General features: G+C 38.9%; 2 protein-coding genes across 2 annotated transcripts; one reads left to right on the top strand and one right to left on the bottom strand.

Annotated features, from left to right (window-relative positions):
• The first annotated feature begins 49,235 nt into the window (after window positions 1–49,235).
• Window positions 49,236–49,682, top strand: LOC142174602 (uncharacterized). The gene has a single exon (XM_075240427.1). It carries the CDS (start codon window positions 49,236–49,238, stop codon window positions 49,680–49,682), a length of 447 nt encoding a protein of 148 aa, XP_075096528.1.
• A 15,829-nt stretch (window positions 49,683–65,511) lies between these two features.
• On the bottom strand, window positions 65,512–67,557 carry LOC142174601 (uncharacterized). The gene is made up of 5 exons (XM_075240426.1): window positions 67,168–67,557; window positions 66,769–67,062; window positions 66,395–66,540; window positions 66,167–66,242; window positions 65,512–65,904 (listed from the first exon to the last, which is right to left on the bottom strand). The coding sequence occupies exons 1-5, from the start codon at window positions 67,555–67,557 to the stop codon at window positions 65,512–65,514; spliced, it is 1,299 nt and encodes a 432-aa protein (XP_075096527.1).
• Window positions 67,558–72,089: the final 4,532 nt, after the last annotated feature.

Here is a 72,089-nt window from a genome sequence, read left to right as displayed (position 1 = left end):
TGTGTCTCGATTGTGGCACTTTTGGGGTGCTTAAGAGGAAATACAGCGGCTTATGGGCCTTAGGGCAGTTTGCTTTTATGTTAGGATCTATGGTGGTGAGATTTGGGTTAAGGTTCGTAGTCTACTAGAAAGGAGAAGTGTCAACTTGAGGGTAATTCGGAAGGAACTCTGAGAAATAGGACAACTTGGTAGTAGGTTGGATCAACACAGTAATGGATACAAATGAATCATTAACAACATTTAACTTTTGAAAAACCATGGATCAAGTATGACACAAGAGCATCAAGAGTTGACTCAACACATCAAAGAACTCTCTCAATTTCTTTGGTCATTATGGAACCCAAACTCACACATTCTTAACTCTCCCTAAGCAAAGCTCACCTTTTTGAATATTGGCACACAAACCGAGGTTAATGAAAATTCACTCATCTCTCTCAAGAAAAGGCCGCAAGTCCGGCTCTAAGTACCATATGCTTTCCCCTTATGTAAGTATCCACTAATGTAAGCTTCATTCAACTCAAGATCCTATAGGGCTTTTGTGGAGTCATTGTGAAGGCTTTTGGTTCAGGGTAGGAAATGTTTTGATCTAAGTGGGTTCCATCTTCCTTTAAGCACTTCTTTTGATTCATTTTGGCACACATTTGCTTGACTCTTTGAGTCATCTCACTTCTTTCTAAGGGGTTAGAGAGAAACGTTGTCACTCTTTCTTATACAATTCAAACCGTTTCTCCTTTTTCACCTTCCACACCTTTCATTCTTTTGCTTTTCTTGAATCCCTTTTTATTCTTTTTCACATTGAGCATTCTTTTTGTCTTTTGATTTTCTTTCTTTTTCATTGCCTTTCCTTTTCTTCATTTTTGTGCATTTTACCACTTTGTTGCCATCCTCGTCTCCCCCCCAAACTTATACTTTTGCCATGTGCTCAAGGAAAGATCGAGTGCCAAGAGAGGGTATCTTTTAGAACGGGTATAGGCTTGTATCACGGTTCTTGAAAGAAAAAGGTCTAAGGCTCAAAAGGGTTAACTAGGGATCATATCATTGGTAGGCTATGGAATTTGTTCAAACTATCATTTGGATCAAGGAGAGCCTATAATCACGTCTCAAGTCAAAATTCACTTAGGATTTCGCCTCAACAAACATTCGGGGCAAGTTCTAGACCAATGGCTTGGGACTTGGATTTGCAATTCAATTTCTCACCACACAAGCTAAAGGATCGCTAAAGACATAGAGTTGGGGGCCCACAACAACCTTAGATACGATTTGAGCACACAATGGTCCCAAAAAATCACTTGATTATTATCGCTCAACACAAGAGTCTCAAGGTCACAACTTTCATCATCCTAAACACAACATTTTGTCTTTGACCATGGGATCAAAGGCAAATGTGCTAGGCCCAAGTGAAGCTTTGCTTGAGGTACCCTTAGCTACAAACTTTAAAAACAAAAACAAAAACGGACTCAAACCCTTAAGAAGATTGTCACGCCATCCATCATTGGGAAGAGCCACCCGGTTCACACAACACTCCACATTTGGAAAGAATCGTGGCATTAAGAAAACCAAAGGCTTATTAAAAACGTCCAAAACAAAACAAAAAGCTACAAAGATAAATAAGAAGCTAAAAATGAAAATATTTTGCGGAAAATAGAAAGAATATATACAATAGGGAGTTTGAATATATAACGGGGGATGAATATATACAATATGATGTAACTTTATATACAGACCCAAGGAAAGATAAAAAAAATGCGATAAAAATAACTAAATACAAAATTATATACAGACCAAATGAAAAATCAAGAAAGCATAAAGATATCAATATATACAGTCATCCATAAATGTGTAGGGCTCACCCCCTCAAATAAAAGTTGACATTGTCCTCAATGCCAACTAGTCTAAATAAGCACCAAAAATAATAGAAAAAGGATATAGAAGACTCCCTAAGTCGTGTCTGTCTGCATAGGATCATGGGTGGTCCCTGGGTCCTCTATGTGCTCGGGAACCTTAGACTGGTTCCTAGTGGTCTTCTCTGCTGCTACTGGGACCTGGGCCTGGACCTCGACAGGCTGTGGAACTGGTACATCCTATGGCTGACTAGAGGAAGCCTCCGGTGGGTCCGCCAACTAGATGATGGCATTATCTGCTCTAGGGATCTTCCTCCTCTTCGGAGGCCTCTAGGTCTGCTCCGGCTGTGGATGAGCTATTGGGACTGGATCATCAAGTAACAGGTCCAAAGGCAGCTGGTCTACCTTCAGTATATCTATATCTGCCCGCAACTCCTTCATAGACTACTTAGAGGCCCATGTCTTTCTAAGTTTCTTGTGCTCCCGAGCAAGCTCCTTGAGAGCTTTGCTGTGTGAATCAACTGCCTTGGTCTGCGTCGCCTGAGTAGTGAGGATTTTCTCCTGGTTCTCAAGTATCTCTTTCAAAGCATCCTCTATCGACTGGGACACCTGAGGGGCTGGAGGAGCTGACTAAGCCTCTACCGTGGTAGTCAATGTGGACAACTTGGATGAGGTAGTCTACATCCAGTTGTTTATACTCAACAGGGCCTGGCTCAGCCGGTGGGCAGTGATAGGATGGGCCCGGGTAGATGGGATCTCTAGGCTTGCTGATGTGGAAGGGCCAGGAGGAATGCTGAAGATGTAGAGGGTTCGGGAGGCATGTCAGCAGAAATGGAGGTAGGCTCAGCAGGGACCTCTACCACAACTGGCTCTTCAGATTGGCCAATTGGGGCAGAAGCAGGGGCTTTGTAGTTCTTGTCCTTGGGGTTGTCATTACCCTTCAAGATATACCAGGAGAACAGGGCTGTCGCCTTGACCTTGATGTCGTATGGCCTCTTGTCCACCTTCAAGTCCCAGAAGTACATAGTGAGGGTGTTGGGGAAAGGATAGTTTCGGTCATGCTCGGCACCCACTATAGAAATGATTCAGGACATCACATTCCCCACATTGATGGGTACCCCGCCATAATGGAAGCAACCAAAACATCTGGGTGGAGAGGAAGGGTCTGGTCATGGGTAGTATGATCTAACCGGCTGCACACAAATGTCTCCCAACCCATCGCCTCAAAGTTCAAGGTCCTCCGCAATATTTTGACCCCCCCAGTCAACCATTCAAGAATGATACCCGTGATTTCCAGGTACTGCGCTAACCATGGACGGACCTCCTCACCCATATCCATCTTTGCCATATATAGAGTCTCATCCTCCTCGTTAAAGCCCAAATATTCGTTTATTGACTTCCCATCGAACAAAACTTTCAAATTACGAACTTTGGTCACTTTGGAGCCCTTTTTGATGTGGGCTACATTGCAATAAAATTCTTTGACCAAATGCTCGTTGGCATCCACACAGTCATCTAAGAAGTGCTCCCAACCCACTCTAGTCCCGAACTGTCTATGCACATTGGGGTTGTGGGGTATAAGGTCTCTGTTAATGAAACTCTGCTCCGTAATCAATTTTCTCACTGGCCACCACTCCCTAAACTTGTGGTATGCCAGCTGGCTCACAAACCTATCCTCCCAAACATCGGGCTTTCTAGTTCGGGCAATGTCTCCAACCTGAGGCTCACCACCCTCAGCTACCTCCTCACGCCCTTGCACTTCCTCCTCACCTCCGTCTGTACCCCCTAGATAATGAAGCTGTGGGGGAGGTGGAGTATTTACCACTGTAAGCTGCTGAGCCCTCAGACGACTCAGTGGGAACATGCTCTGGTGCTTGGGCAATGGGTGATGGTGGAGGAGTGTCATTTGTCAATCTGAAATTTGGGAGGATATGTGTTGGTACTGAGTCTGAAGAAATATCTTGGGAGGGCACATACTCACCCCCCGACTGATCACATGCTCTATCAGCTTCCTTAACTGCCTTTCTCTTCTTTTTTATGTTTTGACGAGCCTGGGGAGTGAGTTTAACCATATTCTGCTTCCCTCCCCGGGAGGAAGCACCTCTGCCGGGTTGTTTGGAGCCTTTTCCTCTTTGTTTAACCATGGTCTGCACACACAATCATATAACATTGTTAGTATCAACAGAAGTAGTGAGATACTTGGTGCAGAAAGAATTTCAGAACAGACTTCCAGGGTTGCAGACAGGTTGTAGAAATTGCCCAGTGCGGACCACACAAAATGGAGTGCGGCCGCACAGGGGCCAGTGCGGTCTGCACAAAGACGACTACAGTCCACACTGGGATGGGGTTCAGACTACCTATCCTATGAATTTGACCGGTGTGGCCCGCACAAAATGGTACCGCGACCGCATTGAGCCAGTGCGAACCGCACAAAATGTAGTGTGGCCGCACAGCCCAAGGGTTATCTTTCAGATGTTCATTAGTGCGGTCTGCACAAAGTGGTACTGCGGACCGCACTAGGGCACCGCAGACTGTACAAAAGCGACCGCAGTCCGCTCTACGTGTCTGGACTTGGCACTGAGTTAGGGTTCTACAGATTTTGCTATTAAGGTCAATTTGCTCCCTAATTTATGTCCCTAAATGTTTACCCAGTCTACTAAACTAACAAGGTATATAAGGATCAAAAATCTAACTAACCTAACCTAACAATTTAAGAAAATAAGGGAGGAAGAAGAGCTAAAAGCTAAGAAGAACGAAAATTAAATGAAATTACCAAAATTAAATAAGTAAAAGAAGGATTAATGTACCAGATTATGAGATGTATTGAAGTAACTAAGTTCCAGCAGTTAATTTACGAGCAAATGAGGGAAGTGAATAGTGATTATAACTTTGAGATTTAAATTCGCGAAAAGGATAAAAGGGGACCCTCAGGTCTATTTATAGAAAAGACCCTAGGGTCCAGCCTCACCTACCAGTGCGGACCGCACAAAATGGACCGCGGTTCGCACTGCCTTGTTTAGCACAAGCTTAAGAAGGCAACCTTCTGCGGTCCGCACAAAATGGACTGCGGCCGCAGAGGTCACTGCGGACCGCACAAAATGTAGTGCGGCTGCGGTGGCAAACTTCAGAGAAGCTTCATCTTACCCACACCAGTGCGGTCCGCACAGAATGTACTGCGGCCGCACTGTAAACTTCAAAGACCTGTGCATTTTTTTTCATCATGCCTTACACTGCATCAACACAATCTTGCAACATCTCACAATCAATTAGCCCAAAAATTAATCCTATACTACAAAGAAAATCAAAGAAAATGACAAGAAGAAAAAGACATGGGTTGCCTCCCAAGAAGCGCCTGATTTAACGTCGTGGCACAACGCATATTACCACCACATCACTTGAGATGAAGGAGCGCCACCACATGGCTGTCATCAAACTTTCCAAGATAATGCTTGACCCGGTGCCCATTAACTCTAAAGACTTCACCATTTTTGTTTTTCAAATCAAGAGCACCAAAAGGGGTCACAAACACATCTTCAAAGGATCCACTCTATTTTGATTTAAGCTTTCCTGGAAACAGACGTAACCGGGAGTTGAACAAGAGAACCAAATCACCAACTTTGAACTCCTTTCCACGAGCATATTTGTCATGAAGGTACTTTATCTTGTCCTTATACAAGGACGAACTGGAGTAGGCATGTAATCTAAATTCATCAAGTTCATTGAGTTGTTCAACACGAAGATTAGCTGCAACATTCCATTCCAAATTCAACTTCCTCAAAGCCCACTTGGCTTTGTGCTCTAACTCAACTGGTAGATGGAAAGCTTTCCCAAACACCAGCCGATACAGAGACATACCAATCAGAGTCTTGTAAGCCGTCCGATAAGCCCATAGAGCATCATCCAACTTCTTCGACCAATCGATCCTATTAGCATTGACCGTCTTTGATAAGATACTCTTGATTTCCCTGTTGGAGACTTCCACTTGACCACTAACTTGAGGATGATAAGGGGTCGAAACCTTATGATTGACACCGTACTTGGAAAGCAACGTGTCGAAAGATTTATTGTAAAAGTGAGACCCCCCATCACTAATAATCGCACGAGGAGTGCCAAACCTTGTGAAAATGCTCTTTTTAAGAAATGCAACAACACTTCGGGCTTCATTGTTAGGCAAAGCCACAACTTCAACCCACTTTGAGACATAATCAACCTCCACAAGAATGTAAGTGTTCCTACAAGAGCTAACAAATGGACCCATGAAATCGATGCCCCAAACATCAAAGATATCTACTTCAAGAATGGTATTGAGGGGCATCTCATCCCTTTTTGAAATTCCACCCGCTCTTTGGCATCCGTCACACCTCTTCATAAAATCACCGGCATCTTTGAACAAGATTGGCCAATAGAATCCACAACTAAGAACTTTAAAAGCCGTCCTAGCCCCGCCATGATGGCCACCATAGGGAGAGGCATGATAATCCTCCAAGATACTCAAGTGTTCTTCCTCTGGGACACATCTACGAATCACACCATCCGTGCAAATATTGAACAAGTATGGCTCATCCTAATAGAAATCCAAACTATCCCGCTTGAGCTTCTTCCTTTGGTTAGAAGAGAGCTCATACGAGATTATTCCGGTCACAAAGTAATTGGCAACATCGGCAAACCATGGCATATCATTCATTGATACCGCAAGGATTTGCTCGTCGGGAAATGATTCATTGATCTCAAGGCCATCACAAGGCCTCCCCTCCTCCTCCAAACAGGATAAGTGGTCTGCCACTTGGTTCTCACTACCTTTTCGGTCCATAATTTCTAGATCAAACTCTTGAAGTAGTAACACCCATATCATCAATCTTGCCTTGGAGTCTTTCTTTGTTATCAAATATCTAAGGGCGACATGATCGGTGTGCACTATAACCTTGGCCCCCATAAGATATGGCCGAAATTTTTCCATTGCAAACACTATAGCCAACAACTCTTTCTCGGTGACTGTATAGTTCCTTTGAGCCTCATTCATGGTCTTGCTTGCGTAGTACACCAGATGAAACATCTTATTAATCATTTGACCCTAAACAACCCCATCCGCAACGCCACTTACATCACACATGAGTTCGAAAGGCAAACTCCAATTTGGTGCGGTAATGATAGGGGTATTGGTCAACTTAAGCTTGAGAAGCTCGAATGCTTGCATACATCCCGCATCGAACACAAACTTTGCATCCTTTTCTAGCAACTTGCACAAAAGGTGTACCACTTTTGAAAAGTCTTTTATAAACCTCCAGTAGAAACCCGCGTGCCCAAGAAAACTCCTCACCCTTTTGACCGAAGTAGGGGGAGGAAGCCTTGAAATCACCTCTATCTTGGCATTGTCAACTTCAATCCCTCGCTTAGAAATCTTGTGACCCAACACTATACCTCTTCAACCATGAAATGGCATTTTCCCAATTGAGTACGAGGTTTGTGTCTTCACATCGAGCCATACTCTATCCAAATTTCTCAAACATTCTTCAAAGGAATCACCAACCACACTGAAATCATCCATGAAGACCTCCAATATATCTTCCACCATGTCGGTGAAAATAGCTATCATGCATCTTTGGAATGTTGCCGGAGCATTACATAATCCGAACGGCATCCAAGAGAAAGCGAAGTCTTTTAATTTTGTATAAGCAAAGTGTTTACAGTACTTAGGACTGTTCACGGTTTGACGGAAAACCGATCCAAACCGAAAACCAAACCAAACCGATTAAGTAAACCGATATTTTTTTTGATTTGGATTGGTTTTGGTTTTAAATTTTAAAATCTGATAATATTTGCTTTGGTTTTGGTTCTATTATAAAAACCGAAAATTAAACTGAACCAAACCGATTAATTACATACAAAATTTAATAATTATTTATATACAATATAATATATTTTTTTAAATAATTTTAAATATTTTATGCAATTTAATTGTTATTTTGAATTTTGGATTATCCTACTTATATCTTAAAAGATTGCCTAAGCCCAAAACAATAGGAATCGACCAATTTTCTTTTCCTTAAGAGACTTTAATTCTCTAACCCTCCACACATATTTTTGCCTAACAGAAGAGTTAAAGAAAATCCTACCATAAGAGTAAAGAAAGCAAACTCAAATTGCAGGACTACAGTGGCTAAAGTTTGAGAAAACAAACTTTTAGTTGTTTTTTTGTTCATTCTTTTTATATAAAGAGGTAAATAAACTTTCAGTTCCAAAAGAAATATATAAAAAAAGTATAAATTTAGTAAATTATTTTTATATTATTGTCTAGTGTTGTTTCACTATTATCGACTTATTATTAGCTACGAACCGAAAAACCGAACCAAACCAATGACAACCAAACCGGTGGTTTGTATTTAATTTGGTTTGGTTTTGGTATTACAATTTTAAAAACCGATTAAATTGGTTTGGTTTTGGTGTTAATCAAAAATCGATCAAACCGAACCGTGAACACCCCTACCTCCGAGGCAATTAAGATTTGATTATACCCCCGAGTACCCATCCAAAAGGCAATAAAAAGCACGCCACGCGAGACGATCAAGCATTTGGTCAAGGAATGGCAATGGGAAATGGTCCTTTCGGGTCACCTTGTTTCGCTTCCGGTAGTCCATGCAAACCCTCCAACCTGTGACTATCCGAGTAGGAATAAGTTCATTGTTGTCATTGGTCACTACAGTCATACCACCTTCTTTGGTACACATTGCACCGGAGAAGTCCATGAGCTATCATAAATGGGGTACACAACCCCGACATCCAACCATTTGATCACTTCTTTCTTCACCACTTCTTGCATAGCCTCGTTCAATCTTCTTTGATGCTCCAAGGAAGGCTTTCCATCATCCTCCAAGATAATTTTGTGCATACAAAATGTGGGGCTTATTCCCCGAATGTCAGCTAGAGTCCATCCAATTTCCCTTTTCCACTTTTGAAGCACCGCCAAAGTGGCCTCAACTTGCATGTTAGTAAGGCAAGAAGAAAGAATAACTGGTAAAGTAGAGTTTGAGCCCAAGAATTCATACCTGAGGTGTGGAGGAAGTGGTTTCAACTCCAACACCGGTGGCTCCTCGATTGATGGTTTTGTTGGTGGAGTTTTCCGGTTTTGAAGATCTAAAGACAATTTTCTAGGCTCATAAGAATAAGATCCCATCCCATGTAAGGCATTAACTCACTCCACTCTACTTGCATCCTCATTGACATCAAGATTTAATAGTACGGCCTCAAGAGGATCCTCCACGTTGATCATAGTACTGGTATCATCCACAATCACAGCTGTGACAAAGTCTACAAATGAGCACACCTCGTGCTATTGGGTTGCTTCATAGACTTGCAAACATGGAAAACGACCTTTTCATCACCCACTCGGAAAGTGAGCTCACCCGCTTCAACATCAACCAATGCCTTCCCCGTTGCAAGGAAAGGCCTACCCAAGATAATAGGAACCTCATAGTCCACCGCACAATCCAGAATCACAAAATCGGTTGGCAATATGAATTTGTCCACTCGGACAAGCACGTCATCAACAATGCCCAAAGGTCGCTTCATCGATCGATCCACCATTTGAAGTCTCATTGAGGTTGGCCTAGGTTGTCCGATACCCAAAGTTTTGAAAACTGAGTAGGGCATCAAATTGATACTAGCTCCCAAGTAACATAGAGCCTTGACAAAATTTGCAGTCCCAATGGTGCAAGGAATGGTGAAAGCACCGGGATCTTCAAGCTTCGGGGCCATTAAATGCACTATAGCACTAACTTGGTGAGTCATCTTTATAGTTTCACAATCCATAGAATGCTTCTTTGTAACCAAGTCTTTCATGAATTTTGCATAACCCGACATTTGTTCAAGTGCCTCCACCAAAGTCACATTAATAGATAAGCTCTTCATCATGTCAATGAACTTTTTAAACTGATTATCATTCTTCTGCTTCGCGAGCCTTTGAGGATAAGGTGGAGGTGGCCTTGGCAAAGGATCCTTGGCTTTCGGCACAACTGGCTCCGGCATGTCAATTATGTGTTCCCTAGACAGGTTCACATCATTTTGAGTTTCCACCTCAACCTTTTGAATATCAATCCTCACTTCATTGTTCACATTTTCATCAACCACATCTTTAACTACCAAAGGGACTTCGTCATCTTGCAACTCAACATCATCATCCACGACTTGCTTTTGCTTAAAGGCATTCACATGACCGCCTCTCCCACTTGTTGTTGTGACCACCATAACATGATTGTTCCCACCCTTTGGGTTCACTACCGTATCACTTGGTAGAGCACCCTTCAGGCGAGTAAATGACTGAGAGATTTGGCCTAATTGCACCTCCAAGTTTCGGATAGAGGTGTTGTGAGAAGCTAACTGTGCATCAAAATCCGCATTCCTCTTCATCATCTTCTTGAACATCATTTCAATTCTACCCATATCATTACCCGAAGAACTAGGACCTTGAGAAGGGAAAGGGGATGGATTGTTCGGTTGTTGGTACATTGGGGGCCTTTGAAAGCCTTGCCCCCGGTTGCCTTGGTTTCCATTGTTGTTCCACCCTCCTTGATTGTTATTATTGCCCCAATTATTGTTATTTCCATTCCAATTTCCTTGGTTGTTGTTTTGATTACCCCAATTGTTGTTTTGGTTGTTGTTGTTCCAATTACCACCACCTTGTTGTTGATTGCCCCAATTTCCTTGGGGTCGCCACTGTTGGTTCAAAGAGTTGCCTCTATTGCCTTGATAGTTGTTGACATATTGTACCTCTTCACTTTGATCATCATAACCATAATTTTGAAACCCATCACATGTATCATCATATTCCTCAGAATTCCCTTGATTTTGTTGCCTCCTTTGCCTTCTCTTGTTGACAAGCATACTAACACCCTCCATGACATTCCCTTGGAGAGGATTCTGAACTTGTTGCAACTGCACCTTAGCCAATAGGTTTATAGTAGTAATAAGCTCAGCTATCGCTTGCCCGTGATCATGTAATTCCTTGTGCAAATGGATAACCGTAGGGTCACCTTGAGGCACATTTGCTATACTCTCCCATGTTGAAGGAGTGTCCGCCATTTCATCAAGTACATCATATGCCTCATCATAAGAAAGCTTCATAAAATTGCCCCCGGCCAATTGGTTAACAATGCATTGATTTGTAGTATTTATGCCCCGGTAGAAGGTTTGTTAGATCATGGCCTCGGTCATATCATTATTTGGGCACTTCTTCACCATCGTTCTATACTGCTCCCAAATCACATGTAAAGGTTCCCCGTTGGCTCTTGCTTGAAGGCTAATATTTCATGTCTAAGTGCCGTCATATGACTAGGAGAGCAGAATTTGTCAATAAATGTATCCGCCAACTTATCCCAAGTTGTGATGGAATGTTTGGGGAGTCTCTCGAGCCAGTCTAATGCCTTCCCCCGAAGTGAGAATGGGAACAGTCTCAATCTGAGTGCATCCTCGGATACATTCGTCTGCTTGCTCCCCCAACATGTATCTACGGACCCCTTGAGATGTTTGTAGGCATTTTGATTCGCAGCGCCCGTTAAGTACCCACACTGCTCAAGTAAGGTCAACATCACATTGGTTATCTGAAAGTTGCCCTCCCAGATTCTGGGTGGGACAATAGCAATTGCATAACCCTAGTTACTCTGGGAGCCACTCTTGGAGGTGGCAGAGGAGGGTTTGGAATATTGTCATTTGGATTCGCATTGACATTGCGGCCTCTACATTGTCCTTGAGGTGCAAGAGGCACCTCATCTTGCTCAAGATCATCTACCTCCTCCCCTGCTATCACGTTTCCAAGAGGGTTATTAGCGTTGTTTAAAGCCATGTTGGTATGAAACAAACAAGTAAGTAGCAAAGAAGGAAAGAAGAACAATACACAAAACTAACTAAATAGATAGCCCAAACCGTTAGTTCCCCGGCAACGGCACCAAAAGGTTGATTGCAGCCTGCTCCACACTACTACAAAGTAGGAAGAGAGAGTCACAATAGCTTTTACCCGATTTATGGGTGGGGATCGATTTCCACAGAGAGCTAGGAATGAAGTCGAGTATCTAGTTAGGTTGGAACTGCATATTTGTTCCAAATATCACTTCTAATAATTTTTGGGTTTTCTTTATATTCTACTATTATCAAACTACAAATTACAATTGCTACTAGATTAACTACGAGTAAATTGCTACAAGTTGTATCTAATAGTTTAAAAGGCACTAGGGTAGTGGCATCCTCCTAGGTGGCCAATTGACGGGTAATTGAACCTAAGGCACGATTGACATGATTGGGGAATATGCTATAACTGTTGCACAATTTTATCCACTCTCACACCTCTCAGTAGAGAGAGTGATTTTGCCCAATTGACTTTCTCAATACCAATAGAGTAGGCAAATTTGCTCAAACAACTGAGGTTAAAGTCGAGTATTACTCTCTAGAGGTTTAACCCTTTAATTCGTACTATCAATTCTCTTGAGTCCATCCCAATTCCTTGTTGGGTCAATTTCGGAGACTTATGCTCTCTTTCTCAAGAAGAACCCAAGTCAACTGAGCACAAACTAATATTTGCAACCACTAATTCATAGATTAAACCATGAAATTGACCCAAATAACAAACACCCATAGTCAATATAATCTTAAATCACAACACCCATCAATTACCCACACTAGGGTTGAGCCACAACCCTAGCTAATGGGTCTAGCTGCTCACACTTGAAGAGAAAAACAGAGAAATAGATGAAGATAAAGACATATTAATTAATTGCTAAGGTAAATACAAATATTCAATGACAAAAACTAAGTAAAAATGCCCAAAATGGCTAGGAAAAGTCTTCTCACGAGCGCAGCTAAAGTTTGATAATATCTGATACCCTAAAAATGGAAAAAGGTTCTATTTATACTAAGCTAGAAAAACTAGACAAAAATGCCCCTGAGGGGTCAGTGCGGACCGCACAAAATGGTGTGCGGCCGCACTAGGCTCTTGACTTTGTGAATTCAACTCTTTGAACCCAGGATCTGCGGACCGCACAGAATGGACTGCGGACTGCACATGCTTGATCTTCAGAACTTGGCATCTCTCTGAACTTTGGTTCTGCGGATCGCACAGACTGGTAGTACGGCCGCGGTGCCTTCAGTGCGGGTTTCACAATATCTACTACGGCTGCACTGCTTTAATGCTTGAAAAACCAACTCTCTGAATCTCCCTAGTGCGGACCGCACAAAGTGTAGTGCGGCCGCACTAGGCCTGTTTCTCCTGAGTTTTATCTTATCTTTGGTACTTGTGCCAGTTTCACTCTTTTTGAGATGATCTTTCACATCTCGTCACTTTGTTGATCAAACCTGCAATCAAGCACAACTTATGAGCCTTTTGGGACTATTTTGTATGAATTTATAATCAAAGCATAAGCAAGAAGGAGCATGAAATGCGTCAAAATCCCTAGTTATCAAGTAGCTTGAGGTAGCTGCCTTCAGTCTAGGGAGACCACGGTAGTTCTGCTGGCATTCGCAGAGCCTGAAGTCCCTCTTCCCCGCTTAGTTTTCTGCTGTCTCTTATATTTCTAGAACAGTTGTACTTCTTTTAGACTTGTATTTGTAGTAAATCTTAGTCGTTCGTGGATTGTGACATCAGATCTATATGGTAGTTATGTATTTGAGTTGTGGCACTATTAAATAATTTTTCGCATTTCTTAACTATCTTGCTTTAACTAATATCAGTTCTTGTTGAATTAATAATAATGGTAGTAAAACTGTAACTGTCGGCTTCCCTAGTTTTCACGAGTAGGCGCCATCACGATTTCCGAAGGTGGAAAATCCGGGTCGCGACAAGATATTAGATGGTTTGTGTTACATGAGCTTATGAAGGATTTAGTTGAATCTTACTACAGTATTATGGCAGTAATGGGGTATGGTTATTATAAGGTATCATATGTTTTATTCCATGGCTTTGAGCCAAGTGGGGGAGTCTAATATTGATGAGTTGATTGCACAGTTATATGTTGTATTGGTTTCGGTTTGAGGTATATTTGTAAATCAGTTATGACTTGCAGAGGTTGAGATTGAGGATGACTCGAGTAAGGGAATTTTTGGATACAGGTTGTCTTACACTCTATGGGTATATGGGTATCATGGAATGATTGAGTGGTTATCCGTGAATGATGTAGTGTGCATGGAGTAGGAATTTGCATGGTTGCCTTGAAGTGGGTTTACTTCTTTGGGTGTCGTCATGCTAATGGGGCACAAGTCGTTTGGCCCATTTGGGGCGGTGTAATTGCGATTTGAGCAGAGTGGATGACTCTCGAGAATGGTTCTAATGGATTCAAGATTTATATCTAGAAATTGAGAATTTTGGATTAGTATATGGCTAGAATATGAGATTTGCATTGGATGGTGTCAAGACTCGTGATATTTATATATCATTATGGATTCTACATTTCAGTATCAGGAAGGTGAAGGAAATGGCTTTTGATTCATAGAAGGTCTCTTCAGAGTGGGTGTCTCGATTGTGGTACTTTTGGGGTGCTTAAGAGGAAATACAACGGCTTATGAGCCTTAGGGCAGTGTGCTTTTATGTTAGGATCTATGGTGGTGAGCTTTAGGTTAAGGTTCGTAGTCTACTAGCAAGGAGAAGTGCCAACTTGAGGGTAATTCGAAAGAAACTCTGAGTAATATGACAGCTTGATAGTAGGTTGGATCAACACAATAATGGATATGATCGGTTCTTTGGGTACTTATGATGTGGTGAGTCTCTACAGGTGTTTGGTGGCAATAATCTTAGGTTTGGCGACTTGCGTGACTTGGTTGAGTTAGAGAGATTCAGTTCTGATGGCCTGGTTATGTGAAAACGGGTTTCGAAGAATTCTCGATGATTTCTATCACGATTCGAGGTGGATATTTTCTACTGGCGTGAGGAACATATTGCGTATTGGGATTTTCTCCTGGATGAGATCAAATGAAAGGTTCCTGGCTAATTGAGTATGTAGTTTGCTTGTGATCAGAGTTGCTTATGATATTCTCGTACCTTTTCATATGATGGGATGATAGATGTGGTGTGTTGTGTAGGATTGAGATTTGCATGTGCAAGGTCACAGTTAAGTTTTGAAGGGAAGGTTAATAATTCTTAGACAACATGGACGGTTTCAGATGTCTAGATGAATGTTATTACTACTTGGTATTGCCTAAGAAGGGTGCGCATTTCAGAAGGCGCATTGTGTTTTAACTTATGGATGCTTTATTGGTATTGCGGTGCTCGCCTGGTTGATCAACTGCTGATTTTCAGATATTTCTATGTGGCACGAAAGGATTAGAGAAGTATTGATCGTGGAGTGATCGTGTATGAGAGATGTATTAGACATTCGAGTAGTGGAGTTGGTATCAAATACGGTAATTCGTGTGTTCTATAGATTTGGACACCGGGAATTCTCAGAAGCAGGTTGTTTCGTAGTTGCGGACTATGAAAATGTGGCCAAAGCTAGTCAGATGATAGTATATGTTATGGTTAAGTTATTGTGGACCTTCGGAGGGCTAATTATCTATTTGTGGATGACCAAGGTTGATTGGGGGCCCATTGGTAGGCCTAATGAGGATGTGTATTCTACACCGGGTCGGATTAGTTGGCTCTGTACTACCATTATGAGGGATGTGCCATTCAGTTAGTGTTGAGCTTATTTGTTTTCTAATATGTTCTATGAGTTAACCTTCTATGCTACAAGGGGTTATGATCCGTTGGTTATATATACACATGGTGCGGTTCTATTTGGGCCTTATGGTGGAATTTGAGCGAGATAGATATTAGGGTGTTGAATAATTGATTATGTTCATTCCGAATATGGTATTGAGTTATTTGCTTCTTGTTGCGCTCCCTTTTTCTCACGAAATCGGGTTTATGACATTTGGTATGAGACAACTTGTTCCTTTCAGGAACTGGGTTTTACATTTTTGAAGAGTCGCCACCTAATGATTTAAGGTGCATTAGGACACCAATGGGGTTCAATTCTAAGTCATTTGAATAACCAAAGATAGGGTAAGAGCTTGAAGTTATCCCAAGGGGAAGGTGTTAGGCACTCCCCAAGATCTACTAGTGATGTTCCTGACCAGAAAGTTATTGTGAATTTAGCAAATATACAAGTACGGGATCAAATATTAGGGGATTTAAACACATAAAAAAAAGAACAATTAAAAGAAGAGTTAAAAAAAGAGTTTGCAAATAAAAGGAAAGGGGATCCTACATTTATATTTAATATGGATCACGTAAATGCAATACCTGGTAATCACTACTCAAAAGAGGGGTTACACGTGGCATTATCACACCGGTCATCATATCCATATCTACCCTTCGCACGCCGTTAAGGTATTAAAGCGCGGATTGGTCTCGATTACTATTACATGCTATTACCCATCCCATTCCTATCAGTCCCGGAGGTACTTAGGACTACTAGTCCTAAAGGGAGGGATATTAGGATGATTGGTTTCAAAGGATAAAAATCTAAGGCGACATACAAAACACATACTGCATGTTAGGGAAGCATATAAACAGATAAAGACTCAAATATACCTCCTTGAACAAAAGCACATAACTAGCATGGCTTGCATATACTTTTTAGGTCTGATTAAAATACTAAAGACGAGGGGAGTTTGATTATTGAAGCAGATTTGTTTATTACATAATTCAGATAAGAAGTTCGAATCAGGCCTGCCTGCTGGTTGTAATAATTAACAAAGGCGGACTCAATTTTATAGTCATTACTCTAAGGCTTGCCTAAGTATTTAGACGGGGTCCTATAGGCATGATATCTACTTAATTCAGAAGGTGGTGAAACAGTGATAACTCTAAGCGAATTGTTTCAAATCCTATAGGCATGCTTGCTAAACCTCGTTAAAATAAGGGAATCAGATTATTAAAAAAAGATTCAGAATGGACAAATTTTAAATTAGACTAGTTTCAGTTTCTGCAGATGACAGTATCCACTATCGCTGATTTTTACTCCTATGAACATGGTATCTAGGATTACTGATTTTAGACCCTTGTAGACATAATTGCCGATTTTAACCCTTTACGTACATAGTATCTAAATAATGTCAAACCCCTATAGGCATAATATCTAATAGACAATGGAAACAGGCAGGTTTTCACTTGGGAATTCCTATAAGCATGATTTCTATTCATTATGCTGATTTTAACAGACGGCTAGGTTATAGCCAATTGGGCCCTAAAAAAAACATGATATCTAAACGGTGACAAACATGCAGAATTTTAGACAATTCCTATAGGCAGGTTATCTAGATGTGAAGTTGAACAAGTAGGTCCTATAGACATGGTTTCTAAATGTGATGTGATATGCAGAATTAAAAGCAGTCCTATAGGCATGTTTTCTAAATGCGAATTGAACATGTAGAAAAAGCAGTCCTATAGGCATGTTTTCTACCCTTGAGCATACATAATTACCCAACCGTTTTCACTAGCCAGCCCCAAATGTTTATTACAAACCAAGAATACTGAATCACATCAGAAAAGTACAAAGAAAAGTTACAACTAGAGGAAGCCTGATTCTTGACTTCCTCTCTGATTTATGGAGTAAACCACCTCAAAATGCCATTGATCCAAAGCCTTTCTCAGGCTTGAGTGTGTCAGAGCTCCCTAAGGGCCTCAATAGGACCCCGAGCAGTGCGCACACCCAAGTTACATAACCAAAATGGAGATGCGTGCAGTGTGGTAATGCCAGCCCTCATGTGTCCAAGTTCAGAGGGAGATCATGGGTCCCAAGGCAAGGCTCACATGAGGGGGCAAAACTTAAGTCTAAGAAGAAAGTGAAAGTGCAGAAATAGAGTTCTAAGAGCTGAGGGAATAAAGGAGAGGGAAAGGGTGATGGGAGACAGCCATTAACATTTCAGGGAGTCAATAACTTCACACAAAGGGGCAGGGAGTCAATATACACTTAGGCATGAGTTAACTTTGGGCATGTACAACAATAGGAAGTGCTGACATGCCTGTAAGTCAACCAGAACACACAACATATAAGAGAAACCTGGAGGTTATGATCCTAAGATGATCAAGTTTGGGTCATGCACAGCAATTTCCAATGCTGTCATGCCCCAAACCAACCACAAGTATTAAACACATTGGGGTAGGGGTTTAGAATTCATAGGTCATGATACATTGATTTAAAATAGGAGAAAGGAAATTACAGCATGCTAAACAATAGTACTGGGCTAAATACAAACAGTAGGCAGACAAGAATGCAAGAAACAATAAATAAGCATATTGTTATTGGTGCAGAAAACTTAATTAGAACATACCAGTAAGAAATGCAAATGCAGAAAATAAGCAAGTTTCCCCACAACCTAGCCTTGGCTTTCAACCGGCTAGGTAAGGTAGCAATATAGTAGTAACAGTGAAAAGAGAGGTTTGGTGGAGTGTGTGTTTGAACTCAAGTGTTTATGCCTTGTGTTCGTGTTTTTCGAAAGAAAAGAAGTACATGGTATTTATAGCTTTTTAAAAACTAGTAAGAGAGGGTAATAAGCTACAAACATGGAAACAATCATGATTCATAATCAATGATACAAGTGATTGCCTTTAATTATGGGATCACTTTGCTTAACGGGTAGTAAGAGGTTCAAAAATAAGGAAAGAAATCTATTTATAAGTAGGCTGACAGTTGCCATAAAAGAAGTAGTAAAACATTAAGTAGGCCATCGAATCTAGGTACAGAAATATATTAATTTTGGAAAGAATTCAGCAAGGCAAAACAGGAAAAGAAAATCAATTAACCCTAACAGGCGAGTGAAATCAGAATTTCACAAAGGAAAAGTTCGAAATCAGTCACAAGTTGAAGGTCAAACAAAGAAGGAAACTTAGCATATAAATAGGGTGCATAAACACTATACATGCGAGGCCAAGCCTGTTGGCAGAAGGAAATAGCATACAATAGTAGCACAAAATTCAGTGGATAGCAACATTCGAAACATGATAGGCCAGTATGTCAAGTAGTGAAGAAAACATAGAATATCAAAGCATGTGAATATCTCACAGTAGCAGGTGAAGAAAACCCCTCTTGAAAATTAGGGTTTTGAGCATAATCAATTTTTAGAGATGATAGAAAACCAGAGTCAGAAGAATCACATAGAGAAATAAGAGATTTTGAGATAAAGAACTTCAAAATCAAGTTATGCACTTAAACGAACAGCGTCAGACCTAAAACCATAGGATTTTCAACAATAGAAGAGTTTTTTTTAAAGAGGATAAATAAATAAATTGAACAGAAACTCAGGCAAACAAACATTCATCTAATAAATAGTCATAAGAAATTAGGGCTTTTAACATGCAAACTCAAGTAGAAGCAAGATATAGGTAAACACAAGAGAACATGTCAAAAATCAGAGAAAAGTTTTGAAATAAACTAACAAGAACTCTAATCGGAAATGATAAGGGGTTTTGAAGGCAGAGTTTTAAAAGAAACTTCGAGAAAAACGCTTATCAGTTCAGATCAAACATAGATCTAAAACAGATCTAAAAGAAATCTAAAGAACCTTAGAGGTTAGGGTTTCAGAAGAACCCCAAGTGATGAGAAAGGCTTTGAAAACCATCGATCTAACAAGAGAGTCAAGAGTCTGACTCGAATAGCCATGACTGACCGGAGAACAGTCATGAACTGAAATCGAACAGGGTATGGACCAATCTCTTTCAAGATCTAGCCTTGAGACCATAAGAATCGAACACATAGAAGCTATGGGGGTTGATACAGGTCTCTGATGACCTTGGAAGCCATAGATTTGGGAGGTATTAGGGTTAGGTTAGGTGGCGGCGGCTAGGGTTCATGAGGGATTGCAGAGAGAGTTGAGAGGGAAAGGGATTCAAGGGCGGCGTTTGGTGTGAAATGAGGTGGGGTAAGGGGTCGTTTGAGGTTAAAAATGGAAAGGGCCAATATTGGTCGTTGATCTAAATGATCAACGACCAGGATTGAAAGGGTTAGGTAGGGGATCCGGGTTGGGTTATTTAGATTGGGTTGGGGCTCAGGTTGAAACTGAAATTGGGTTGGGAAATTGGGGGCCTGTTTTGGGTTATAATTGAAACTCAATTTGGGTTATAATTGCAATAGCCACTTTTCCCTTTTAATTTTATAAAAAATAGTAAATTAATTTCTGGAAATAAATGAAGGTACTAAAATGATTTTTAATATATAATTATCAATTTAAAAATACCGGACTTAATTTTTTATAAATATAAACGCAATTAAATCTAAAAGTGGCTAATATTGCAATTATATGCAATTTAGCTTTAAATAAACTAAATAAATTTGTAAAAATATGCAAAAATTATCTTGACTATATTTTAATATAAATATGAGAATCCAATAAATGAATCACCAAGATTGATAACTTTGGGAATTATTATTGGGTGTTTTAATGAATAAAACATAGGAATAAATTGGTTAAAAATCTTTAAAATTAAGAAAATTAATAAAAAATTGGGACATACTTATATATGCTATTTTGAAAGTATTTTGCATATAAAAAATATACAGGGAAAAATTGGATATCAACACTTTTCAGTGGTTATGGTCATGCACTTTTGGTACTAAACATCAAATTGCGCGTGGTTGTTGATCTTGAGCATTGTGACTTGAGGTATTTCATGTGGACCAGTATTTGGATGGGATCACGCATTACAACGAAGTTATGTTGGAATATGATCCTTTGTGTTAGATTCGTGTGTTTTGGTTCTACGGTGTGAGATGGGTTCTTAGCATTGCATTGTGGTGGTACTTGTTGAGCTTGCGGGACGGTTCTCTTATTGGAGTCATTTTCTATGTTTGAGTACATTTGAATTATTACATATTGCTTCACGGATTGCACGGTTTATGGCTCTGGGTAGTATTGGTATGGCGTGTCAGTAGAGTAGCTTGTATTTGATAAGATGAGGTCGTCAGACCTAGAAGGGGTGCTATCGAATTTGATTGCGGTATATTTGAAAGGATAATGTCGTTGATCGGCTTAGAAAAGGCTATAGTTCTTGTCGAAGGAGATGGAGCTCCATGACTTGTTGATCTGATGAATGGTTATGATTTTCTGCGTGATTCTTTCATCATCTGCAGTACACAAATGCTTTAGAACGAGGTTTTATTTGACATGAGGTTTATTACCGGTATTGGGTTGTTTTGAGCAGCTACTGTGATAGAAATTTTCGCTACGAGTATGCGAGTCATGTAGTATGCGGGTGATTACATCTTGGGTTGTGGTTATACCTTGATACAACTTGTTCAGACCTATACAGTGTGTAGATGCGATGCTCAGGTCTTGTAGTAAATTCCGGATGTTGGAAATTAGGTTATGTGGTTTACGGACTAAGGTTGAAGTAATGATCTTCAGTTATGTTGTGTTGTTGGGCCTATATAGAATATTGTGACCTGAGATCACCTCCGGGTATGAGCATGATAAGGTTACACGGTTGTTTGACGGCTTAGGAACAACTCTTTGTACGTTCGAGGACGAACGTATGTTTAAGAGGAAGAGAATGTAATGTCCCGACCGATCGTTTTGAGAATTTGCACTTCGTTCCATTGTTTGGGGGAACGAGTGGCTCCATGTGATGTATTAGGACTTGTGTGCAAAATTTGAGTTTATTCCGAGTTGATTGCTATGGATCTTCGCGAATTTTTGGAAGTCGAAAGTTCGAAAGTTCATTAAGTTTGATTTGAAGTGTGTTTTGTCATTTCGATATTATTATGCGTGATTTGAGGCCTCGAGTAGATCCATGTTATGTTGTGGGACTTGTTGGTATGTTCGTACGGGGTCCCGAGAGGCTCGGGTGAGTTTCAGATAGAGTTTGGCTCTGTGGCGCTAGTTTTTCTTATGTGTCGACGTCGTTTCTTCAAGCATAAATGGTACCATATTAAACAAATGAGCTCTAATTTTGTTTTGATTGAAGCATTTGATCTCTATCGTAATTACGGAGCCATGAAAAAAAGAATCATCAAATTTTGACATCGTATGAGGACTTTATGGTCATTTTACTAAGAATATGGTTGCCAGATTTTTCAGATTAATCACGAATTACCACTGAGTTTGTACTTAAAACTCTACACTATTTCCAAATGTTGAAACCAACATATCTCCTTTATTATAAGGTCAAATTGAGTGATTCAAAATCCTAACTTGACTGAAATTTCACAAGGAATCCATTGGATGTATTAAAAGTGAGTTTTAGAATCATTTGACATACAAAATGAGGCAGAATAGCTTGGCAAAAATACTTAATATCGAAGGTTTGTTCCTTTGATCATATTTTGAGTTGGGGAGCTCGAATTTGGACAATTGTTGAGGTGCATTTCACCATATGGATTGTGTTAAGTGTTCTATACTCGATTTTAGTTATATTTCATGAATCCATCTTCATTTTTGGCATTTGATTGATGATTTCAAAGTGAAATTTGGGGGGTTTTGTCTAAAATTTCATAAAGTGAATTTTGAGTTTTGAACATCGATTCAGAGGCGGATTTAAGTGAAACTAGTATGGTTGGACTCGTAATTGAATGAGTTGTCGGATTTTATGAGTTTTACCGAGTTCCGAGGAGTGGGCCCGATTTTGACTTTTTGGTCTTTTTGGAATTTTGATTAAAGATTCGACCTTTATCGATTGGGTTTGTTTCCTTTGGCATTATTTGATGTATTTGAGTTGCTTTTGGTTAGTTTCGTTCCGTTCGGAGGTCGGTACGTGCGGGATGGTATTTTTGGAACATCGTTTGATTTGCTGGGTATTGGATTTGGCTTGTTCGAGGTAAGTAACACTTCTAAACTTAGTGCCGATGGTATGAAACCCTAGATTACGTATTATGTGTTTGGTGTTGAGGTGACGCACATGCTAGGTGACGGGCGTATGAGCATGCACCATTTGAATTGTGACTCCGTTATTTCTGTGGTATTGTGTAGTTACCTGATCTTATCTATAACCATGAAATCTCTACATACTAGAGCTATTGAACTGTGATCCATGTTAGAAACTATGTCTAGGCTTCATGCTTATTCTGTTAGACCCACAGAGGTTATTTATGATGTTGAGTTATTTGCTTACATTGAAATTTCATACTGAGTCATGTTCATTCATTTTATATCATATCTGAGTCTCTGTTGCTATTTATTGACATGTCATATCATCATTCTTGGGCTAGTTTCATAGCATTGTGAGCATGAGGGACTAGAGAGATTGATGACTAAGTGAGGCCGAGGGTCTGATGGTGAGGATGTTTATGGGATCAGGCTACACGCTGCAACATGTTTTATTGGTTTATGATTGGAGTGGGTTCACGCCGCAACATGTTATTTTGATTTATGCCATGATTGGCTTATTATAGCGCTTGGGCTGAAGGAGCCCCTCCGGAGTCTGTACACACCCTCAGTGAACGTAGATGATTATATATTCGGGATGGACTTCCTAAATGAGCCTTAGGGCTGTATATATATATGGATCGGGTTGCACGCCGTAACGAGCCTTATGGCTATTTATATGGGATTGGGATGCACGCCGTAATGATGTAGCGCTTAAGCTGGAGGAGACCTTCCGGAGTCTGTACACCCCCGCAACGGTCCTTATGGCTATCTATATGTGGATCAAGTTGCACGCTCCAATAGGACTTATGGCTATATGTGGATCGGGGTGCACGCCGCAGCAGGTATTGTATAGTGTTGCGTGACTGAGTGTGCTGAGTATTGAGCATGGTGAGAGAGAATGCGAGACACTGATATTGAGTACTCTGAGAGTGTTAGTACATGAGTTCATCACTGAGATACATTACATTTGATATGCGTGCTTGAGATACATGATTAGAGATGCATTTCCTTCTGCTACCCGATTTTGGTGACATTCATGATTTTATCCGTATCTTGACATATAGGAATAGAAATGTACTTTTCTCACGCTATTTGAAAATGAAACATCTTATTTATTGTTAATAGGATTTTTCGGGTAAATCACAGTTCTCAAGCATACTAATATTTTTTTTGCAATTTCGGTAAAAGATTTGGGTTTTCACCAAGATACTTGAAAAGTATGCCTATTTTCTGGAACTGCGAATGAGCTGAGAATTCTATTTCTGAGATACTTGTTTTATTACTTGCATTATGTTGTTATGAACTATTGTTGACTATTGGCGTCAGACCCGATCTTTGTTCTAACTCGTCGATCACTACTTTCAACCTCAGGTTAAGTTTGTTACTTATTGAGTACATGGGATCGGTTGTACGCATACTACACTTCTGCACCTTGTGTGCAGATGTTGGATGTTGATATTGTTGTGTTCGACGGGAGTTGGAATTGAAGACGTACCTACATTCCGGTTGTAGCTGCTGTGCGCACGTGATTTTTGCTTCACAAAAACTACTCCAAAAGAAATCGAAAAATAAAACAAATGTCATTTGGGTACAAGTTTAAGAATTTCGCGTGACATTTTTCGTAATTATTTTGTCTGTGAGTGTTTATTTTGTTTAATTAATTAAAAAAATACAAAAATACATGTTGCATGCATATTTAGGATTTAATTGTGCATTTTGGAATTAATTAAACCATAGTTTGGTTTTAAAAGAAAGAAAATCACAAAAATATGTATTTGTTCTATTTTTGTCAATTAGTGAACAATTGTGTGATTTTTGTTTCTAATTGATATTAAATTTTGTATGTTAATTGTAGTTAAGTGTTAATTAATATTTTTGTAGGTTAATTTTGGTTTTACAATTTATTGTAGATTTTTTTTGCTAATTAGAAATTAAAAGAAAAAAAACAAAAACAAGTGGAAATACCTACAAAATCGGAACTGGGCCGTCCAAAACAACCCAAAACCAGGCCCAATTCAACACCCCTCACCCGGTCCAATTTGGTCTGTCTCCAAGACCACCCAAACGACGTCGTTTTGATGTGCAAACTCTGAACCATTGATCTCCCAAGATCAAACGGTCCAGTCTGCCCTCAGACTAACTAAAACGACGCCGTATCAGGCTAATTGATCCATGTCGTTCATTTCATTTGATCCAATGGCCACAAATCGTCCCCATGCCCCGACCCATTCCCATTCAAAGACCAATCCGGTCTCGAGGTGAGCAATATGACGTTGTTTCCATTAATGAACAGATCCAAGCCGTTGATCTCATCAGATCGAACGGCCCAGGATCATTTCCCCATACTATATATTCCTAATCCATACCCCGCCCCCCAAACCAAACACCCCCTATCTTCGTCTCTCTCAGAGACGGACTCCCTAGCCCAAAACCTAGCCGCCCTCTCACACCTTCACCTGAAACCCGGCGGCAACGACGCCGCCGACGACCAAATTAACACCCTAAAGCCATTAGACCACCCTCAACCCAAATCCCTTATCCGTTTTGCTCGAATCAGCCTGTAGTTTCTCGAATCTTCAACCGAAGATTCGAGCAAAATTTGAAACTACCCCAACCGGCCCCAAACTCATACCGGACATCTCCCTGACCTCACTCGTCACCAAACCACCATTGGTTTGGTTCGAATCAGACCAGAGCCATTCGAACCCCAAATCGAACCCCCAAGAACCCTAGAAAACCGAAGGTTGAAATCTGTCCAAATTAAAGGATGATTTGGGGTCTAATCGATCTTAGTCAAAGTGTTCTTAGTTGAAAACACTCGATTAAGGTCCGTTCGACCTCAAAGAGTTCGAGTCTGAGTTCGAATCAGGGTCGTCCAGTTTCCGAGTTCTTGAGGTATTTTTCCTTTCCTGTTTGTTCCATTTTTATGTTTTTTATATCTGTTTATTTGTTTAGTGTAGTTTTATTGATTTTTCAATTTTTTGTCGATTGATTCTGTCCTTCTTCAAAGACCTTTTATTTGGTCGAACTTTTTCTAGTTATGGTCTAGTATATAATAAACTATATAATCGATTCGAATAAGCTCCGTCGACTAGTTAAGTTTCATTATAAATCCCTGTTTCTATCAATATGACTCGAATCACCTATGTGCCCGTTCGATTCTGATTATTTGCTATTGATTGTATGTGTTGTAATTCGTTTAGTCGATTCGATAAGTGTCGCCGATTAGTTTTACAGTCTTGAATGTTAGAATAACCTGATAATAATTTGATTCATACTGCTTAAATTTTGATTGAATCATTGTTTGAATTTAGTTGTGAATTGGTTATAGCTGTAGTACTTTAGTAATCAGTTAGAAATCAGATTAGGAGGTTTAGGACAGGGCAGTAATACACAGGGGTTAAGGGGGTAATTTTGGGATTTAACAGGTCTGCAAGTGGATTAACTTAAGGGTCTGTTCAGTGGGTAATAGATACCATTAGTTTAATATCAATGGGGAACATAACATGATAGTATGGGAGTCAATAGGAATATTATAATAACCCATAGTTTTGATTGAAACAATAGGGAACAAGGCATGCAAGTGTGGGGAACAAAATAATTTCAAACAAGAAGACATTAAGTAATGCAATTCAAAGGGGGATGGGCAGTTAGAATCTGATAGTTTCAAGGCAGAGATAACAGGCCTGTTTTTGGGTTATAAATAGGGTCATTCAAGACAGAAAAGGGGCTAGTTTTTTGGAGGAGAAAAATCAGTTTTCTTTCTGTTTTTTTCCAGAGAGTCTAGGCTGGATTTTGACATCAGAAATTCAGAGTTTAAGAGTGAAATACAAGCTGAGTTTTTACCCTAAAGAGTTCAATAGGTTGAGAGCTAAATACTGAAAAAGTGAGGTCTTCTTTACTACTGAAAATCAGAATCAGTTTGTTACTGTTTAATTGAGGTTCTGAGTGTCTTTATTTGAGAATCTGAAGAACAGAAATCAGAAAATCTACTCTCCTGTCTCATTTATGAATACATTCTGTTCCTATTTGTGAATTGCTTGGTATTTTCTGGTTTCACTCCTGGGTTTTGGACGGCTTGTGCTGGGTGTTATTTCTGCTGGTTGTTGCTCTGCTCTTTGCTATGGTGTTGCTGTATTGTATACTACTGCTGTTGTTAGCCTGCCTTTCTTCTTCTTCTTCTTCTTCTTCTTCTTCTTCTTCTTCTTCTTCTTCTTCTTCTTCTTCTTCTTCTTCTTCTTCTTCTTCTTCTTCTTCTTCTGCTATTTTCGATTCCAGGTACACTACTTTGAATCATCTTGGTGTATGCTCTTGGAAGCTGAAATGAAATGGCCAAAGGATTTATCGTTCAAACTATAGAATGCTTGTATTATATTTGATATTAGTTTTGTGTTTTCTGTTATATGAATGGTAGATATATGTATAATTAGGACTGCTTTTAAATCACTTATTGGTAATTAGGTGATGTATGATGTCAGACTACTAAACTGAATCCTTCAAATGGCAGTTCAGTTCAGTATGTGTGTTTAATTGGAACAAACTGTTAGATTGCTAAACTATAAGGTGTGTCTCTGTATGAATTTCATAGTTAAATATTTTCAGTTTTGTTAGTTCATATTATTAGAATAAGGTAGTTCAAAATCACATTCAACTTGAGTTGGGTTATGTATTAGATATTGACCACAGCATATAATAATTTGCAAATTAGCACTCACTGTTTAGTTTACATAAATCAAAATAAGTCACTAGATATTGAACCAGCTTGGACTACACTTAGGACTATCTTAGGCAGTTTTGAACAGTTTTCCTCATACCTGTAGCCATTTGAATTGGTAAATAGTTAATATTGAGAATCGTTTCGATTTAGTTGATTGGTAAAGTATAACTTTGAACTCACGAAACGAGAATAGAAATAAATTGAAGTTTGTGATTTTGAGTCCTGTTAGTAACAAAGATCCACAAGTATTAGGCAAACATAATTAGCCAGTAATTTCGTAGAGTCAGTAGGTCTGCCATATTTGAAGTTTGATTCGATGTAGTAAAGCTAAGGTCATTAATTCAATAGGCATGAGTTGAGTTCGAACAAGGCGTGTTAGAGTTCCTTTAAATGTAATAGATTCCTCCAAGTGTCGATCAAGTTTTAACAAACTTTCGCAAGCATTAGTAATTAAGGTTGGTTTTAATTTTAAATAGTTGTAAACAATTAATTCTGGCGGTTCAATTCATCTTGTAAGGTGGGTCTAAATTGGTAGAGAGTAATTAGTTTCGTTTTGATATTATTGTTTGTCAATTCTGTATTCTATTTATAATTTCAATTTTTTGTAATATTCACTTATAGAATAAGATACGAAACAATCTCCCTTTGTACAAGCTCGATTGCAATTTTCCATTTGCATTTGTCTTAAACTAATAACTAATAAGTTACGTCCTTTTTTTAAGCATGTAATTAATTTGGAGATTTTCTTTTATTTTAGAGACGAACTTAATAGAAAAATGTAGTCACTTTAGGGTTGTCCTTTTAAAATAAACGAGATGAGCCTCGCCAAATAAAACGCACAAATTGCAGGGCCCTTAATAGATGGTTATCTTAAATGTTTAGATTTCGAGATAGGCCGTATAGCAAATTTTACGGCATTTTCTCAAAAATAATAACGCGTTAGCATCTTTAGGCGTGTATTTAATAATGTTATCTCCCTAAACTCGGGTACACATTTATGTGACCCAAATCCAAATCTCAACGAAGTCGAAATGTGTCAATAACCACGGGTGCATTGATGTGACGTGGTTCAAGACCCGTTTTCACGACGTTGCAAGTCTTTTTAAAAATAATAATAATAAAAGTGGCTAAAAGTTAAAATTTGCACATAAGTTCATAATTGTATAAAATCAGATAATTAAGCCAGATATGACAGTTGAGCGACCGTGCCAGAACCACGGAACTCGGGAATGCCTAACACCTTCTCCCGGGTTAACAGAATTCCTTATCCGGATTTCTGGTTCGCGGACTGTAATACAGAGTCAATATTCTCCTCGATTCGGATTCAACCGGTGACTTGGGACACCATAAATCTCCCAAGTTGTGACTCTAAATTAAATAATAAATCCCGTTTCGATTGTCCTTTAATTGGAAAAACTACCCTAACCCCTCTGCGCCCCTGCGGGCGCGGGCCAAAAGGAGGTGTGACAGCTCTGGCGACTCTGCTGGGGACGTAACCCAGAATCTCTGGTTCAGGGTTCAAGAATTCGAGCCTGGAATAATTGTTATTATTTGGCTTCATTTATTATTTGATCTTATTACATGTTTTGGCCTAAATGTGCAAAATGTTGCTTTTATCGCTTTGATATTATCTGAACTGTATATAAACTGCTACGAAACCCTTCTCTTCTCGCCTCCGGGGATGTGCTTACTGGTTGAGACTCCCTATTCTGTTTGTGTCATACCCTGAAATAAGAAAGAGGTCGGACAAGTTACAAAGCCGGACGATCTCGCGGGTCCCCGGTACGTAGCCCCCTCCTCGACTCGAGTTGTCCGCTCGGGTACACAGTCTAGAACAAATACCCAAGTTACGAACCTAGAATGACTCAGCTTCATGTCGGATCCCTAGTAGGAACGTTTGTTTGTATCATGTGCATTTGACTTTGGAGGCTCAACACAGGGGTTGGGTCTGTCTAGGACATGTGTACCAAAACGACAAAAGACCATCCTGATGCATCCAACTTGCTACCTGTGCATTTGTTTGCTTCGGACTTGCATGCTGACCGGCGTTTGAATACTTTGAGGAAAGAGAGATAGAGGTAGTTAATCGCCTGTTTTGAAAAAAAATCAATGTCCAAATAGCGTCGAAACGCTGTCAAATTTTTGAGAAAAAGAAAAAAGGGTTTTTGTTTATGAAAAATGGTTTTATTTGCCATTGAAAAAAGTCTTGTTTTCAAAAGAAGTTGTTTTATATACCCGAACTACGCCGATTTGATTCTCACAGGGTGCGGGATACATAGGCAACCCTCATCGGGTCCAACCTCCCCTTTACAAAAATGTAAAATTTTTAATTTTCATCATAAATAAGTCGGGTGACGCTGTTTTTATCAAAATAGCCGAATGTTCCCAAAAGGGACGCCGGAAGGCTGACTTTGCATAAATGACTACTTGTAGTCATTTTTTGGATTTTTGACCGGTTGACTCACCCAGCCTCAAAATCTTCGTTCCCGAAGTGCTGAAAGGCTGTATTCGGAACCAGATCTTTCTTTTAATCTGTAGAAAATTAAAAATAGCCAATTGGTTGAGTCAAATAAATTTTATTTTTTGCTTAATCACCTTAATAAATGTGCAGGATGAGCACGATGCAAAATGAACCTTTTTCAATAATGACTAAAATCCCTTTTAAGTTGCGGCTATGGTGGGATGATTTAGGTGGTGAAAGGCAAGTTGAGGTCAAGAAATATCTAAAAGGTCTTACGGGTTTATTGGAAATCCAGCCTCGGGGCGATATCATAAGAGCTTTGGTCACCTGCTGGGACCCGGCCCACAATGTCTTCCACTTCTCCGATTTTGAACTCACCCCGACTTTGGAGGAAATAGCCGGGTACATTGGAAATGTTGAAGTTTCGTTGAGGCAAAAATACCTGGTTGCTCCGAGAGCTGTCATTGTGCATCGATTTTTAGATTTGTTAAAGATACCTAGGACGGTCCATAACCCAGATTTGGCCGCAGGCTTTTGTAATCCGCACTTCATATACGACAGATACAGTCATGTCGGAGGATTCAACCACCCGGGTAACAAGGTATGTAGCAAAGGTAACCGTCAGAAATGGGACGAGCATAGACGAGTGGCGTTATGATAACCTTTTTGGGCCTTTTGGTATTTCCAAGGAAAAACGGAAACATTGATCTGAAAATAGCCGGGGTCGTTAGTACCTTTCTCACTCAAGATGAAAGAACTCTTGCGCCTATGATAGTATCTGATATCTTCCGAGCTCTCACAGCCTGCAAAGCAAGAGGGAACTTTTTCGAGGGTTGTAACTTGTTGCTACAAATGTGGATGACTGAGCATCTCTGCCACCGTTCCCAGCTCTTGAGTTATGGTTCCTCGAAGAAAACTTGCATAGAAGAGTTCTACACAAGAATCAAGGGGGTTAGTCTACCCGAGGGAGTTACGGTATGGACATCATTATTTCGGACCTTCACTGCCAGCCAAATACAGTGGAAACTAGGATGGCTGCCCGTTGACGAGGTCATCCATATGCCGGCAGGTAGGACCCACTTTCTAGTGATGGGGCTCAAGAGCATTCAGCCTTACGCGCCATATCGGGGTTTGAGACAACTCGGGAGATGCCAAACAGTGCTACAGGAGGAAGATCTTAGTGCTCAAGTAATTGAGATTAGCCCTGACGGACAGTTCCCTGAAGCAAGAGTCCGTCAGATCTGGAGTGCATGCCAATATTTAAAAGCAGATACTTGCGTACAGGATCAGGCCAAAGGCGAAGTGGCGCCAGGATACCTTGCTTGGTACATGAGAGAACTTGAGCACGAAAGGCCGACTAAAAGACCCCATCTCCAGGAATTCGTCAAGGCGTCGCAAGAACATTGGGATTGGTTGGCTAAAGAGCACGAGTACAGGGTTACAATAGGCAAGTTGGAGAAGCAAGTTATAGATTTGAAATTTGAGAAAGATTTGCATATCGCTGCAGATGAGGGAGAAATGAGAAAACTAGCTCAGGAAAACAAGGTCCTCAAAGCTCAAATCCAGGAAATGAAAATAGCTACCAGAAACCCGAAGAGAAGCCGGGCTGATGAAAGGCTCATAAACGGTCTAAAGAAGAAAGTCCTCGAGTATCAAGAAGACCTGGAAAAATCTAAAGCTCGTCTAGCGAGAATCCAGGTGAAATGGATAAAGAAGGCAGAAGAGCGAGCACAGTCTATGCAACAAATAAAGATGGACTACGAAAGGAACATCGCTATATTGAGAGAAACAATATCCACTCTCAAAGAGCGGATCTTCCGACAAACCCGAGATGCCAGAGCAGATAGGAAGCGCTACTATGATCTAATGGCCCGAATGGAGAAACAGATGAATGAGTTTCAGGATCAACTCCTTTACAACGCTCAAATGCTGGGGACGCAGAATCAATAAATAGAGCGATTACTTATGGAAAGGGACATAATCAAGGGAAGAATCGACGATATCGGGCACTACATCACCATAAAGTGCCTAGCTTGTAAGGATATGTCCCGTACCACCTTCTTTGCTTCAATAATGATTTAAATCCACCATATCATGGAAGATTTGAAAGATCTGCAAAGGGGCCTTGCACCAAAGCCTGTGGCGAGGCCGAACGATGCCCCGCGGGCGCCAAAATTCAAAACTCTGAAACATTCATAGTCTGATTCATGCGGGGACGTGATACGTAGACAATCCACATAAGATTCGACCACCACTAAAAAGAAAAAGAGAAAAGGCAAAGTGAATAAAAGAAAGGAAAAGAAAGAAATCAAAAGAGAGATAAAGAAAGTTTCAGAAACATTTAAACGAGGCACAAACAAAGTAAGCCGAAATGACGCATGCGGTTGAAGCAAAGACATGTTAGAAATGGTTAAACTGCCTAGGAACATTGCATCCCCCAACGTGAAATTGCAATATGTGTTAAACTCTAATGCTAACAAGTTTGTTGTTTCCAGAGATTTCGAACCAGTTAGTTTGTTAGAATGTTCTGGCAGATTACCATTACCAAACAAGATCCAAAGGGTCCGTACTAAAAAGCATGACTAGGGCACAAAAAGTGCCTGCCCCTCCCGTTACTCCCACTCTCTCACCCAGACACACGCCGGAATACCCTCCCCTCGGCCCTTCGACAAGCTTCCCCAGTCACCAATACTATCAGGGAAGAAATGTCTATGATCCCCAAGCTTCACAACCTAATCAGAACCCTCCTCCACCAAATGTTCCTGTTTTCGTGGCACCCCCACCAGCCACGCTGCAAAGATCATCTAGCGAGCCGTTGTTTCAGGCTCACGATAACCAATATTACCCCCTTGAATCAACCTTCAAAGCACCCGAGCCTCATACTTATAACACTCACTTCGAGATCCTGGTAGAGACTGAAAAGCCGGCTAAGAGCCCAGAGCAAGACGAAGTGCTTCGAAAGTTTAAAAGCTTGGAGCAATCCTTCAGGAATATCCATGGGTTAGGCAACCAAGTCAGTGTGGCCTACAAAGATCTGTGCCCATTCCCCGACATTCAATTGCTGGCAGGGTTCAAGATGCCAAAGTTTGATCTATACGAGATTCACGGTGATCCAATCGCACATCTGCGAGGTTTTTGCAGTAAGATGAGAGGGGTTGGGGGAAAAGACGAGCTGTTGATAGCTCATTTTGGTCAAAATCTAAGCGGGTCTGCACTGGGATGGTACGCAAGACAGGATTCTAGCAGGTGGTACACCTGGGACGATCTGGCACAAGCCTTTGCAGGCCACTTCCAGTACAACCTTGAGATCGTCCCTGACCGTCTCACATTGCTAAAACTTGAGAAGAAGCCCGGGGAAAGCTTCCGAGAATTTGGGTTCCGCTGGAGAGAGCAGGCGGCAAGAGTTGATCCTCCGATGAGAGAGGGGGAAATGGTGGACTACTTTCTGCAGACTCTGAAGCCAACTTACTTCGGTTACCTGGTGACATCAGTTGGCAAATCTTTCAACGAAGTAGTAAAAATGGGTGGTATGATTGAAGAGGGACTTAAGTCCAACAAAATCCTGAGCTATTCGGCGATTAAAGCACCTACTCAGGCCATCCAGAACGGCACGAGAGGTACGCTCGGAAAGAAGAAAAGAGAAGATGTCGCAACAATCGAGGCAGGTACTTGGTCCAGATCCAGAGGTCCCCCCCTCACTACCAACCTAGACCCCATCACTCAAATTACCCACATATTCCATACGGCCCTCCACAACCCTACTACCCACTATAAGAGCCATATTTCTCTGTCCATCACGCCCAAACTTACACCCAGCCACCGGCTCGCCCGCAATGGCATGTGCTGGCTCCCCAAAATACATATCCACCTCCACAAAACACATATCCATCTCCACAAAACACATATCCACCACAAAGGGCCTACAGGAATCCTTCGGGACCAAGTTTCCGTGGGAATCAGACTTTCTGGAATAAAAGGGTGCAGAGGCAAAGAACATTCACTCCGCTGGGAGAAACCTATACTACTCTGTTCCACAAATTGAGGCAGTTAGGCCTATTGAGTCCTGTGGAGCCCAAATTGCCAAATCCCCTTCCCAAAAATCTGGACCACTCGGTAAGCTGTGAATATTGTTCGGGGGCTCCCGGGCATGATACTGAGAAGTGTTGGAAGTTGAAGACTGCCGTACAAGATCTTATTGACACAAATAGGGTCGAGGTCTAGGAGCCAGAGGCACCTAACATCAATCAGAATCTACTGCCAGCTCACCATGAGTCACACATGATTGAGTTGATACATAAAGAGGGGGAGCCCAGAAAGCCCTCACAGATAGTAATGATGATCCGTTCCAGCGAAACCAGCTCAAAGGAAAAAGTAACCAATGGGAAATTAGTGGTCCAGTAGAGAGGGGTAGATGATGAGCCAGCTGTGGTAGCCGAGAGAGGGTCGTCGAGCCTTGTTGCAGTGAAACCCAAGAAAGCTGAAGTGGTAGTGCCAGGGGTTGCAAGTAAACCTGTTGTGGTCGTGAAGGGTGCTCGCACAGAGCCTGTTATTATAAAACCGGTAACTCAGCTTCCAGTGATCAACAATAAGGCTGTTCCTTGGAATTATGAACGGGTGACAGTGATTTACAAAGGGAAAGAACTCAAAGGAGAAGTGTGTGAAGCCCAAGGTCTAACTCGTTTGTGAAGGTGTTTTGCTCCCGTAGAGTTAAGAAGGGCCAATCCAGTAGCAACAAAGAATCCAGTTACCGAGAAAGAGGCGGAAGAATTTTTTAAGAAAATGAAGGCGCAAGATTACTCCATTATGGAGCAGTTGAGGAAGACCCCGACACAGATCTCATTGTTATCGTTGTTGATCCATTCAGATGAGCATCGCCAAGTATTGATGAAAATTCTGAACGAAGCCCATGTTCCGGATAAGATCTCTGTGAACCATCTGGAGAAAATAGCAAACAAGATTTTAGAGGTCAACATGGTCACTTTTTCAGACGATGAGTTGCCCGTGGAGGGTACATAACATAATAGAGCCCTTTATTTGACCGTGAAGTGCAAAGACTCGATAGTCACTCGAGTATTGATTGATAATGGGTCCAGTGCCAATATCTGTCCTTTGACCACATTGAACAAACTAAAGGTCGATGGTGATAGGATTCACAAGAACAACATCTATGTTCGAGGGTTTGATGGTGGTGGTACAGACACAGTGGGTGACATCATACTTGAATTAACAATTGGTCTAGTCGAGTTCACTATGGAGTTTCAAGTGTTAGACGTGGCAGTGTCATATAATCTTCTGTTGGGGCGACCCTGGATCCACGCCGTCAAAGCAGTGCCTTCTACACTACATCAGATGGTCAAATTCGAATGGGATAGGCAAGAGATTGTAGTACATGGGGAAGACAATGCAAGCGCCGTAAGTGATGCCATCGTACCCTTCATAGAGACTGATGATGATAAGGGACTGTGGGTTTACTAGGTTTTCGGTACGGTTTTAGTAGACAAAGTTCCCGAAGGTGAAAGCATCCCACTTTTCGAAATAGCAGTTGCAACTGTCATGGTAGCCTCGAAGATGTTGAAGAACGGGTTTGTGCCAGGCAAAGGTTTAGGGGCTGACCTTCAGGGTATTGTTCAGCCGGTTTCTTTGCCCAAAAATCTGGATACCTTTGGGTTGGGGTTCAAGCCTACAGTGGCGGATGTGAGACGGGCCCGCAAGTTGAAGAAAAGAGTCTGGGTCCTTCCCAAGCCAATCCCGCGCCTATCCAGATCATTTGTCAGAGCAGGTATCAGAAAGTTGTCGGTCCCGAAAGTTCTCGGACCACTGATTGGGCCAGATGGAGATTTGAATGAGGGCTTTGAAAGGCTGTTCGCCGATGTCAACATGATAGAAGCTGGAGAAGGGTCCAGTAGGTTAGATGTACAGTTTGTGGGGCCTAGGGCAAATATCAACAATTGGATGGCTACTCCCCTTCCTACCCGGAGGGAGTCTTGGTAGTGGGCTCTGATTTTTCTTTTTTTTTTTTTGTTTTTTGGATTATTCCAGGGTTGTAATCTAGTTTTGTTTTGTATTCAGCAAAGTGTGAAACTCTGTTATCCCGTATTTTAATAAAGTGAAAGCTTTTTTTCTTCTTATTTTGTTCTAATTTTGTTTTCTTCTTTTCTCTTTATGAACAGTTCTCTTTATATTGGTTCTAATGACATGGCATGCACAACGGATCTTCAACCCAGTCTAAAAAATCAATCTGATTCCGAACTAATTGTACAAGAGGTCGATTATGATGATGAATCGGAATACGATGAGGATGAAGCCTTCGAAGAGATAAACAGAGAGTTAAGCCAGTTTGAAGAGAAATCCAAGCCCAACTTAAATGACATAGAAGCCATCAATTTAGGGGATGCAGATGATATCAGGGAAACTAAAATAAGCATCCACATTGCACCGAATATCAGGGAAGAACTAATCAAAGCACTTATTGAGTTCAAAGACGTTTTTGCATGGTCATATGATGACATGCCGGGGTTAAGAACGGATTTAGTGGTTCACAAATTGACCATTAACCCGGTATGCCCTCCCGTCAAGCAGAAATTGAGGAAGTTCAAAACAGACATGAGTGTGAAGATTAAAGAGGAGTAACAAAGCAGCTGCAAGCAAAGGTTATTCCGGTCACTCGATATCCTGATTGGTTGGCTAATGTGGTGCCAGTGCCGAAGAAAGATGGGAAGATCAGGGTGTGTGTCGATTACCGTAATCTGAATAGGTCAAGCCCAAAGGATTACTTTCCATTACCCAACATCCATATCTTGATCGATAATTGTGTCGGACGTGAGATCGGGTCTTTTGTGGATTGCTATGCTGGGTATTATCAGATTCTGATGGATGAAGAAGATGCGGAAAAGACGGCTTTTATTACGCTGTGGGGGACTTATTGCTACCGGGTAATGCCATTTGGTTTGAAGAATGTTGGGGCAACGTACATGAGAGCAATGACTACTGTGTTTCATGACATGATACACAAAGAGATTAAGGTATACGTGGATGATGTGATCATAAAATCCAAGCATCAGGAAGACCACGTAGCAGACCTAAGGAAGTTTTTCCAAAGACTTCGAAGGTCCGATATTAAGCTCAACCTGGCCAAATGTGCATTTGGTGTTCCATCTGGAAAGCTGTTGGGATTCATCGTCAGTCAGCGAGGCATTGAGATGGACCCGTCAAAGATCAAATCCATCCAAGATTTTCCACCGCCGAAGAACAAGACAGAAGTAATGAGTCTGTTGGAAAGGTTGAATTATATCAGCAGGTTTATTGCTCAACTCACAGCAACTTGTGAACCCATTTTTCGGCTACTGAAGAAAGATGTTGCGGTAGAATGGACAGCAAAATGTCAGGAACCATTTGACCAAATCAAAGGATATTTATCAAATCTACATGTGTTGGTTCCACCTGAGCCGGGAAGACCGTTAATTCTTTATCTAACTGTCCTAGAGAATTTGTTTGGCTGCGTACTTAGGCAACACGACATTACAGGAAGGAAGGAGCAAGCCATCTATTATCTCAGCAAGAAGTTTACAGGCTATGAGGTTAAGTACACTCAACTCGAGAAGACATGTTGCGCCCTAACTTGGGTGGCCCAGAAATTGAAGCACTATCTGTCATCATATACTACTTATCTCATTTCACGCTTGGATCCACTGAAGTATATTTTCCAGAAGCCTATGCCAACAGGGAGATTGGCGAAATGGCAGATATTACTCACAGAATTCGACATCGTATATGTGACGAGGACGGCCATGAAGGCCCAAGCATTGGCTGATCACTTGGCCAAGAATCCTGTTGATGAAGAATACGAGCCCTTGAGGGCGTATTTTTTGGAAATGACCAAGGAACCAGGATGAAAGCTTTTTTTCCGATGGATCCGCAAATGCGAAGGGGGTTGGAATAGGAGCGGTACTTATTTCTGAAACATGACATCATTATCCTGTTACGGCTCAGCTGCGTTTCTATTGTACCAACAACATGGCTGAGTATGAGGCATGCATTTTGGGTCTACGACTAGCTGTAGACATAGATGTCCAGGACGTCTTGATCTTGGGAGACTCAGACCTCCTGGTGCATCAGATTCAGGGTGAATGGGAAACAAGGGATTTGAAGCTCATACCATATCGACAATGTTTGCACGATCTGAGCAAGCGATTTCGATTAGTGGAGTTCAGACACATCCCAAGAGTTCATAATGAGATTGTCTATGCTTTGGCCACCTTAGCATCAATGTTGCACCACCCAGACAAAATTCATGTTGACCCGTTGCATATTCAGGTTCATGATCAGCATGCTTATTGCAACATGTTAGAGGAAGAGTTGGATTGTGAACCATGGTTCTATGATGTCAAGGAATACCTCAAGATGGGGATATACCCGGAGCAGGCCACCGGAGATCAAAAGAGAGCCATTCGGCGACTGGCAAATGGATTTTTCCTCACTGGAGGAGTGTTGTACAAAAGAACACCAGATTTGGGATTGCTAAGATGTATAGATCCTAGTCAAGCCACGACAGTTATGACAGAGGTACATGCTGGAGTTTGTGGGCCACATATGAGCGGATATGTATTGGCGAAGAAGATTCTTCGAGCAGGGTACTATTGGCTCACTATGGAGCGTGATTGTATCAGTTTCGTGCGGAAATGCCATCAGTGTCAGATACACGGAGATCTGATTCATTCTCCGCCGACAGAATTGCATACAATGTCAGCACCATGGCCATTTGTTGCCTGGGGCATGGATGTCATTGGACCTATTGAGCCGGCAGCTACCAACGGTCATAGGTTCATTCTGGTTCACTAAGTAGGTTGAAGCTAAAACTTTCAAGTCGGTAACAAAGAAGGCAGTGGTAGATTTTGTTCATTCCCATATCATCTGTAGATTTGGGATCCCAAAAGTGATCATCACGGACAATGGTGCTAATCTTAACAGCGGTTTGATGAAAGAAGTATGTTAACAGTTCAAGATTACACACTGTAATTCCACACCATATCGTCCCAAGGCGAATGGAGCGGTCGAGGCGGCCAACAAGAACATAAAGAAGATACTGAGGAAGATGGTAGAAGGGTCCAGACAATGGCATGAGAAGTTACCATTGGCATTGTTGGGTTATCGCACTACTGTTTGTACTTCAATAGGTGCAACTCCTTATTTGTTGGTATACGGAACTGAAACAGTGATACCGACACAAGTTGAAATTCCATCCCTTCGGATTGTCGCTGAGGCTGAGATTGATGATGACGAGTGGGTCAAAACCCGTTTGGAGCAGTTGAACTTGATTGATGAAAAGAGATTGGCAGCTATGTGTCATGGCCAGTTATATCAAAAGAGAATGGCAAGAACATACAAATAAAAGGTGCGTCCCCAGAAGTTTGAAGTGGGCCAGCAAGTGCTGAAACGCATCCTTCCACATCAGGCTGAGGCAAAGGGCAAGTTTGCCCCGAATTGGCAAGGGCCATTCATTATAACCAGAGTGTTGTCCAATGGCGCTTTATGTTTAACAGATATGAAGGGAAATGCGTTGGCATGGCTATCAATTCTGACGTGGTTAAGAGATATTATGTATGATTTCTTTTGATTGTAATTGTTGTTTGTTTGCATTTGGCATGGTATCGGAGAATGAAACGACGGAGGCAATTTGTTCTTCCATCCAAACACTTCAACCTTTGCTTCCCCTTTTGAGCCTTATTTATTCTTTCATACCCCTCTTTTGGAATCAGTAATGAAAATGAAAGAAAAAGAGAAGAGAAAAATAATGATAATAAAGACAAAAGAAAAGTCACAAGAAAAACAAAGGAATTGGGAACTACGTTTGACCTGATTCCTCAAAAGGATATGTAGGCACATCACGGCTCGGTCATAGTGTAACGAAAAATAAAAATCCCCAAGCAAGAAACTGGGGCAGAAGTTGTGTTTGTAATTTTGGGAAGGAAGTTTGATTCCAAGAGTTATAATGTTTTACCCATCAAAATTATTTTGAACCTTTTGATACCCCTTTTCTTTTAGCCATACACAAAAACCCATATTGATGTCCAAAAAGACCTCTCGATCAGTATCCGAGAAGTGCCAAGTCATGCAAATGGAAGTCGGAAATAACACTCTGATCCCCAGCAGAGAAGAGGATCATAAGCTGGAAATGAATTGATAGCGGAAAGAATCCCCAGCAGAGAGAGTCATATCGGCACCATAAGGCGATGGGAGTTGAGAGAAATAAAACGAGAGAGTCTTATCGGTGAAAACCTTCACAGGCACCATAAGGCGACGCGAGTTGAGGAAAATGAGAGAGTCTTATTAGTGAAAACCCCTCGAAGGGCACTATGAGGCGACAATGGGTCAAAAGAGACAAACAAGATAAGATTGACGGAAAGGATCCGTCGAGGCGTCAAGCAGTGCAAAGATGTTGAGTCGACAAAAGAATTGGGCGCTTACATATCCCCAACAAAGTAAGGCCATCAGAAAGATTGATTGATATAAATAGACTGGGTTGGTTAATCCAAAATGCACGACGTGATCATTGGGATCGGTTGTACCATTCAGATAAGCTTTTTTTCTTTTTTCTTCTCCCTAACATTTATTAGAAAAACTATTCCTCTTATTTTCTTGAATTCATCATTTTTTTATTTTTCTTAAAGACTTTATCTCCCCAGAAGTTTGTTTTGAAAAGGATTTTCAGAGCTTATTACCAGTTGCCAAGATGGTGCAAAAACACAATGTGGATAGGACGGGCCAAAGATAATGCAATGGGACGAGAAAGACGTTCGTTGCAAGACCAAATGATGGATTAGTCTAGGATTTCGGGGAGAGTATGGAGAAAAGTGGGAAGCAACAATTGGTGAATAAAAAATCGCCAAGAAACAAGAGCATCCCTGGCAGATTATTGACCAAGTTCCAAGAGGGTCGGACAACACGGAACAGGGAAAGAGGAGGGGGAAAACCATCCCCAGTAGGAACATAATCGCCAGCAGGAATATCATCCCCAACAAATAATCTCATCCCCAGCAAGCTTTGGTAATGTAATGGAACACAAAGCTAGGAAAGGAGAAAGAGAAAACCATCCCCAGCAGGAGTGGCATGACCATTCACCACGTTTTAAACTAACAAAATTTTTTCTTTAATTTGAAGCAGGGACAGGAAATGTTATATATGATGAAAAGACATCATGATACAAGAAAGATTGTCAAATTGGGGCAGAAAATTTTCTTTCATTTTGAGAATTTTCTGGAGGTCCGGTACCCACTTGGGGAAGAAGCAAGATAACACAAGTTTGGGGAAAAATGGTATCCCCAACAGTTTTTGGAAGAAGGCCAAACAAGTTTTAAAGGAAGCAATTTCGGAAGGAAGATAACACAAGTCTTAAGGGAAGTAGTTCCAGTGGAAGGAAGCACCAGCTTTAAGGGAAGTAGTCTCTGAAGGAGGAAAATAACATATTTTTGAATAAAACACCGGGGTTATCCCCAGTAGTTTTCAGAGGAATGAAACACCAGTTTTGGGGGAAGCAGTTGTGAAAGAAGATGGTTCAAGTTAGAAGGAAAATGCTTCAGGAGGCAGGAAGGAACAACAGCAATAAAATGCATTTTTAAGAAGCAGTTGAAGTCAGGAGCCCGCCTGGAGAATGGAGGTATTATATTTTTAAGAAGTAGTTGAAGTCAGGAGCCCGCCTGGAGAATGGAGGTATTATATTTTTAAGTCGTTGTCGAAGTCAGGAACCCGCCTGGAGAATGGAGGTATTATATTTTTAAGTCATAACAGAAGTCAAGAGCCCGCCTAGAGAATAGAGGTGTTATATGTTAAGAAGTTATTGCGGTCAGGAGCCCGCCTGGAGAATGGAGGTGTTATATCTTTAAGTTGCAGTTGAAGTCAGGAACCCGCCTGGAGAATGGAGGTGTTATCTTTTAAGTCATAACAGAAGTCAGGAGCCCGCCTGGAGAATAGAGGTGTTATATCTTTAAGTTGTAGTAGAAGTCAGGAGCCCGCCTGTAGAAGGGAGGTTGTTATATTTTAAGTTGAAGAAGTCAGGAGCCCGCCTGTAGAACGGAGGTTGTTATGTTTTAAGTTGAAGAAGTCAGGAGCCCGCCTGTAGAACGGAGGTTGTTATATTTTAAGTTGAAGGAGTCAGGAGCCCGCCTGTAGAACGGAGGTTGTTATGTTTTAAGTTGAAGAAGTCAGGAGCCCGCCTGTAGAACGGAGGTTGTTATATTTTAAGTTGAAGAAGTCAGGAGCCCGCCTGTTAGAACGGAGGTTGTTATATTTGAAGTTGATGAAGTCAGGATCCCGCCTATAGAACGGAGGTTGTCATATTTTAAGTTAAAGGAGTCAGGAGCCTGCCTGGATAATGAAGGTTGTTATATTTGAAGTTGATGAAGTCAGAAGCCCGCCTGTAAAACGGAGGTTGCCATATTTTAAGTTGAAGGAGTCAGGAGCCCGCCTGTAGAATGGAGGTTGTTATGTTTTAAGTTGAAGAAGTCAGGAGCCCGCCTGTAGAACAGAGGTTGTTATATTTTAAGTTGAAGAAGTTAGGAGCCCGCCTGTTAGAACGGAGGTTGTTATATTTGAAGTTGATGAAGTCAGGAGCCCGCCTGTAGAACGGAGGTTGTCATATTTTAAGTTAAAAGAGTCAGGAGCCCGCCTGTAGAATGGAGGTTGTTATATTTTAAGTTAAGGAAGTCAGGAGCCCGCCTGTTAGAATGGAGGTTGTTATATTTGAAGTTGATGAAGTCAGGAGCCCGCCTGTAGAACGGAGGTTTTTATATTTTAAGTTAAAGGAGTTAGGTGCCTGCCTATAGAACGGAGGTTGTTATATTTTAAGTTGAAAAAGTTAGGAGCCCGGCTGTTAGAACGAAGGTTGTTATATTTGAAGTTGATGAAGTCAGGAGCCCGCCTGTAGAACAGAGGTTGTTATATTTTACGTTAAAGGAGTTAGGAGCCCGCCTGTAGAATGGAGGTGTTTATTTTAAAGTTGTTGTTGAAGTCAAGAGCCCGCCTGGAGAATAGAGGCTGATTTATTTGCAAAGTCGCTATTGGAGTCAGGAGCCCGCCTGTAGAACAAAGGAGTACACATTCAAGTTGAAGTCATGAGCCCGCCTGCAGAACAGAGGAATACATTTCAAGATCAAGTCAGAAGTCAGTAATGCGGAGGGTTACAACAAAAATACCCCCCAGCATGAATCCCATTTCAGAAATCAGAAAGAAGACTACAAGAGCAAGTCAAAGATAGATAAGATTCTGCAATCATTAGTTTAGTCTAGCTTTTTGTTTTCTTTCTAGCAATGGTGTAATAAGGAGGTCGGAAAGCAGTAGTAACAGCATGCAACAACAGTAACAACAACATTGCAGTCCCATGGTAGTCCCAGCTACCAAAACTTCCCGAACTACATTAACCTGATTCCATTTTAGCCAGGGATATGTAGGAAACCTTTGAAGCAAAGGTTCGGTTAAGCCTTTCAAAAAAATGCTTCACACAGAGTATTTCCAACGGGCAAAAATCGCTCGAATCCGCTCACTTTATCTTTGCACGAAAACTCTTTGTGTTTTCGAACAAAGAGGGGCAGCTGTGAGCACGTGATTTTTGCTTCACGAAAACTACTCCAAAAGAAATCGAAAAATAAAACAAATGTCATTTGGGTACAAGTTTAAGAATTTCGCGTGACATTTTTCGTAATTATTTTGTCTGTGAGTGTTTATTTTGTTTAATTAATTAAAAAATACAAAAATACATATTGCATGCATATTTAGGATTTAATTGTGCATTTTGGAATTAATTAAACCATAGTTTGGTTTTAAAAGAAGAAAATCACAAAAATATGTATTTCTTCTATTTTTGTCAATTAGTGTACAATTTTGTGATTTTTGTTTTAATTGATGTTAAATTTTGTGTGTTAATTGTAGTTAAGTGTTAATTAATATTTTTGTAGGTTAATTTTGGTTTTACAATTTATTGTAGATTGTTTTTTGCTAATTAGAAATTAAAAGAAAAGGAAACAAAAACAAGTGGAAATACCTACAAAATTGTGGGCCATCCAAAACAACCCAAAACCAGGCCCAATTCAACACCCCTCACCCGGTCCAATTTGGTCTGTCTCCAAGACCACCCAAACGACGTCGTTTTGATGTGAAAAATCTGAACCATTGATCTTCCAAGATCAAACGGTCCAGCCTGCCCTCAGACTAACCGAAACGACACCGTATCAGGCCAATTGATCCACGTCGTTCATTTCATTTGATCCAACGGCCACAAATCGCCCATGCCTCGACCCATTCCCATCCAAAGACCGATCCGGTCTCGAGGTGAGCAAGACGACGTCGTTTCCATTAATGAACGGATCCAAGCCGTTGATCTCATTAGATCGAACGGCCCATGATCATTTCCCCCCATACTATATATTCCTAATCCATACCCCGCCCCCCAAACACCCCCCATATATTCGTCTCTCTCAAAGACGAACTCCCTAGCCCAAACCCTAGCCGCCCTCTCACACCTTCACCTGAAACCCGACGGCAACGATGCCGCCGGTGACCAAATTAACACCCTAAAGCCATTAGACCACCCTCAACCCAAATCCCTTATCCATTTTGCTCGAATCAGCCTGTAGTTTCTCGAATCTTCAATCGAAGATTCGAGCAAAATTTGAAACTACCCCAACCGGCCCCAAACTCATACCGGACATCTCCTTGACCTCCCTCATCATCAAACCACCGTTGGTTTGGTTCGAATCAGACCAGAGGCGTTCGAACCCCAAATCGAACCCCTAAGAACCATAGAAATCTAAAGGTTGAAATCTGTCCAAATTAAAGGATGATTTGGGGTCTAATCGACCTTAGTCGAAGTGTTCTCAGTTGAGAACACTCGATTAAGGTCCGTTCGACCTCAAAGAGTTCAAGTCTGAGTTTGAATCAGGGTCGTCCAGTTTCTGAGTTCTTGATGTATTTTTCCTTTCCTGTTTATTCCATTTTTGTGTTTTTTATATCTGTTTAATTGTTTAGTGTAGTTTTATTGATTTTTCAATTTTTTGTCAATTGATTTTGTCCTTCTTCAAAGACCTTTTATTTGGTCGAACTTTTTCTGGTCATGGTCGAGTATATAATAAACTATATAATCGATTCGAATGAGCTTCGTCGACTAGTTAAGTTTCATTATAAATCCCTGTTTCTATCAATATGACTCGAATCACCTATGTGCCCGTTATATTTTGATTATTTTCTATTGATTTTATGTGTTGTAATTCGTGTAGTCGATTCGATAAGTGTCGCCGAGTAGTTTTACCGTCTTGAATGTTAGAATAACTTGATAATAATTTGATTCATACTGCTTAAATTTTGATTGAGTCATTGTTTGAATTTAGTTGTGAATTGGTTATAGCTGTAGTACTTTAGTGATCAGTTAAAAATCAGATTAGGAGGTTTAGGACATGGCAGTAATACACAGGGGTTAAAGGGGTAATTTTGGGATCTAACAGGTCTGCAAGTGGATTAACTTAAGGGTCTGTTCAGTGGGTAATAGATACCATTAGTTTAATATCAATGGGGAATATAACATGATAGTATGGGAGTCAATAGGAATATTACAATAACCCATAGTTTTGATTAAAACAATAGGGAACAAGGCATGCAAGTGTGGGGAACAAAATAACTTCAAACAAGAAGACATTAAGTAATGAGATTCAAATGGGGATGGGCAGTTAGAATCTGATAGTTTCAAGGCAGAGATAACAGGCCTGTTTTTGGGTTATAAATATGGTCATTCAAGACAGAAAAGAGGCTGGTTTTTTGGAGGAGAAAAATCAGTTCTATTTCAGTTTTTTTTTCAGAGAGTCTAGGCTGGATTTTGACATCGGAAATTCAGAGTTTAAGAGTGAAATACAAGCTGAGTGTTTACCCTAAAGAGTTCAATAGGTTGAGAGCTAAATACTGAAAAAGTGAGGTCTTCTTTACTACTAAAAATCAGAATCAGTTTGTTACTGTTTAATTGAGGTTCTGAGTGTCTTTATTTGAGAATCTGAAGAACAAAAATCAGAAAATCTACTCTCCTGTCTCATTTCTGAATACATTCTGTTCCTGTCTGTGAATTGCTTGGTATTTTCTGGTTTCACTCCTGGGTTTTGGACTGCTTGTGCTGGGTGTTATTTCTGATGGTTGTTGCTCTGCTCTTTGCTGTGGTGTTGCTGTACTGTATACTACTGCTGCTGCTGACCTGCCGTTCTTCTTCTTCTTATGCTATTCTCGATTCCAGGTACACTATTTTGAATCATCTTGGTGTATGCTCTTGGAAGCTGAAATGAAATGGCCAGAGGATTTATTGTTCAAACTATAGAATGCTTGTATTCTATTTGATATTAGTTATGTGTTTCCTGTTATATGAATGGTAGATATATGTATAATTAGGACTGCTTTTAAATCACTGATTGGCAATTAGGTGATGTATGATGTCGGACTACTGAACTGAATCCTTCAAATGGCAGTTCAGTTCAGTATGTGTGTTTAATTGGAACAAACTGTTAGATTGCTAAACTATAAGGTGTGTCTCTGTATGAATTTCATAGTTAAATATTTTCAGTTTTGTTAGTTCATATTATCAGAATAAGGTAGTTAAAAATCACATTCAACTTGAGTTGGGTTATGTATTAGATATTGACCACAACATATAATAATTTGCAAATTAGCACTCACTGTTTAGTTTACATAAATCAAAATAAGTCACTAGATATTGAACCAGCTTGGACTACACTTAGGACTATCTTAGGCAGTTTTGAACAGTTTTCCTCATACCTGTAGCCATTTGAATTGGTAAATAGTTAATATTGAGAATTGTTTCGATTTAGTTGATTGGTAAAGTATAACTTTGAACTCACGAAACGGGAATAGAAATAAATTGAAGTTTGTGATTTTGAGTCCTGTTAGTAACAAAGATCCGCAAGTATTAGGCAAACATAATTAGCCAGTAATTTCGTAGAGTCAGTAGGTCTGCCATATTTGAAGTTTGATTTGATGTAGTAAAGTTAAGGTCATTAATTCAATAGGCATGAGTTGAGTTCGAACAAGGCGTGTTAGAGTTCCTTTAAATGTAATAGATTCCTCCAAGTGTCGATCAAGTTTTAACAAACTTTCGCAAGCATTAGTAATTAAGGTTGGTTTTAATTTCAAATAGTTGTAAACAATTAATTCTGGCGGTTCAATTCATCTAGTAAGGTGGGTCTAAATTGGTAGAGAGTAATTAGTTTCGTTTTGATATTATTGTTTGTCAATTCTGTATTCTATTTATAATTTCAATTTTTTTGTAATATTCACTTATAGAATAAGATACGAAACAATCTCCCTTTGTACAAGCTCGATTGCAATTTTCCATTTGCATTTGTCTTAAACTAATAACTAATAAGTTACGTCCTTTTTTTAAGCATGTAATTAATTTAGAGATTTTATTTTATTTTAGAGACGAACTTAATAGAAAAATATAGTCACTTTAGGGTTGTCCTTTTAAAATAAACGAGATGAGCCTCGCCAAATAAAATGCACAAATTTCGGGGCCTTTAATAGATGGTTATCTTAAATGTTTAGATTTTGAGATAGTCCGTATAACGAATTTCATGGATTTTTCTCAAAAATAATAACGCGTTAGCATCTTTAGGCGTGTATTTAATAATGTTATCTCCCTAAACTCGGGTAACATTTATGTGACCCAAATCCAAATCTGAACGAAATCGAAATGTGTCAATAACCACGGGTGCATTGATGTGACGTGGTTCAAGACCCGTTTTCACAACGTTGCAAGTCTTTTTTAAAAATAATAATAATAAAAGCGACTAAAAGTTAAAATTTGCACATAAGTTCATAATTGTATAAAATCAGATAATTAAGCCAGATAGGACAGTTGAGTGACCGTGCCAGAACCACGGAACTTGGGAATGCCTAATACCTTCTCCGGGTTAATAGAATTCCTTATCCGAATTTCTGGTTCGCGGACTGTAATACAGAGTCAATATTCTCCACGATTCAGGATTCAACCGGTGACTTGGGACACCATAAATCTCCCAAGTGGCGACTCTGAATTAAATAATAAATCCTGTTTCGATTGTCCTTTAATTGGAAAAACTCCCCTAACCCCTCTGCGCCCCGGCGGGCGCGGGCCAAAAGGAGGTGTGACAGCTGCCTCTTGTTCATGGTAGCCTTAGATTCATAAAAATCTGTTTATGTACATTTCGAACAAATGATTTATTTATTTCATACCAACTTTGTAAATTCTAATCTTAGAAGGTCATGATTTGTACTACCAGTCCCAGGGAAATGTATCAGATTCAGATATTTTCTTTTATTTAATTGTCATATTAATTTCAATGGAATAATTGGCTTACCTAGTGGGTTGGGTTAGGTACCATCAGGACTACTTGGATTTTGGGTCGTGACATTTCATATGTGGTACACTTTTCTTTGAAAAGAATATTATATCTCTATAACTAAAAATAATTAACTTTTCTTATTTTACCTTAATGAGGTGATTTACAATCATACAAATATCCCATGTTTGTTTCAGATTATAAATTTCAAAAATTTTCATTTCTTTCTTATATTGCCCATTCAAATGGTGATACTTAAATTAGGAAGGAGTACCTAGAGCTCGTTTGGATGGACTTATTTTAAGTGACTTTTAAGCTAATATAGCTTTTAAGTCATAAGTTAGGAATTCTAATTTTTGGCTTTAGGCTTAAAGCTTTTAGCTTTTTTTTTTTTTTATCATTTTAGCTTTAAAACAAGTGCTTAGCAATAATTATGACAACACAATTTAGGACTCATGAGGGGACTGGATTATGGAGTATATGGTAGGAAATGATATTACATAATTAGTGACAAAGGGTAGCTTAGTCAATACACAAGTAGTTAGGATTAGTTAGTTTGTTAGAAGGTTGTTAAGCCTAATTAGTTAGTTAAATATTAGCTAAACTAGTATATATATACACACTAGTCTTGTAACTCTAAGATCATCACTTTTGAATAATGAATTAACTGATGCTTCTTCTCTTCTGCAACTCTTCTTGTCATTCACTTCTCATTTCTATGTAATTGATTCAATAATCACATGGTATTAGAGCATACGAGTTATAATTATTAGCTCAGTGTTCGATCTTAGTTTTTTCCGCAAAATAATTGTCTCTGTAAAACAACTTCTTAAACCTCTGAGTCATCAATGGCGATTGAAGATGTGACTACGCTAGACACGAGCCAAACTGCACATGCAACTCAAGGATTCAATGGAAATCAAGTTCCAGGAGTCGATTAGAAATACCCATTGTTCTTGTCGCCGGCAGATCTGAGTGGGATCCAAATTATATCTTTTCAATTGACAGGTATCAAAAATTACTCTATATGGTATCGTTCTATGAGAGTAGCTATATTGGGCAGGAATAAATTGGGGCTAGTTGATGGATCTTGTTCCAAAGAAAAATTCCCAAAATCTGTTTGGAATCACTGGGAAAAAGTCAATGCTATAATGCTATCTTGGATTATGAACTCTGTGTCAAGTGATCTTCTTGGTGGAATAATGTATGCATCTAGTGCTCAAGCTGCATGGAGTGACTTGCATGAGAGGTTTAACAAGGTAGATGGTTCAAGATCTTTCAATTTGCACAACAAAATTGCAACATTGAGTCAAGGAACAACTTCTGTCTCTGTATACTTCTCAAAACTCAAGGGCTTGTGGGAGGAATTTGAAGCACTTGTTCCGGCTCCTGAGTGTAATTGCTCAAAATTCAAGGAATTTGTAAGACATCTACAAAAATTGAAGTTATTTCAATTCTTGATGGGGTTGAATGAATTATACAGTTAAGCTAGGAGTCAAATCTTGATGATGAGTCCTACACCAATAGTTAATCAAGCTTATCGTCTAATCATCAGTGATGAAGGGCAAAGGTCTGTGGCTGCATCATCAGGATTATTGGGTGCAACTCCAGCAATGGCTGCATATCACTATGATGTGGCTATGTATACAAGAACTTGTCATGGAGGAAATCAGAGGTTCAAGAAAATTTTTAATCTTCAATGTGAGTTTTACAAAATGAAAGGGCATAGCAAAGAAAATTGCTATAAAATTATTGAATATCCTACGGAGTTCAAGAATAGAAAGAAAGGGGGAGTTGGAGTTGAAGTTGGAAATGCAGCATACAATGCAATGACAGAAAATAATGCTCAATTCAGAAATTCAAATTACAATGGGTCTGCTGAGGGAAATTCTCAGAATGGTCAAGTTCAAGTTGCAAGAAATGTAGTCAATCAAGGCTCAATGTATAATAATAAAGATTAAGGAAAACTCAACTATAATATGAGTCAAGGGTTTACTACTACTCAACTAAATGTGCCTAGGCTGCCTCCAATAACCAACTGCACTTTTTCAAAAGAGCAATATGAGCAAATTCTGAATAAGTCCACAAGTGTTAATGTGTCTGAGAACTCTACAGCTAATGCAGCAGGTATTAGTATTGCTTGCTTAGCTTCCATTAGTTCTCAAGGGTGGATAATTGACACTGAGACTACCAATCATATGGTAGCTCACTAAGTCTATTGAATCAGAACTCTGTGGTTCAACCAAAGTGTCCAAAAAGAGTGTTCCTACCTAATGGAGATATAACTCATATGGCTCACACTGGTTCTAGTAATATTACAAAAAATATTACTATAACAAATGTGTTTCATATACCATAATTTAAGTATAATTTACTATCTATCTCTAAGGTTACCAAAGAGTTAAAATGCTCAGTAGCCTTTTTTTCTTTTTTTTTGTTGTATTTTTCAGGATTTCTTCAATGGACAGGTAAGAGCGATTGGTAGAGAAGATAGTGGAATATACATTCTAAGTGAAAATTTACAACCAGCTAGATACAGTGATGAAGTCTCATTAGCAGTAAAGGAAACACCAATGATCATTGAACTCAAGACAAATGTAGACATAGATCTATGGCATAAAAGATGTGGACATGTATCAGCTTCAGTACTCAAGAAATTACTATCATCTGTAAAGACTGAACTAGTAGCTAGAAAAAGTAGATAAATGTAAAATATGTCCATGTGCAAAACAAACAAGAATTTCTTTTCCAATCAGTAATACAAAAACTGCTGTTTGTTTTGAATTAGTACATGTTAATCTATGGGGGTCTTACAAGGTATCTACAATTGATGGAAACAAATACTTCTTAATAATAGTGGATGACTACACTAGGTTTACTTGGATATTTCTATTGAAACTAAAGTTAGATGTGAGCATTTTGCTACAAAAGTTCATCTCCTTAGTTAAAACTCAGTTTGACAAGTTAATCAAAGTAATCAAAACAGACAATGGCACTGAGATTGTGAATTCAATTTGTGAAAATATGTTCAGCAACCTAGGGATCATAGACCAAAAGTCTTGTGCTTATACACCTCAGCAAAATGAAGTTGCTGAGAGAAAACACAGCACATTCTAAATATCACAAGAGCAATCAGATTTCAAGCAAATATTCCAATCAAGTTCTGGGGTTATTGTGTGTCAAGTGCAGTATACTTAATCAACAGATTACCAAGTGTAGTTATATATAATCAGACACCTTATGAGAGACTGTTTGGTAAGAAGCCTAATCTAAATCATCTTAGAGTACTAGGGTGTTTGGCTTATGCAAAGATAATTCAGCAGCATGACAAATTAATGCCTAGATCCAAATTGACAGTTCACATGGGATACTCAACTGAACAAAAAAGGATACTTGCTATATGATTTAGAAAACAAGTCTTTTCTTGTAAGTAGAGATGTCAGCTTCAGGGAAGGCATATTCCCATTCAAATAGAATCCAGAAAAGTCTATCTCTACATTATTCCCTCAAGATAGCAATGTTCAAAAACTATTCTATGAGACAAGAAATCAACCACTCACAGATCTAACTCAAACAACAACTGAAATATCTCAAGATCATGGTGATGCATCTCCTGATCTATTTTGTCAGTCAAATGAAGTTAGTCTTGAAACAGAATACTTGGATCAACAAAGTGAATCAAGTCAACTAGATCAACTCATTGAGTCTCAACAACTAGGTATATCTTCATCTATTCCTCATTCTCATATCAACTCTACCAATCAAAATGAGCTCAGAAAGTCTCAAAGAGATAAAAGGCCACCTCTTTGGCTCCAAGATTTTGTCTCTAAACATACATCAAGACACACCCTATGCATTGTGTAAGTATGTCAGCTATGAAATATATCACTCAAATACCAAGCCTATACAACATCTATATCTTCAGTAATAGAGCCTACCAACTATTCAGAAGCTATCAAGATCCCATGTGGATAGAAGAAATGAAGGCAGAAATTAAAGCATTGGAAGATAATCACACGTGGGACATTGTCAAATTACCAGAAGGGAAACATCCCATAGGATGCAAATGGATCTATAAGATCAAATATAAAGCATCAGGAGAAGTTGAAAGGTTTAAAGCCAGATTAGTGGCTAAGGGATTTAGTTAACAAGAAGACATTGACTACCAATAAACATTTAGTCCAATAGTCAAAATGAAAACAATCAGAACAATACTTTCCATTGTTGTACAAAAATAGTGGCATATACATCAAATGGATATATATAATGCCTTCTTACAAGGTGACTTTGATGATGACATATATTTGCAGATTCCACAAGGCTTTAACAATCAGGGGGAGAAGCAATCAGTGTGTCGACTAGTTAAATCCTTATATGGTTTAAAACAGGCTCCAAGGCAATGGAATGCTCAATTAGCAAAGGCTCTATTGGGATATACATTTCAACAGAGTCAATTTGATCATTCTTTATTTTTCAAAAAGACTTCAGAAGGCACAACTATAGTATTGGTAAATGTTGATGACATACTCATCACATGTGACAACCTTAACTTGATACAAAACACCAAAGCATCCTTTCAAAAAGCATTAAAAATGAAAGATTTAGGAGAGCTAAAGTATTTCTTAGGCATTGAGTTTGCCAGAACAAAGCAAGGAATTTTAATGCATCAAAGGAAGTACGCTTTGGAACTTATATCTGAAACTGGACTAGGAGCTGCTAAACCAGCTATTACAACCCTAGATTACAATGTAAAGCTTACAACAAAGGAGTATAATGACAGCACTAAGACTACTAAGTCTGAAGTTAATACTGAAGACAAAGAATTAGAAGATCACACTCCTTATCAAAGGTTGATAGGTAAGTAGCTATACATTACTATAACTCGTCCAGATATAGCATTTTGTGTTCAAACTCTTAGTCAATTTATGCAGAATCCCAAAAAATCTCATATGGAAGCAGCTCTCAGAATAGTAAAATATTTGAAAAAAATAACCTGGTCAAGGTGTTCTATTATCTAGCAACATAAATAATACTATTATGGGATTTTGCGATGCTGACTGGGCCTCATGTCCTCATACCAGAAAGTCTGTTACAGGCTATATGATTAAACTTGGGGATTCATTAGTTTCTTGGAAATCCAAGAAACAAACCATTATTTCAAGAAGTTCTACAGAGGCTGAATATCAAAGTATTGTAGCTACAATAGCAGAACTAATTTAGATAATTAGATTACTGAAAGAAGTTGATTGTCAAATCAAATTGCCAGTTGATATTTACAGTGATAGTAAAGCAGCAACGCAAATTGCAGCCAAACCTGTGTATCATGAAAGAACCAAACACATCGAAATTGATTGTCATTTCATTCGAGAGAAGATACTACAAGGGCTTATTACAACTAAGTACATTCCTACTAGAGAACAACCAGCAGACATCTTGACAAAAGGACTCAACAAAGTTCAATATGGATACCTCAACTCCAAGCTAGGAGTTTATAATATTTTTGCACCACCTAGCTTGAGGGGGAGTGTAGGAAATGATATTACATAATTAATAACAAAGCGTAGCTTAGTCAATACACAAGAAGTAGTTAGGATTCATTAGTTTGTTAGAAGGTTGTTAAGCCTAATTAGTTAGTTAAATATTAGCTAAACTAGTATATATATATATATACTAGTTTTGTAACACTAAGATCATCACTTTTGAATAATGAATTAACTAATGCTTCTTCCTCCTCTATCTCTCCTTCTTCTCTTCTGCAACTCTTCTTGTCATTCACTTCTCATTTCTGTGTAATTGATTCAATAATCACATATATGGAAAACATGCCACACACCAACACAATGACAGAATTAAATACTTTGCTAAAGGGCCTCAAAACACACTCGGCAAAGGTAATAAGACTGCTATTCACAGGCAATATATAACTTATGATCCTATTATATGTGAATGCAGGTTGTTGATCCAAAGGATGGACAGTACTGTAGTGGTGAGACACAGTTACAGGGAGCAGAATAGAGTGGCCGATGCACTGGCCAAGGAAGCAGCAAAATCAAAATATTTGGGAAGAACTACTATGCTAGCAGTTGCTCCGGTGCTTGCAAATGATATATTTTGGGCAGACGTCCTAGGAACTGAAGTAATCAAACAATTTTTGACATGTAATATTGATACACCGGAACAAAACATGTCTGTTTTAGGAGGATTAAGTACCCCCATCTGACCACTACTCTGTAATGTAATTCTTAATATATATAATTTTCCCTTTGACAAAAAATAAATAAATTATGACAACTGACGAGGTACTAGAAGAGAGTGCAATTTTGTCAAGTTCCACTGTACCTTTGTGAGAAGTATCATGCATGAGATTGAGGACCACCATGTTTAAAAGATTCATGCATATATGTAAGAACGATGAATGGTGCATGGAAACAAGAAATAACGGAAAAGAATTAACAGAGTTTTTGGAATTACGAACGACGGAATTCTAATTATAAGGATGAAAAAAGCCATTGGAATATCTAAATATAGTTTGACTATCATATAAGTGATTTTTTTAAATCTAAAATAAGTCTTACTATTGCGTTATTATGGTTGTATTTGTCAATGATGGGATTTAACTAGAGAACTTGATCGTTATTCACCTATAAAGACAAGGATTATTGGTCCAAAGTGTTATCTTTCAGTTGAATAAAGAAATGTGGTATCTTTTCTTTAAAAGACAAATAGTAATATATATGGATTAGTAGTTGCCACATCCTACATAAATTTGGAATAGTAAGTTGTAAAAGTTTGTACATACAAATTCAAAAGGGAAAAAGGCCAAAATTGTACTTATACTTTGGATAATTAATCATATTTATATCCGTTTTTACTTTCCGTTTAGAATTGTTTTCGAACGTGGCAATGTAACCCACCACTTAAGGGCAATTATCACCCCAAATTTTAAAAGGCCCGTGCCCATTTCTTTGACCCAAAAACCCGTGCCCATTAATTTTGGCTACCTCTCCTCTTTCTTAGAACCCATAGGTTAGATTATGAAAATTTTAGCTCAACATTACTTAAGTAAAAAATAATAAAAAAGAAAAAAAGAAAATCATCTCCATCTAATTTCGTCTTCTCCATTTCACCACCACCACAACCAACGTGTTCTTCTTCTTTTCCATTTTCAGCCACTAATTTACTTTGTTTTTTTAAACCTTTTTTTTTTCTTCTAGACCTATTTCACAACTTTTTTCTTTACCTATTTCATTACAAGAATCAATCATGTAACAGGCGAAATCAGAGTTTTTTTTCGACATCAAAAACGACAACCAGATAGATATAGATACAAAAAGGGTGATGATGCTATATTGTTTGAAAATTGCTAGATTTATGATAAATTTTTCAGATTCATACCATTTGCCGTGGTGGTCGACGGCGAGGATACAACTTATGGCACATAAAGGACTAAAAAAAGAGAGAGTGGGAAGGTTTGAGGTAATGGAGGAGGCATTCGCTCCTCTAAGCAATTTATGGCACCTAAAGAATTAACAAAAAATTAGAAAGAAGAAAAAACGATTACTGGAAAAAGAAAAAAAAGAGAGAAGGGGATTAATGATATCTTCTTGTATGTTTATGATTGCTTTACTTAATATAATATTTGTTGACTGATGTTGGCCCAGCTATTCTTCTCTATCATTAAAAATATGTTCTCGGTTCTATGAAAGAGGAGAGGTAGCCATTAATGAAGAAGAAAGAGAAGAGGAGGTAAACGAGAAAGGAGGGAGGTTGGTTTAAAAAGGTGGGTTAAGATAGCCATGTGACCGGACATGTGGTAGGCTAACGGGTTAGAATAGTTGGGTCAAAGAAATGGGCACGGGGTTTAAAATTTGGGCTGATAATTGCCCAGTTGGCAGTTTAAGTGATCTGTCCCATTGCTACGATGGAAATCTGTCTAAGTTGGGGTGATTTTATCTACTTTATTAATGGTGGGGACAATTTTAGACGAAAAGTAGAAACGAGTATAAACATGACTAATTATTCAAAGTATAGGTACAATTTTGGCATTTTTCCCAATTCAAAATGACAAGATATGTCTGCTGTTTGGCAGGCGCACGGAATTGGCTAGTACTATAAAACAGGAATCTGAATCAAGGACTTGAGTTAAAACTACATACATCAAATAAGCATACGAGGAGACAGAATAAAGAAATTATTGTCCTTGAAAACCATATCATTTGTTATTTGTTACTAAGAATGGAAATTGGTTCATCCCCTGAAATTCCAGTGCGAGGTGCAAATGTATTTGGCCAAAAGCGTTGTGGAATAAATGTATGCTTCAAAGGATTCTGATTCAAGACCACACATAAAATGACTTTTGGTAAACTAAAGGAGCTAAACAAAAAAGGCAGAAGTAAATGGAAAGTTTAAGTTTTTTTTCCCATTTCTTTATCAAAAGTTTTCACTCGGTCGATACCTGCATTACTAGGGGCCGATTAAATTCTAGTTCGCACCGGAAAATTGTTAAAAAAATAATAAACAAAATTGGCCTTGAGACGTGAAAATCGACTGTCCTTAAAGAGTTATCACCTGTATACTAATTTAGGGAAAATACAAAACGATTCTCTTCAAGATACAACAAAGTCTGCAATAACACTTGTGATTTTCTATATCATTTCGTTGGAATTCTTGTGTATTTATAGGCAACCAACAGACCCTTTCAGAAAAGATGTCTTGTTTCACAAACAAACACGACTATTTATTCGAATTTTGAATTTAAAATTCAAATAAATTTGATTTTTCTGTTAAAAATAATTAACTTTAGGATCTAGTGCCTATTGAGTCAATCTCGTGCATGTTAAGTCAATCTCGTGCTTGTTATGCGCTATTTCATAATGATCAGTTCCGAGGCTAACAGGCACGGTACGAGAAAGAAACGTCCCACTTCCAACTTGCCAATAACAAACTATCTTACAATCCCCCACTAGTTTGTTATTTCACTTCATAACACTTGTGAATAATTGAAAGTATCTTTTACAGATTTGAACTTTCCTTTAGTGTAAGTATATTAAAGTTTTGACGAAGTTAATGGTATCTTAAGATTTGAACCACAAATCCTTGTGCCAAAACCGAAAGTACCACACACACAGTGTTATCTAGTAGCTTAGAAAATCCAGTATTCGCTTTAGCACGTTTACGGCCATGTGCTCATCTTGAATTCATGAATATTTACAAGATCAACCCTTTAAATCTTGCTAGAAGCGGCACCACTTCAATATTCATATAGGTGGAATTAGTTAATATGTCCCTGTTACTCCAGACATTAATAATTCCATTAAGATTAATCAACCTCTTCATGTAACAATATGCACTTTGGAGTTTGTCTTTATGCCCCTGTTATAACAAGCATTTAACAACTCCTTAACTCCTCATATAACAGTAAGTAGTACAATAGAATTAGGGCCCCTAAAGAGGAGATCAGTGCTTAAACAATACAAGTAACTTGTTATTACCCATTGAACTTATATTGTTAGAGTGTATACTAACTCAAAGTGGGATTCCTATTCCTTGTATTTAATTTAAGGGTCTCAGCCCCATCCCTCCACAAGTTTGTTGTACTACATCTCTACCTAATGGCTTCGTAAGTGGATCAGCCAAATTCTTATTTGATCTCACATATATTATAGCTATAGCTCCATTTGTAATTAATTCTCTTATATAAGCATGTCTCAAGCTTATATGTCTCGATTTCCCATTATATATTTTATTGTGAGCAACACACATTGTAGTCTCACTATCATAGAATATGAAAATGGCTGGCATAGGTTGTGGCCACAACTTTATATCAAGTAACATATTCCTCAGCCATTCTGCTTCTTTTCCAGCAGCTGCTAATGCAATAAATTCAGATTCCATAGTAGAATGGGAAATACATGTTTGTTTCTTGGATGCCCAACTAATAGCTCCACCGCCTAGAGTAAATATCCATCCTGATGTGGATTTATTATCATTAACACTTGTAATCCAACTTGCATCAGAATATCCCTCTAATACATTAGGAAAACCATTAGAGCAAATGCCTAAGTGCTTTGTATATTTTAAATATCCAAGTACTCTACTTATTGCTTTCCAATGATCATTACTTGGATTACTGGTAAACCTTGAAAGTTTACAAACAGCAAATGCAATGTCGGGTCTAGTGCAATGCATTGCATACATCATACTACCTATCGCACTTGCATTACTCCAACTATGCTACTGCTCTTCCAGTATTTGCAGTTAGCTTAACACTAGAATCATAAGGAGTATTATACCCCTTTATTCCTAAATGACTGAATTTAGTAAGGATTTTATCTATATAATGTGCTTGTGACAAAGTCACTTGCTTGTTATCTCTTTTGACCTTGATTCCCAAAATAGTATCAACTTCATTTAAATCCTTCATTTTAAAAACTGAGGTTAGATACTTCTTGGTCTCGGTAATTCCTTGTAGATTCGTACCAAAAATCAGCATGTCATCGACATATAAACAAATTATTACTCCATATTCTTTTGTAAATTTAGAGTAAATGCACTTGTCTGCATTATTATGTACGAATCCGGTTGATAGTATTACACTATCAAATCTTTCATGCCACTGTTTAGGCGCTTGTTTAAGACCATAAAGAGACTTTATCAATTTACAAACTTTCTTCTCGTTTTCCGGAAGAACAAAACCTTCAGGTTGTTGCATATATATTTCTTCACTAAGGTTCCCATTTAAAAAGGCTGTTTTAACATCCATTTGATGTACGTAAAGATCATAGATAGAGGCCAAGGATAAAAGGACTCTAATGGATGTTATTCTTGCAACAGGAGCATATGTATCAAAATAGTCTATGCCTTCCTTTTGAGTGAAACCTTTTGCAACTAATCTTGCTTTGAAGGTTTGGACAGAACCATTTGTATTGTACTTTCTCCTAAAGACCCACTTACAACCTATAGGTTTTGATCCAAGAGGAAGATCAACCAAAACCCAAGTGTTGTTGGATATAATTGAGTCCATTTCATCATTAATGGCCTCTTTCCAAAAAGCAGCGTCTCTAGAAGACATTGCTTCTTGAAACGTCTTTGGGTCTTCTTCAACATTTAATACAATTGGAATTTGATTACAAACGTTTGTCCTATCTCCTTCAACAAGAAATACTATAGATTGTGAAGAAATAAAATCAGAACCAAGATGTTTTTCTTTTCTTATTCTTTGGCTTTTCCTTGGTTCTATCTGAATATCATCACTTCTTTCCTTAGTTGTAATAATTTCAGAAAACGACAATTTATTAGCATCAATACGTTTTCCATTTATTTCAGTCATTTCATCAACATTGTCATTTATAAATCTATTTTCAATAAATTCAACATGTATAGATTCTATAATAACATTAGATTCTAGATCTAGCAGTCTATAAGCTTTGGAGTGTTGTGCATATCCTACAAAAACACTTTTAATTCCTTTAGGACCCAATTTTGTTCTTTGATGGTCAGGTACTCTATAATAGGATATACACCCCCACACTTTAAAATAATTTAAATTTGGTTTTCTACCATTCCAAAATTCATAAGGCGAAATATGCATACTTTTTGAAGGTACTCTATTTAAAATATAACATGCAGTTAGTAGTGCTTCACCCCATAAATTATGTGGGAGATGTGCATTAAGTAACATAACATTAACCATATCCACCAAAATTCTATTTTTTCTTTCCGCTAACCCATTTTGTTGAGGAGTATAAGGGGCACTCATTTGATGTATTAGGTCATGCTCTTCACAGAACTTATTAAATTCGTTAGGAAAATATTCTCCGCCTCTATCACTTCGAATAATTTTAATTTTCCTACTCCTTTGATTTTCCACAACAGACTTGTATTCTTTAAACTTTTGAAAAGCTTCGTCCTTAGTTCTAAGTAGGTAAACATATGTAAATCTAGAGAAGTCGTCTATAAAAATAATAAAATATCTTTTGCCTCCTCTAGTTAATTCTCCATTTAATTCACACAAGTCTGAATGTATTAAATCTAATAGTTCTATGGATCTTTCAACTTTACGAAATGGTTTCTTAGTCATCTTTGCTTGTATGCAAATTTCACATTTTATATGTTGAGTTTTACATGAGATATAATCATTTTTGGACATATAATTCAAGGAGATAAAATTTAAATGTCCTAGTCTAGCATGCCATAAACAAGAATCAGACTCAACGATGTAAGCAGAAACATAATTTATTTCATTAATACTCAATTTGAACGTGCCGTTACAGTTATAGCCTTTTCCAACAAAAACTCCATTCTTAGACACTATTACATGATCAGACTCAATAACTATCTTGAAACCTTTCTTTGACAGCAAAGCAGCGGACATTAAGTTTTTCTTCATATCAAGAACATGATACACATTCAGTAACGTCAACTTCTGGCTAGATGTGAAGTTAATCTCAATACTTCCTTTTCCAGCAACATTTGCCGCAACATGGTTTCCCATCAAGACTTGTTCAGAATCCTGCACTTCTGCATATGTCTTGAACATCTTCTTGTCATAACAGACATGAATAGTAGCACCCGAATCTAGCCACCAGTCTTGAGTATTTGTAGCAGCGGTAGCCACATTCAACTCTGTGACCATACCAATTTGCATTGCGGAAACCATGACAACCAGTCCTTGGGCAGAATTTTCTACTACGTTTGCCTTTTCAGAATTTCCAGATTTTTTAATCTTTCCAGACTTTTCGGTATTGCCTGCATTGAAATTTATTCCTGCCTTTCTATATCTGCAGTCCCGAATCATATGACCTTTCTTTCCACAATGATGACAACTAAAGTTCTTTCTCTTTTTAAAAGAAGACTTTTTGGAAACTTTCAGATGTTTGTTCCCACTTCCTGAATCATTCCGACTGACAAAATTGACTACGGAACTCGAAGGCTGACTAATAGCATCACGAGCACGAGTCTCACTTTCAATTTGAATGTGAGTACGAAATTGTTCCACAGTCATTTTATCCATAGAATGTAGGATTTTCTTTCTATAGTCATTCCAAGAGGAAGGCAATTTCAAAAGAATAGTACCTATTTGAAGTGCATCAGAAATTTTAACTTCAAGATCACTTAATTTTGATACTAAGATTTGCAGTTCATGAATCTGATCCATTATAGGCCTAGTATCAAATATTTTAAATTCAAAGTACTGCAGAGCCAGGAATTTGTCAATACCTCATTTTTCATTCTGGTATGCAGTTTGTAGAGCAGTCCAAATCTCTCTTGGCGACTTCAGATTGCAGTAAAGATCATAGAGTCGATCTGTCAAAGTATTCAGAATATGGCCGCGACACAACAGTTCATCATGTTCTCGTTTCTTCCTTTCTTCCTTGACTACGTCAGAATCTTCTGTTGTGGGCTCAGGCATCGGAGGCAAGGCAGAATCAAGAACATAGTAGATATTGAGAGCGGACAACAAGAATATCATCTTGTCTCTCCAACGGGTAAAGTTCGTTCCATCAAAGCGATCAAGTTTGATGAACTCCTTCGGATTCTCAACAACAGACATCAATTTCTCCATAGCAGAATAACTCTTTAAGATTGTTAGAAATAAAATAATAAACAAAATTGGCTTTGAGGCGTGAAAATCGACTGTCCTTAAAGAGTTATCGCTTGTATACTAATTTAGGGAAAATACAAAACGATTCTCTTCAGGATACAACAAAGCCTGCAATAACACTTGTGATTTTCTATATCATTTCGTTGGAATTCTTGTGTATTTATAGGCAACCAACAGACCCTTTCAGAAAAGATGTCTTGTTTCACAAACAGACACGACTATTTATTCGAATTTTGAATTTAAAATTCAAATAAATTTGATTTTTCTGTTAAAAATAATTAACTTTAGGATCTCGTGCCTATTGAGTCAATCTCGTGCCTGTTGAGTCAATCTCGTGCCTGTTATGCGCTATTTCATAATGATCAGTTCCGAGGCTAACAGGCACGGTACGAGAAAGAAACGTCTCACTTCCAACTTGCCAATAACAAACTATCTTACAAAAATTTCACATTGGAAAGTAAAACGTTCCATATTAAAAGTGGTTTTCATATCCCTGCTCGAACACGAAATATTTAGTTAGAATGAAGGAGCACTCACCAATCTATTACAAACCTTGTTGGCAATGATTAGGGGTGGAGCTAGAGTGTCGGGAGAGGGTTCGCCCGAATCTAGTAGCTTTGGTTCGAACCCTGTATTTATCTTAAAAAAAATTATTAAATATGTATAAATTATTAATTTAGAACCCAGTAACTTCAAACGATTAGAATCTTGAACTCATAAGCTTGAAATCTTGTCTCGGTAATGATATAAAACTTGTTGTCATTCCAACCCTATATGGTACAATTCATAATGCCTTTTTTAGATCATAGTTATCTCAACTTCTAAAAGCAAATACAAAAACAACACCCACCCCAAAGGTTCAAAGGCCACGTTACCATTTTCTTGTGGTCCTAATATATAATAATGTCGTTCAGTCTAAAATAGGACAGTTCAATTCGCTGGCCCTCTCCTAAGTTCCTAGGGTAAGCAGTTGAATAAGGCGGCATGTATTTATGGAAACAAGAATTTAGGAGTCGTATAAAGCCGATTTGTCCAATTATATAGGAAAGGCTGAAAGGAGTATCACTACTTTCAAGGATAGTTCTAACTGCACATCCTTTAAAATATAACTTTAAATATTCAAAAAAGACATTAATTATTTAGTTTTCAATCTACCATTTCTCTAATAAATGATTTGTTAAGTTCACTCGAAAGTCTCTTTATAGCTATCAGGTTCTACCTTACTAACAATTTATATATTTTTAATGAATTTCTTAAGATAAACTAAAGAATTTTTCATGAAGCTTTCACCTTGCTCGTTAATCGAGTCAAGAGAGAGAGGGGAACGGGGCACTTTGAAAATGACACCTGTTTCATTAGCTCATTTAGTAGTTAACAATAGGGGTGCTTAACGGGTGATAATTGCGCTTAATGATTCGGCTTAACAGTTATCGGATTACAAATATAGTAATCCGATAGCTATCCAATAAGACAACGGGATTGATATCGGATTAATAATTATTCGGCGGTTATCGGGCAGCTTATCGGCCAAACGAAATAGAATTTTTTTGAACAATCATTCAATCAATACCAAATTTTTAATACCATCTAAGATCTAACCAAACGGTATTTTTTTAATTGAAGAGTCCAAGACTACTCATATTATCATATACGTATTAATTTTTTTTTTAATACCATCAAGACTACTCATACAGACATACACGTAGTAATCATTGAGATTTCGATTTTTCGACTTCTCAATTCTTAGTTCAAGAGAGAGACGAGACTGACGACTTCTCTGCCTCTTGTGGCTGCATACAATTGAGAATTAGAAATGGAAATTAGGGATTTAGCCATTTAGGGTTTCAATAGCATAGGGGGCAAAATTGTAAATATAAAAATTCTTAACGGGTTAATGATTTACCCGATAAGAAAATTGAGTAATCCGCCTCCAAACCGTTAAGCCGTTAATTATAAAATCTCAATCCATTCACCATCCATTACCCCGATAATCCGATACCAATAAGCTAATAAGTCATTGAATCAGTTCGGTTAACTATTTTGGTTAGGTTTTGAGCAGCCCTAGTTAACAATCTACATATATACTAATCACCAACTACCGCTAATTAACTTATCAAACTATCACAACTCATTAACAGTTGTCATTAACTACCTAACAACTATAAATAACATTCTAACTAACTAATACACGTGAGCTGCACATGATCTATTTGAACATGCCCCTTCAAGCTGGAGGATGCAAGAAATTGAGCACACCAAGCTTGCCAAGTAAATGCATGTGTTGTGTGATCCCTAGCCCCTTTATTAGTTAGTGTGCTTGTTGATCCTTGGTACTCACATGAACTGCCTTGACTACTCCTTCTTTAGTCTTGTCTCGAATGAAATGGCAATTAATCTCGATATGCTTTGTTCTCTCATGTAGGATTGGATTTTTTGTAATCTGTATGGCTGATTTGTTGTCACTGGTGAAGTAACATGAAATGCCAACTCCTTAAATAGCCCCAATAGCCATGTTATTTATGCTACTGCTGCAGCCATGCTCCTATATTCAGCCTCGGCTGAGCTTCTGGATACAGTTTGCTGCTTCTTTGATTTCCATGACACTAAGCTATCTCCAAACTTTACAACATAGCCAGTGATAGACCTCCTGGTATTGGGACATGCAGCCCAATCTGAATCACACCAGCATGTGAGTCTTTCTGCATTTCCAAAGCTCATCTAAATGCTTGCCCAGGTGCACCTTTCAAGTACCTTACAACTCTCATTGCTGATTTCCAGTGAGACTTCTTAGGCCTTTGTATAAATTGGCTTAATGTTCACTGCATAGTTAATATCAGGTCTAGTGATAGTAATATATAAGAGCTTACTCACTAATCTCTGGTAGGAACTTATGTCTTCTAGTAACTCATCACCTCTAATACCATTTGTTGGTCATATTCAGCAGGTGTTAATTTGACATTTGCCTCTAGAGGTGTAGAGGCTGGCTTAGCTCCACTTAGCCCCAACTCTGAGATTAACTCCAATATGTACTTCTTTTGATTTAGTAGAATTCCAGTCTTGGATCTCAACACTTCAATGCCTAAGAAATATTTGAGTTCTCCTAAATCCTTGACTCTGAATTGTCGATGCAGAATAGCTTTGGCATGTTCAATTAACTGTACACTATTTTCTGTGATTAGAAGATCATCTACATATACTAATACAATGACAAGATTATCCTGCTTCCTTAATGAAAATAATGAATAATCATGATGACTTTGAACAAAGCCTGCACTCAGTAATGCCTCAGTTAATTTGATATTCCACAGCCTCGAGGCTTGTTTGAGCCCATACAAAGACTTCAACAACTTGCAAACCTTTTTCTCACCATGTTGCCTGAACCCTTCTGGTAACTCCATGTATACTTCCTCAAATAAGTCACCTTGTAAAAATACATTGTACACGTCCATTTAAAATAAACTCCAGCCCCTTGAAGCTGTTGATGCTATCACAGATCTCATAGTGACCATTTTGGCCACTAGTGAGAAGGTGCCATGGTAGTCCAAACCCTCTCTTTGACTATAATCTTTTGCAACCAACCTTGCCTTGAATCTCTCAACTTCACCATTTGACTTGTACTTGATCTTATACACCCATTTTAAGCCCACTATATTCTTCCCCTTTGGTAAGTCAGCTGTGCTCCATATTTTATTATCTTCCAAGTCTTTGACCTCCTACTTTATTGCTTCTACCCATCTACTATCCCGTACTGCTTCCTTGAATGTTTGTGGCTCTATTAGTTGAGAGAACTTTGATAGATGGCACTGATAGCTAGGAGTAGTCTTTCCATAGGCCAAATAGTTTGAAAGTGGATAACTGCAGGTGTTGGACTTCTTGCCGATGACATAATCTTTCATCCAAATAGGCTCTTTGGTCTGTCTGATGGACTTTTTACCATATTGTGGTTCTGCATTTGCATTATCATATTCTAGAACATGTTGTGCACTTGTAGTTTGAAGTGGGCTTCCTTGATATTCTTCACTTCCTTGAGCTGCAGGTGGGATATCAGTTTCTGTTCCATTGTGTGTTTCTTCCTTATTCACTAATGTGTCTTGCATCTCATGAGCCTGCAGATCAGTTTAAACTACTTCCTCATGATGGATCGAGTCTTCTCCTTCAGCTGGCATATTTTGAGTTCTAGTTGTGGATCTCATCTTCATAGTCTCAATGTATAGGGGAGAACACACCTAAGAATTCAACTCCTGATGAGTGTCTCCAATTTGTGGCCAAGTATTACTATTTTTATGAGCAAAAGGAAACATTGACTCTCTGAATATCACATCTCTATATGTGAAAAATTATTTGGTTTTCAGGTCTAGGAGTATATACCTCCTTTTTGTCTCTGAATACCCCATGAAGACGGACATCCTTGACCTTTATGCAAACTTGTCTCCCTTGGGCAAGACTGTTGCAAAGCACAAACATCCCAGTACTCTCAAATGCATCAGTGATGCCTTCTTGTGGTATAATAGCTCAAAAGGTGTCTTGCCCCCTAGAACACTAGAAGGCATTCTGTTGATTGAGTATACTGCACTCTTCACACAAATGCCCCAATACTTGATAGGTATTGATCCTTGAAGCTTCAATGTTCTAGCAATATCCAAAATATGCCTATGTTTCCTCTCAACTATGCCATTCTGTTGAGGGATATAGACACAACTGCTTTGATGGATTATGCCAAGGCTATTTAGCAATTCTGCACACTAAATATTGAAAAACTCGGTCATATTATCTGATCTAATAAGCTTGACTGAAGTTCCAAACTGGTTCTAAATCATGGTTAGAAACTATTTCATTACAACTATGACCTCAGATTTCAGATGCAGAAAATATATGTATGTGTACATAGAGTGATCATCCACAATAGTAAGGAAGTAGTATTTTTAATCAAAAGATGGAATTTTATAAGGTCCCCACAAGTCCATGTGTACAAGGTGAAACAAAACATTATATCTAGAGTCACTAAGAGGAAACTTCAATCTTGTCTGCTTTGCCAATGGGCATACAAAACAGGTATTATGTGCTAAACTACTAGTATTAATATGTAGGGCTCTCATATTCTTCATGACACATAGTGAAGGATGACCTAGCCTCTTATGCCACAGGCTGCTATATCCTTTAACCACTCTGCTCACTGCATTTATTGCCTTAATTTTGTTAGCCAATCTACCACCTTTGAGCACATACAATCTTCCATTTTCTTTACCAATACCCACCTTAACATTCTAAAGATACTGAAATACACAGAAGTCAGGGAAGAAATTGACATTGTAAGATAGTGCTTTGGTTAGCTTTGAAACTGATAATACGTTAAACCTAAAATTAGGTACATAAAGAACATTTTTGACTACTTCCTTTTCAAATAGTCCAGTATTACCAATGTGAGTAATATCGGCTTTCTCCCATATAGGTAAGTGTACCTTATCTCTGATGAACCTATCTATGCTCTTTGTATTTTCAAGCAGTTCTAGACTAGAATTAATATGATGAGTTGCCCCTGGGTCAACAAACCAATCTTTGTCCTTTTGATCAAATTTAGACATTAGGCTAATGACCTTACATGTTGTATTTGCTTGACATTCCCCAGAGTCCTTACTGAGAAGGCTGAGTATCTGGCTATATTGCTCATACGTGAAGTAATGTCCTCTATCAACAGGCTTCATGAGTTGTCTACCCTCAGCTATAGTTGTCCAAGGGGATGGGATGGGACGGGATGACATTTAAGCGGAACGGTGGCGGGAAGGGACGAAACGGAACGGGACGAAACGGTCGGCCCATCCCGTCCCGCTAACAAATGGGATGGGATGGGATGGGATGAGACGGGACGAGTTCGTGGGCCTTAAGTGCAGTTTTAAAAATAAAACGTCTAGTTTTTTAACAATGACTAAGTTTTTAAAGTTTGCAACGACTACTTTTTTTACTTATTTAATAAACTTAAATGTTAAAACAAAAATTAGAAAACTAAGTAAAGAATTATAAAATATTAAAATAAAGACTTTTAATGCAATATTCTAGTAATTATAATAGAGTTATAATTTCAAAGTATTAAGTAACTAAGACAATTCATAAAAAAAAATCAACGCTTAGAGCCTTTTATTTTATTAATAGAACTTTCAAACCTCACACACAAATATAATTCCTTTGAAGAGCACCTAATCTACGTAGCCACCTTCTAGGAAGGGTTCTGTTTGAACTAGGCCTCTTAGTAGCCAATTACAAATTATCATACTAATATTTATAAGCTCCTATATAGCTTCTTTGTAACTTATCAATAATATCTCTCGGACATTGTTCTGAAATTGGAATTGTTGATTGATGTTCCATGAGCTCCATGCCGTCATCGCTCACAGTGCTAAGTATCTCATTGTATTCTTCTTCTTCCCTAGTGGTTAATTTTTCAAAACCAAGATTTTTTATTTTTGAATTAATCCAATCTCTGAATAATATGGAAATCTCTAGATCGTTCTCCGCTAATGCATGTCTATGATCTCTAATTTGAAATCATGCCACGCTAAAAGCAAATTGTTGCTTACATTTTTGTGTGTGCAAATTGTTGCTTACATTTTTCACATATAGCACGATGATTGACTTTATCATGTTTAAAAAAAAATTCATACAAGTGATGTTTTGGGACATTCAGCCTTAGGCTTACCCCTTACAGGGGGTACAGGGGGTAAAACTCCAGACCGAGATTGACTCTGAGTTGGAGCTTGTGTTGCGGGACTAGTGGGTATTTCATCTAATTCTCTTCCTCATTTTCTTCATCCTCATTTTCTTCATCCTCGAAAAAATATCATCACCGAATAGTCTTTGTAAAGTTTCATGATCTAGTTGTTCTCTGACATTAATATTATAACATAGGGGGATAGGGGTTGGAAAAATGAAGTTTTATCAACATGAGTCATCTCATCTATATCACTACAAAAAAAACTGGATTTAGCTACGAACATCGTCGCTAATCTGTCGCTAAAATGCTCGTTGCTAGAAGAATCTTTTGATAATCCGTCGCTAATCCGTCGCTAAATGAGATTAGCGATGGATTTTTCTGTTTAGCTACAGATTTTGTCCGTCGCTAAACCCTGGTTTTTTTAGTAGTGTATGTTTTCTAATTCTAGGAGAAGGGTTAGGATTAGGACTAGGATTAGGATTACTACTACTTTCACCTTTACTATTTTTTTTCTACTTTTATTAAACATGCCAAATACATTTTTACGTGGCATAATTTAAATACGAAATTAAATTTAAAAAGTTAACACAAAAATTAAACTCACAGATGAAATACGAAAATAGAACACGTAAAGTAAACATAAAAATTAAGCACTAAAATGATACGCAAAATTATATATTAAATTTAGGAGATGGAACAAGTGCATCGTGATTAAATATTGAAACTTGAAGAAATTGCCCAAAATATTGCTCCAAATACTTGACGAATTAATTTGAATCTTGAAAGTTTCTCCAAATATTTGCCCAAATACTTGAAAGTTATCACTTGATATTAATAGTAAGAAAACTGAGAGAATAATATAGATAGAATGTAAGAGATTTGAGAGAGGATGATTAATTTTTTGTGGGAAAAAATGAAGAAGGATAGAAGTATTTAGAGTAGAAAATAGGGCCAAAGTATAATTTAATAAACTTAGGGGTTATATTAAAAGTTTGGGGGGAGGGAGTGTTTTTTTTTTGGGGGGGGGGGCATTTTTTTTACCCTTTTTGGCTGTTGGGAACGGCTATTTTTGCAATTGAAGCTATTGCCCAACGATTAGAATTCAAAAAAAAATTCGCGGGACAGGCGAGACGGGAGGGGATGAAATGGTTGTCCCGTCCCATCTCGTGTCCCGTTTAACAATGGCCCATCCCTATTTAACATGAAGTGGGCTGGGACAGAATAGGATGGGACAGGTACTGGACGGCCCATCCTGTTGGACAACCATACCCTCAGCTGCTTGAGAGGATGAGCCTACATTTGTATGATTCACAACAACAAGTGACTCCCTCTTCTAGCTGTCTAGTTTTCCTTGACCATAACTCTTAGTTCCAACACCTGTTTTCTTCATTTAATCAAAATCAGATGGGTAGCCAATGAGTTTGTAGCAATTTTCTTTGGTGTGGTTCCTCATGTGACAGTTGTAACGATCCGGCCGGTCATTTTAAGAATTAACGCCCCAACCCCCGATTATTTACTTTCCCCATGTTTATTTCTGCTATTGTGAATTGCCGAGAGGATTCGTTTGGAGTTTCAGAGTATTTTGGGACACTTAGTCCCTAAATGAGAGCTTAAGCTTTAGAATTTGGACCGTAATTGGAGTAGTGTGAAAAAAGCCTCGAAATGGAATTCTGTCAGTTCCGTTAGCTCCGTTGGGTGATTTCGGGCTTAGGGGCATGTTTGGATTGTGTTTTGGAGGTCCGTAGCTTAATTAAGCTTGAAATGCCAAAAGTTGAAATTTGGAAGTTTCCGGTTCGATAGTGAAATCTTGATATCGGGGTCGGAATCCGATTCCGAGAGTTGGAGCAGCTCCGAATTTTGTTGAATGTCACGTGTGTGCAAAATTCCAGGTCATTTAGACAAGGTTTGGTAGACTTTTTGATCGAAAGCCGAATTTGAAAGTTTTGAAATCCTTAAGCTTGAATCCGAGGGTGATTTGGTGTTCCGGCGTTGTTTGATGTGATTCGAAGGTTGGAATAAGTTCGTATGATGTCTTAGGATTGGTTGGAATGTTTGGTTGAGGTCTCGGGGGCCTCGAGTGAGTTTCAGGTGCTTAACAGAAGTTAAATTGGACTTAGAAAAATCTGAAGTTAGTTGAACCTGTCATAATCGCACCTGCGTGTATGGGACCACAGGTGTGGCACTGCAGAAGCAGTTCGGGGACCGCAGGTGTGATCTGATGCAATGTTGGAATTGGTCACAGATGTGGCCCAGGTACCACAGAAGCGGTACCACATCTGCGGGTAAGAGGTCGTAGGTGCAGAATTGGTCTGTTTAATGAAAAGTTGCAGGTGTGGTTCATTTTCCACAAAGCGAGACCGTAGGTGCAGTCCCATGGTCGCAGAAGCAGATTCACTGGTCAGAAAAAAAGGAGCGAGGTTTTGAACTCAAAATTTTGAAAAACGATTTTGAGCTCGGTTGAGGGTGATTTCTTGAGGGGCTTTGAAGGAGAAGTTTTGGGTAACGATTTCTATCTTGATTTTGATCTTAGAACACTAATCCATTGTTGTTTTCCTCTTCTAATTAAGGAATTTGGGGGTAAAGGTTGTGAAATGGGAGAAAAGTTTCCCAATTGAAAATCCGGGATTTGAGTGAGATTTTGACGTCAGATTTTGGTGATTTTTGTTCGAGTGTGTTCGTGAGTGATTGGGGGTTCTGAATTTGTAAATTTTATCCAATTCTGAGACGTGGTCCCGAGGGGACTTTTTGGGAAATTTTCTTAATTTCACGTGTTAGCTTCGAATTAATTAGTGGAATTAGTTACTTGAAGTTATATTTACATTATGCAATTAATTTGAATAGATTTGGGCCATTTGGAGTCGGGTACTCGTGGCAAGAACGTGATTTCGAGTTAATTGAGTTGGTTCAAGGTAAGTGGCTTGCCTAACCTTGTGTGGGGGAACTCCCTTTAGGATTTGGTATTTTTGTTATATGAGTGTCGTGTACGTGAGGTGACGAGTGCGTACACGTGATAATTGTTGAAATCCCGTTTTCATTAAGCTAATACTTATATTTTCTTGTAATTTAGCAAATACTTGTACTTGAAGCCTCTTGTTTAGATTAGGAAAATCATGCTTACGTAACTTAATTGTCTTACCTGCCTTAATTTCCTATTTGTAATCTGTGCAGCATGTTAGAGTAGAAATTTCCTGTTTAATTCTTGAATAGAATTGTATATTCTTCTGAGATGGTTGTGTGTTTACTTTGGGACTACGGGGCGATATCCCGGGAGATCCCCCTGCTTGTTTACTTTGGGAATATGGATCAATATTCCAGTAGATCCCCATGCACATTTATGATTGGGACTACGGGATAGCACCCGGTATATTTCCCGTACTGCATATTTTCTTTGGGACTACGGATTGGTATTCTGGGAGTTTCCCTTGCATATTTACTTTGGGCTACGGTACCATATCTCGGGTGATCCTTTGGACATTTATGTTTGGGACTACGGGATGATATCCCAGGAGATCCCCTGTTGCTATTTCTGTGTACCGAGTTAGATTCTTTCTGTGATTTTATTCTTTACAGATTGTTAACACTTTA

The sequence above is a fragment of the Nicotiana tabacum genome, chromosome 20, assembly GCF_000715075.1.
Source record: "Nicotiana tabacum cultivar K326 chromosome 20, ASM71507v2, whole genome shotgun sequence".
In the NCBI taxonomy this organism is placed as follows: domain Eukaryota; kingdom Viridiplantae; phylum Streptophyta; class Magnoliopsida; order Solanales; family Solanaceae; genus Nicotiana; species Nicotiana tabacum.
This window is presented reverse-complemented; position numbering and strand designations above follow the sequence as displayed.

Excerpts from the sequence above, each read along its gene's own strand:
- LOC142174602 (XM_075240427.1), top strand. The coding sequence starts at position 49,236 with ATGAGAGTAGCTATATTGGGCAGGAATAAATTGGGGCTAGTTGATGGA.
- LOC142174601 (XM_075240426.1), bottom strand. The coding sequence starts at position 67,557 with ATGTCATCCCGTCCCATCCCATCCCCTTGGACAACTATAGCTGAGGGT. Across the intron at positions 66,243-66,394 it reads CAAGGATCAATACCTATCAA|TCTTGCCCAAGGGAGACAAG; the intron begins GTATTGGGGCAT and ends GCTTTGCAACAG. Across the intron at positions 65,905-66,166 it reads TATTCAGAGACAAAAAGGAG|GCTCATGAGATGCAAGACAC; the intron begins GTATATACTCCT and ends ACTGATCTGCAG.